The sequence below is a fragment of the Rhinolophus ferrumequinum genome, chromosome 4, assembly GCF_004115265.2.
Source record: "Rhinolophus ferrumequinum isolate MPI-CBG mRhiFer1 chromosome 4, mRhiFer1_v1.p, whole genome shotgun sequence".
Classification (NCBI taxonomy): Eukaryota; Metazoa; Chordata; class Mammalia; order Chiroptera; family Rhinolophidae; genus Rhinolophus; species Rhinolophus ferrumequinum.
Window position 1 is genome coordinate 43,770,372 of NC_046287.1, and position 72,089 is coordinate 43,842,460.

At 37.1% G+C, this 72,089-nt stretch overlaps 1 protein-coding gene across 1 annotated transcript; it reads left to right on the top strand.

Moving 5' to 3' along the window:
* Positions 1-4,060: 4,060 nt before the first annotated feature.
* On the top strand, positions 4,061-43,865 carry IPO5 (importin 5). Its single transcript, XM_033104429.1, has 26 exons — positions 4,061-4,239; positions 9,747-9,827; positions 11,969-12,161; positions 16,505-16,607; positions 17,686-17,782; positions 17,978-18,082; positions 19,618-19,740; positions 19,825-19,945; positions 21,868-21,955; positions 23,644-23,750; positions 27,063-27,187; positions 27,280-27,369; positions 27,461-27,634; positions 30,702-30,920; positions 31,997-32,080; positions 33,698-33,830; positions 33,914-34,035; positions 35,174-35,270; positions 36,392-36,564; positions 37,527-37,638; positions 37,728-37,783; positions 38,775-38,897; positions 39,818-40,037; positions 40,666-40,894; positions 42,277-42,418; positions 43,063-43,865. Exons 1-26 carry the CDS (start codon positions 4,150-4,152, stop codon positions 43,147-43,149), a joined length of 3,294 nt encoding a protein of 1,097 aa, XP_032960320.1. The 5' UTR covers positions 4,061-4,149; the 3' UTR covers positions 43,150-43,865.
* The last annotated feature ends 28,224 nt before the right edge of the window (positions 43,866-72,089 follow it).

A 72,089-nucleotide genomic window follows, 5' to 3' on the forward strand; every position in this document is an offset into this window, starting at 1 on the left:
TAGCATTTAAAGTTGAAAGTGGCCGTAAAATGCTCTATGAGATCACATCAAACTTAAAAAAAAAATTTTAACCACAACAATTATTATGCATTGCATATAACGACTACTTACATAATAGGATTCTAAAAAATCTCACAGGTAGATGTGCAATCGGAATTAAATTTTAAAATTTTGGAGGTTTCAATGTGTATTAGTAATGACAGCTAACATTCATTAAGCATTTACTCTGTACCAGGCACTATGCCAAGTATTTTAACACATGGTAAAAGATACGTCTGTTCTCTCCATTAAATAGAAGAGGAAACTGGGGCTCAAAAAGGTTAATTAACTTGGGCAAGATCACATAGCATGTGAGTTGTGAAATTATTTGAACTCTCATTCTGGCTGATTTCTGGAGTCTATGCTCCTAGCCTCCAAATTTGACTACTTCCCTAAAATGAATCCAACCACCTACAGACATTCATGAATTTCATATATAAAACTATGAGAGAGAAAGCAAAAAAAAAAAAAAAAAAAAAAAAAACTAATTGAGTCCACATTTTCCCTGACTGTGTTCAAGTCAGCATATTTGCTGAGGGCCTTTTGCATGCAATGCTCTTGGGGAATGTGGTTTCCCTTACCCCTGGCTGGGATGCTCTAACTATAACACACTGCTTCAGAGCAGGGGCTTGAAAGTTTTGATAAAAAAGCAGCTGAGGAAATGTGAATAGTTTGGCATTTTTATTTTCAGTAAACAACTTTTCAACAGTTCAATCTTTTTTGCTGCCTCTTATCTAGGCAACAAATAAAACCAATATTAGAAAGAGTTAAACATCTTATTTCCCAGCCAACTGTCTATTCACTATTCTTAATCCATTCCACATACTATTTTATTCTGCATAATTGGGAGACTAATGGAAAATATACAAATATATTTTACAGACACACAAATGTGACACACACATCTATACCATATGGAGCTTTAAGAGTAATTACTTGTTTAAGGTCTCTTTCTTATTTAACCCCCAAATCCATCTAACTAATAATAGCTGACAATTATTGAGTAACTAACTATGTAGACACCATGCTATGTGCATTTACAAATATTATCTTAACTTTTACAACACTCCTACGAAGAACTACTATTCCCATTTTACAGATGAGGAAATAATTTTTTTTTTCATTTGTATCATGTTAACCATTAATATAAATACCTCTAAATAATACCATCACCATACATCTGTGTACAGTTACAGATTATAATATTAATACTTGCATTTATATTACCTAAACTCACCCTCATAATAAGTTCTAATATAGAGAACACACAGGCTTACAACTATCAGGACAAGTAGTTGTAGTTCTTTTGGGGCAACTTAAAATAAATTACAGATTGTTCATTTGGGAGAATCTTATTTAAGTTCAGCACCTACTAAACCAGAAATGACAGAAAAGACTAAATTCTACCACAGCCGAGAGAAGTTTTCACAGAGGTTTTATAAGCCACCTCCCATTTCTAGAACACTCCCATCAACATGGAAACCCATAAAGCCAAGAACAGTAGCTGGAGAGAATTCTGATGCTCTCTTCTTAAGGAGTCTTGTCTCCCATAGTACTACAAGTAAATCATGATCAACCTGTGCAGTGACTTCTGGTAAACATCACAAATCCTAAATTACCTAGGTTTCATGACTCAGTTGAGAGAGACTTCCAATCTTCCATTTTCCCCAACCTCATCCTTTTTCACAAGGGGTTGTAAATCCTCTAATATTAATAGAGGTAGTGTCAGGTCTAATAAGCTGAAGGGAAAAGCATCAGGAGCTGGCCATTCAGTTAATGGACCCAAAACAATGGCAGCTAATCAGGAGTGTGCAAACTCAAAGTTTTATACCCCCACATTTCATTTCCAATTATAATTTAATGTTGGAACTTTTGTGATTAATGTACCTCAGTAGCCATTATTAGTCCATTTTATAGATGAGAGATTGAGGCTTAGAGACACTACATGCTCACTCAAGTTCATATAACTAGTAAGATACTAAAGACCCCAATCCACTCAATTCCAAGGTTCTTTACCTTCTATCATCTAATTTTGGGAAATAAACTCCCTATTTTGAAATCTGTAGGCTTATGTTGGAATTTCTATTATTTACTAATTATTAAACAAATATATGTAATCTATAGAGTCATTGCCAATAAAAACAAATACCATAGCAGGTATTAAAAAGTAACTAGAGATCAGGCCATTCTCTGAGCGAGTCTCTAGGCAATTTATCTTATTTCACTAGTTGTCTAGTCATTAAAAATGGTTGTCTTAGTTTGTAATTCCCAAAATCTAAATCTTTGTAATTCCCAAAATAAGGCGAGGAGAAAGCCTCCTCAGAATCCAGACATGCCCACTGCTGACAAAACCTACCCCAAATTAACGTACGGGGTAGACAAATTGTCACATCTAAGAAATATCATTTGTACAAAGATAGGTCTGCAGACCTTTTGTGGAGAACCCTATCACTGTCACAGCTAAAACTTTCTAAGGGAGTTTTCTCCACAAATCAATTAGAATACTTTGAAATATTTTGGCTGGCAATCACAATTGCATGGGGATCCCAGGGCCTCTGGGACACAGTGGCCCAAATTCTAATGTACAGCAAATGTTTTAAGTAGACTTCCAAAGAGCAGAACTTCAGCAGTCAAGTCAACAGGCTATTAAATTCCCTAAATTAAATACTATGGGCTACCACAAGTGTTGTACTCTCTATTTCACTCGTGTATTTAACTTTCTCACTAGGAATGTTGTGTCCTTTTGAGGCAAAAATGAATTGTTATTTTCTTCATTGTCACCCTTAGGCCAATGCAGTGGACACAGCAGGGGCTCAACAGAAGTGCCCTTTGATTTCAACACTGTTCTCTCAGTTTCTGGCAGCTCCAATAGTAAAGGAAGATTGGGTGTATTACCGTGTTTCCCTAAAAATAAGACCTAGCCAGACCATCAGCTTCAAGGCGTCTTTTGGAGCAAAAATTAATATAAGACCCAGTGTTATATTATATTATATCCAGTCTTATAGTCAAATAAGACCAGGTCTTATATTAATTTTTGCTCCAAAAGATGCATTAGAGTTGACGGTCTGGCTAGGTATCATTTTCCGGGAAACGCGGTATCTATGCATTAGTGTGAAACCAGGTCTCTGATCCCCCCTCCCGGTACCGGCAGGAATCAATAAACACTTACTGAGAGATCAGCCCTACAGTGTTGTTTTAGGGAGGAGGGCGTCTCTCTCAACTTCCCCCAACCGTTAAAAGAACGGTACCCAAAACTAAGGAATTCAAAGATCCTGGAGTGGGGAGGGGGTGGCGGCAAGTGTGATACGTGGACATCTCAGGACATCAGCAGGGGGAGCACAGGGCTGAGTAACCCCTCTTCTGGGCAAACCCAGGGTGTGAGTCACTGGTGAGTAGTGGGCGGGAGGAAGGGGCAGCCTGAGTCACAGCCCTGGGGGAGGTCAGGTCTGCCCGATGGAATTGGACGTGGAATTTAAACGGGACGTGAGTTTCAAAGGAGCTCACTCCCTGGGGGTGGGGATTTGGGGTCTTAGGGGCCGAGAAGGCTGGAGCTGGGGGCGCTCCTCGAGCGGCGGGGAGAGGCTGGCGGGGACCAGGTCGGCCAGCCGGCAGCGCCGAAATCTCCCGCGCTGAGCTAGCCCCTCCTCCCCGGCCAGGCCTCAAGCCCTCTCCCGGTTAGGCCCGCCAGCCAGCTCCTCCTGCCACCCCCGCGACGCAATCCTGGCCGCAGTTACGCTGCGAAGTCCCAGACCCACCAGGCCCACACCAAGCCCGGCGGCCCGCCGCGCGCCACCGGTGACGGCACTGCAGGGTGCGTGGCCAATCGTAGCGGCCCCAGAGGAGGCGGCCTCGGCCCCGCCCCGCGCACCCAGGGCCAATGAGGCGCTGACGCCGGCGGCCGCGGCGGGGTGAGGGGTCGTGAGGCCCCGCCCCGTCCTCCCCTTTCCCCTTTGCCCCGCCCTTTCCCGCCCGGCCCTCCCTGTCCCGCGCCGCTGCTGGTGCCGGTCCCCGCGCTGGGCCCGCCCCCGCCCCTCCTGCCGGCCCGCCAGCGCGCCTCACGGCTTGTGTCTTCCCTCCCTCCTTCTCGCTCTCTCTCTCACGCCTAGCGCAATGGCGGCGGCCGCGGCGGAGCAGCAACAGTTCTACCTGCTTCTGGGAAACCTCCTCAGCCCCGACAATGTGGTCCGGAAACAGGCAGAGGTAACCGAGTTCGTCGCCCGGACTCCGCGCCCCGGCCGGCGCGCCGATCCTTCCCTCGATACCGTCCCGCCGGGCCTCGGTTGCTCAGCCGCGGCGGCGCAGGCCGGGCCCGGAGGGCGGCGGCCGCGCAGCCCACGTGTGAGGCGGCCCTCAACTCCAGGCGGTGCCCTAGGGCCCTTCCGGCTCTTGCAGCCACGGCAACCGGCGCCAGTTACCTCCCCGCCGCGGTTCGCACACACGTGCGGCCGCTCCTGACCCGCTGCCCCCGCCCAGATGGGGAAACCGGGCGTGGGGGAGGGATGTGGGGTGCGGGGCGGGCCCTGGGTCTTTCCTCTCCCCTTTCCCGCTTTCTCCCAGGGGGACCCTCCCCTGCCCAACCTTCTTGGTCCCCCAAACTCGGGCTGCTACTTGACCCATCACCCCTACTTCTCTCTTTTCCCCTCTTCTCTACCATCTGTCCCTCCCTTCCCCATCCCCTCCTTTTAAAATGTCTTGCCCTGTGGCCTTCTTTCCACTTATTTCTGTTTAGTCGTCTTTCTCGTCTAGTTCCTAACATCAGAAGCTGGATTTCCCACCTCACCCACAGTCTTGTGAAGTTACCTGTAGGGTTTCTTTCTAAGCAGCTTCCACCTTAACTTTGCTCTTCAGACAGTCTTTTTGATCTCTAGAGATTTGCGGTCTCATAAATGGGATGTCCTGGGACTTTCGTGGTTTTAACTGGGCCAATGCTGTATGTTTAATTCTTCCATCTCATTAAATCTAACCTGAATCTCTTTTTTTTTAACCACCTCTGGCTCCTGGCTTCCAAAATGTGGAGCTCTGGATATAATTTCAAAAGACACTATTTCAAATGTACCTGCAAGTTCATTTACCATGTGGCAGTAAGACACTTGGTTCCGTAAAAAACTGAGGTTATACTGTCAAGTGTTGAGACCAGGATTTATGTGGGACACTTCAGGAGAAGGGCAGAAACTTTGTGGTGTCTTTTAAGTGCATTATCAGAATCTATCTTCGAACTTGATTATAATACATGGAGTTCTTTACCACCATGTGATTGAAGATTTTTATACGATTCAGTGAAAGATGTTCAGCCAGATCTTTTTACAGAGCAAACATTTATTTTACATATAGCTAATGAAATTGAGGGACAAGTCCTGCTCTGGACTCACAAGATTTATGGTTGTCATTAAAATCACAATGTTTATAGATTTTTAAATAGATTTAGGAATGCTGGTTACTGTGGTTATTTAGTGGCTTTATAATACTCAAAGTAAATACGCTGAAAGTTCAGTTCTGTATGAAAAAGCACTTTAAACAACTATTAACTTTATCCTAATGACTTCTGACTTATTTATTATACAGGTCATAAATGTTCAGAATAAAAATTCATGCAGTACAAATAGTTCTTTACCTCATTCCCCAAAAGTAACCACTTTTAAGTGTCTTGTGACTTTCCCTGAAAATATCTTTAAAAGCATGTATATACATATTCATTTTTACATGAATGTGTTCATAATACACATCCTACTGTGCAGCCTGGATTTTTACTCTATATTTTGCATTGTCTCATAAGAGATTTTGTTAAAGCAGCTATGTAGTGTTCCATAGTATGGATGTATTATTTATTCAACCAATCCTCTGCATGGACATTGAGATTTCCAGTGTCCTGCTCTTAAAAACAGTGCTATATATAGGAATACATGTATACCTATCTTTTCAGACTCTGCCAGATTTATTTGTAGAATACTTAAAAGCAGCATTTGTCCTTAGAAGTAATGTGCAATTGATCAGTTGATCAACTTGTACTATCAGTGGGGTGTGATGATGCCTGTGAAAACATTTTAATACTTTCTGCTAACTCTAGAGGTAATTTTTCACCAAAATTCTTAATTTCAACCCTTAATAGAAATTTCTGTGTGTTACAAAGCAGAATAGCATTGTAATTATTAGTAAACTAGTTTAATTCTGCCCCTTCCCTCCAGTTGCTTAAGTCTCTACTGTCAAGCCTAGTGGTGAATCTCTTTCTATTGTACTACATACCAGTGTCTGGTTCAGCTTGAATTCCAATTGGTGCCTGTTGTAAATCTTTTATCACTTCCATCACTTTGGGGATAGTTAGCAGCATTCAGCACATTTTCTTATAAAGAACAATTGAAAGTAAGTACTGTTATTCTTAGTCTCTTCTTAGTGAAAACATTCAGATGTTATATTTTTATTTTGTATATCTTTGAAATGTATTAATATGTAAAGTATTATAGAATTTTCTTAATTTGACATAAAAAAGGTAACTGTTAGAGGGGAAGCTACCTGGTACCATATAATAGAGCACTAAGCCGGGTGTGTAAAGGAAGCAAAATACTTGAAAAAAGAAATGGCTGCACATAATGATGCCTTAATATGCTTTTTTTACCATATGATATAAGCCTATCATAACTAATCAAACAACAAAATTATTACAGTCTGATATAGTAAATATAGAAAAAATATTTTGAACTAAAGACTTGGCAAGGGCTCAGTAAGTATCTTTGTAATTTACTGTCAAAATAAAAATACTTAGTTGACATACTAAATACTAAACTGTTGACTAAGGTAACTTGTTTTCAAATATGAAGTCAAATACAGTAAAAGATTTTTATTTATTGTAATGTATTGTTGAAATCATTGATGGGCTTCAAAACTTTAAAAAGTTTTAAAAGTTTTTACATTGTATAAACAGTTTGGTAGGGTTTATGTCTTATTTGTATTTTTTAAAATCTTTAAGGATTTTTCTAATTTTACAAAAAATGTTTCTGATATTTGAATAAATGATTTGAATGCCCTTGTCTCAAAATACAATAATTACAGGAATGAATCATTGACAGGTAATCCAAAGTTAAATGTCCGTGGCATTCATGACCTTTTTTTGTATAAAATAAGTATTTTATCAGTCATATGCATGGATTTTTATATTCTTATTAATTTTTTCCATTGACTTTGTTCCTCGTTGATTCTAATAGAGAACTTCATTAATGAGATTTGAATTGAAGGAGGCTAACATATTGAAAAATGTACCTGATTTTTGAGGAACCAGGGTTTATACTAGGTAAAAGTTTTTTTGTCTCTTTTACATTTCTGTATACAAGGTAGGCTCTCCATAAATACTGAAGGAATGAGTGAGATAAGTACATAATTAGTATTTCTCCTTTGGAAAGGGGGAGGCGAAATTTGCTTTACATTGTGTGACTTTATGGTAGAATCAAATGGAATTGAAATTTTATTTACCACGACACTGGTAACATTTATTGAACCTGCCTGGGCTAGTGCTAGGAATAGTCTTAGAAATATTCTTTATATTTGCTGTACTCTAATGTGCTAGGTACTGGGAATACAAAGAGGAAAAGTTGCCATACCTGTCTTTGTGGAAGTCAGTCTATCTAGGTTAAGAAAAAATTACGCTTTTGATTTTAAGGCTGTGTTCTTTTTGTCAAACTATTGTCCTTGACCCATGTTTTGGTATAGATGTAATACTATATCTACATTGCCACAGTGGAACATATCAAATGGGGAGAACCCTCTCTCAGGAGTCAGATGTCACTCATGCTAAACTCTCCCTCCATTGACTTCTAATTCATTATGGAATAGAGTTCAATATTTGACGGCTTGTTTATAAGTCTCTTAGAATTAGCATAACGATCACTATTAGTCCCAGCTAGGCCAAGGGTAGAGATCCTCAAAACTTATAACAGGTTTCCTGCGAGTGATAATCCTAGTAAGGAATTTTTTTTCCAAAACTTGATTTATCAACTGGAAATTTAAGTGTTAACATTTATAGCATCTACAGCGCATCAGAGGCTAAGCTAGGTACAAGAAATAAAAACACATTTTTATTGTAATGTGAGAGACTGTGTTTAAATGAAAAGCTATATTGGTTTTTGAGTTGCTTTGGTAAAGATTAAGTGAAAAACCTCAAGGTATGTACCCATTTTTGCAATCCTTTTGGGAATATCTTTACATAAATTATCTCATTTCTGGATAAATATATTCAAACCATCTTCTTTCCTCAGCTGTGAATACGTTTTGTCAGTTTTCAGCATTGTTATGTTCCTGTGTGCTTAGGTACTTGAGCGGAGCTTGAGGTTATCAGAAGATTTTAAATTCTCCTTTCCCCAAAATTTGTTATTCCCCAAATTGAGAAGTTTGAAAACTGGGTAGCACTGCATAAATAGAACTGGTTGTTTGGTAGAGTCCGTCCCTAGGGGCGAAACCCAGAGAGCGTTCAGTGCCAGGGAGATTTTGAGTACAGTTGGCCTCAGAAAACCAGAGTTCTGTCTGCTATTTATTGTCTGTGACCCTTGGCAAGTCGTTTAACTTCTGAGCCTTTATTTCCTTATCTGTCAATACTTCAAGGATGCCCTGGAGCAAGCACTCAATAAAAGGTGTAAGGTAGATGTGGATTCAGAGAAGCACTATTTTCCCTCTGTCCTTGTTACACCTCTTTCCGGAGAAACCAGGTAAATTATATGGGTAGCAGCTGTTAGCAGAGAAACTGAACTCAAGACTACTAAGAAATTAACATGTTATCTACATTATACCCCTTAAAGTGGATAGATGAGAGTGGACTATCTTTACTTATTTAATGTCAATTCTAGTCAATCAGTTTAAATAGGCTTCTTGGGGAAAATAGTTCCACGTGTACTTAAAATAATGGTTTCTTTTCCACAGTAAAAGACTGCTTCGGTTAGAATTTTTATACATGCACATGGATCTATACTTCAACTTAATTTCGTAGACATCATATACTTCGGTCTTGTCTTTTGATGTACTCTGACAATCTGTCTTTTCATTGGTGTCAATTTAGTTTTATTGTTAACCAGTTTGCTCTCATTTTATGTTATTAATGGAAAAGGAAAGAAGTATCTTAGGTCATAAAACCTAGATTTCTAAATCTATTAAAATTATATTAAAATCTGGTCAAATTTCTTCTGACTGTATTCATCTATTTGTGTATATAATATAGTTTTAGTATAATCCTTGCTTAAAAGAAAGGGTAGCATAAAGAATTTGAATACTTGCCCTTTCTCTGGCTGCACCTGAGGTATGTCTGTGGTGGTTGTAAGTAGTGCTAATCTGAAACAATTCTACAACATCTGGTCTAAAAAGTGTTGACAAGATAAGCAGTTTTCCATGATGTAAGTAGATACTGACTGAGCACTTTGCAGCATGGTAGCTCAAGTCACACTTAACACCCTCTTAGGCCTTGAGTTTTGTTAGTCAGGGGAGCAAAAGTTGGGGAAATGTGCACATACATCAAAAAAATCTATTTAAGAAATAAAGGTAGAAAGGAACTTGATAAGCAACTCCTTAGACATCCCCTCTTTCCTAACCTATCTGAAGTATATTTTATGTTACAGGAAAAAATTTTAACAGCAGACCTAGATTATACGACTTCTAATACAAAGTCCTCCCAGTCTTTGTACTCATGAAGTGTTCTAACATTATAATCTTTAAAGTTTTTCTTTTTCATGTAGGAAACCTATGAGAATATCCCAGGCCAGTCAAAGATCACATTCCTCTTACAAGCTATCAGAAATACAACAGCTGCTGAGGAGGTACTATTTTAATATTTGAGAATATATTCTTATAAATGAGTTGTGTATTAAATGGTGGTCAGAGTGGGTGGTGAGAACTGTTTACTGCATAGATGTTACCAGAACTTTGAACTTAATATTTGCCAAAAGCTGCTTTGGAGTTAGAATTTTTTTAAGGACTCTTATTAAGAATGAGAATTTCTTTTTTTACCCATGTAAGATGATGTGTCCAGGATTTTTAAAAGTTCATAGTTTTTAAATAATTATGATGTAAAAACTATTAAACTTAAGTGCTTTCTGTAGCTGCAAAAGTATTTCCTTGAAACAATTCATTCTAAAGGAGGAGATTTAATTCAGTGTTTTAATGTGTTGCCAAATGTTTCTGAAAAAATACTTTTTGTCTTCATAAGTTGTATGGTTATAGTCCTCTTGAAGTGGTGAAGAATATGTGCTATATGTTTAAGAATGAAGAGAGACTTTATAGAGTCCTTTAAAAATCATGGCTTTTAGCAAATTACCTAGTTACTCTACCATATTTGAATTAATAGTTTCTTACCTCTTCTGTGCATTTAGCGGCTATTTTTTCTTCACAGAAGTAATTATACATATTGAATGTTAATTGAATATCCTGTTTATTTTGGAAAAGGCATCAAAATACCTACGTCTGGAAAACATACCCCACCTATGAAACATTGCACTTAGAATTTATAAAGTGAGACTTCTTTGCTTACAGTCACACTATATGTAAAATGCTTATGTTAACACGATGGAAATGAAATCTCACTAAACTTCTGCATGGTAATATACCTGACTTTAAATTGGTGACTTAATGTTCTCTAACATTCAGAAAACAGTATAAACGTGTCCTGTTTTTTTTGAAAACATGACAAGATACTTCACCTTTGTAATGTATTTTTTCAATTCAAAATTAATGTCAAATATGAAGAACAAACATTCATACATAAGGAAACTTAAATCTCTACAAAGTTGGCTATTTTAATTCTTGAAGATTGATGCAAATTAGCTACAAAACAAATTTTAGAGCTGAGAATGTGAATATTATTGAATTTTATTTTTAAAGGCCTCTATTGAACTCTATTTAAATCTTGATTGATTTAGGAATTAGATGACTGATCTAGCCTCAGCATCTTGATTGTGGCGTCATAGTTTTCAGTGTAAGTGTGAGAAAAATTACACAAATTTGAATCACTTTTATGGGGATTTTTAACCACTTTGAATCCTTTCTAGAGCATAAATTTTTTAAGTTTGTTACCTGCCAAAAGTTCAGATAAAAAGATTTCTTAGTGAAAAGTAAAAGGAAAAAAAATGGCAAGTTTTATTTGTATAGCTTAATTCTTTTTTTTGTTGTTGGTCACCGTCTCTAGTTATAGTGATAATGAAGAGCTGCAGCCCAGAAAAGAAAACGAACATGAATAATTGAGTTTAATATTTTCAGTGGCTTATTGATTTAATATGATAAAATTTTAGAAAGACATTTGTTTTGATTTTTAATCTGAGGAATATTACACTGAACATGGCAAACTTAAATATATCCTGCGGGTTAGAAAATGGGATAAGAATATACACATTGAGATTGATTAGCACTTATTAGGTGTTTAGAACTTGTAATGTTTGTTTACATGAATGAAGCATAAAGATAAATGGATTTGATAACATTTTAGCTACAAGGTTGATGAAAAGACAGTAACAGCAAGATAGGCCGGGCTGGGAGCGTAAGATTAGTTCGGAAAGGCACTTCATATATTAGAATGAGAGCCAAATGGAGAAGCAGGAAAAGAGCATTTTAGGGTTTGCAGTTTATGTTAAGATTTGTTTTTCTCCAAAAACTATATTAAAAATAGGAAATGAAGACAAGTTTGTCATTGCTATGATACGTGTTCCTGTTTGAGATCTAATATGTTTAGGGCTTTTCCTCAGCTATAAACCAAAATAGCCTTTGGGTGGCATTTTCTATACAGTAGACTAATGTGGTTAGAAATAGTTTTATGTAGTTTACCAATTTTTTTACAAATCTAACAAAATGCTTTTGTAATGACTTGTGAAAATGAAACAGTGAAATATATCAATGACAGAGTGAATCTAGGTTGCTGAAAATTTTATTTCTAGTAAGACACCAAATTATTAACAATTATCAATTTTAGGCTAGACAAATGGCTGCCGTTCTGCTAAGACGTCTTTTGTCCTCTGCGTTTGATGAAGTCTACCCAACTCTTCCTTCTGATGTCCAGACTGCCATCAAGAGTGAACTACTAATGATTATTCAAATGGAAACACAGTCTAGTATGAGGAAAAAAATTTGTGATATTGCTGCAGAGCTGGCCAGGAATCTTATAGGTGTGTATACAAGTTATTATAGAAGAAAATGAATACAGCTGCCCCTTGAACAATACGGGTTTGAATTGTTCAGGTCCACTTATGCGGATTTTTTTCCATAAATGCCTGTACTTTTCGATCCAGGCTTGGGAGTCTGGATGAAAGAGTGTTAAGTGTATGTGTTGTTCTGTACCATTTCATATAGAGGACTTGAGCATCCATGGATTTTAGTATTCAAGAGGGACCCTAGACTCAATACCCACCATGGACAAATTAAGTATTTGGGGAGTCATAAGTTATATGCGGGTTTTCAATGGTGTTGGGGATAGGCACTCTTAACCCCCACGTTGTTCAAGGGTCAAATGTATGTCCCTTTTTTTTTTAAGTGGAATCTTTACAGGAAGATTCCCAAGTATCTGAGGACCATTTATTCTATTTGAAATGAGAATGATTATGGATTCTGCATTTAGAGTCAGAAGTTTTAGATATTTGTGAAACTTTTGACTCTAAATGCAGAATCATAATACTTCCATTGGTCTTTAAAACTTTTCATGTGGAGAATTAATTTTGTAGTTTGCATGAAATATTGTCAGTTTCATTTCCTCTTTAATCTGTGAAGCTTTTTTTTTTTTTTTTTTAAAGATTTTGTTGGGGAAAGGGAACAGGACTTTTTTGGGGAACAGTGTGTACTTCCAGGCCTTTTTTCCAAGTCAAGTTGTTGTCCTTTCAATCTTAGTTGTGGAGGGTGCCGTTCAGCTTCAAGTTGTCCTTTCAGTCTTAGCTGTGGAGGGCGCAGCCCACCATCCCTTGTGGGAGTCGAACCGGCAACCTTGTGGTTGAGAGGACTCGCTCCAACCAACTGATCCATCTGGGAGGCAGCTCAACTCAAGGTGCCGTGTTCAATCTTTAGTTACAGGGGGCGCTGCCCACCATCCCTTGTGGGACTCTAGGAATTGAACCGGCAACCTTGTGGTTGAGAGCCCACTGGCCCATGTGGGAATCAAACCGGCAGCCTTCGGAGTTAGGAGCATGGAGCTCTAACCGCCTGAGCCACCGGGCCGGCCCTAATCTGTGAAGTTTTGAAAGCACAGTCTAACTTACAATTTACTTGCCAATAGAAGTAGAAGTCAGTGGAATCCAGATACTTTTCCTATTATATTTGTATATTTATAAATTATGTCCATGTGCTGTTACACTGTTATGCTGTGTACACTATAAAATACCCAATATTTTTTTTTAATTTTTTTAGATAATTTTGTTTTTCAATTATAGTTGACATTCAATTTTATTTTACATTAGCTTCAGGTGTATAGCTTAGTTGTTAGACATTTACATAATTTACAAAGTGATTCCCCCCAATAAGTCCAATACCCACCTGGCACCACCATACATAGTTATGACAATTTTATTTACTATGCTGTACTTTACATCCCTATTTCTATTTTGTAACTACAAATTTGTAGTTTTTAATCCCCTCATCTTTTCACCCAGCCCCCCCCAACCCACCTCCCATCTGGCAACCATCAGTTTGTTCTCTGTATCTATGAGTCTATTTCTGTTTTGTTTGGTTATTTTGTTCTTTAAATTCCACATATAAGTGAAATCATGTGGTATTTGTCTTTCTCTGTCTGGCTTATTTCACTTAGCATAATATCCTCCAGGTCCATCCATGTTGTTGCAAATGTCAAGATTTCGTTCTTTTTTATGGCCAGGTAAATAGGCCATTGTACATATATGTAGCACATCTTTGTACATATATGTAGCACATCTTTATCCAGTCGTCTATAGATGGGTACTTAGGTTGCTTCCCTATCTTGGCTATTGTAAATAATGCTGCAACAAACATAGGGATGCATTTATCTTTTCAAATTAGTGTTTTTAGATTTCTTCAGATAAATACCCAGAAGTAGGATTACTGGATCATAAGGTAGTTCTATTTTTAATTTTTTGAGGAACCTTTTGTTTTCCATAGTGGCTGCACAAGTTACATTCCCACCAACAGTACAGGAGTTCCCTTTGCTCCACATCCTCACCAACACTTGTTGTTTGTTCATTTATCGATGATGGCCATTCTGATAGGTGTGAGGTGATATCTCATTGTGTTTTTAATTTGCATTTCTCTGATAATTAATGATGTTGAGCATCTTTTCATAGGTCTATTGGCCATCTGTATATCCTCTTTACAGATATGTTTACTGAGATCCTGTGCCCATATTTTAATCGGATTGTTTGGGTTTTTTTGGTGTTAAGTTATATGAGTTTCTATAGAGTTAATATTTTGGATATTAACTCTTTATTGGACGTATCATTGGCAAGTATCTTCAGTAGGTTGTTGTTTTTTGTTGATGGTTTCCTTTACTGTGCACAAACCTTTCAGTTTGATATAGTCCCATTTTTTTTTTTTTTTTTTGTTTCCCTTCCCCATGGAGATACATCAGAAAAAATACTACCAAGAAATGCCAAGGAGTTTACTGCCTGTGTTTTCTTCTAGGAATTTTATGGTTTCGTGTCTTACATTTAAGTCTTTAATCCATATTGAGTTCTTGTATATGGTGTAAGAAGGTGTTTCACTTTTTTGCATGTATCTGTCCAGTCTTCTCAGCACCATTATTGAAGAAACTGTCTTTACCCTATTGTATGTTCTTGCCTCCTTTGTCGTAGATTAATTGGCATGGATTTATTTCTGGGCTCTCTATACTGTTCCATTAATCTATGTGTCTTTTGATGCCAGTACCATGCTGTTTTGATTAATATAGCCTTGCAGTATAGTTTGATATCAAGTAGCGTGACGCCTGCAACTTGTTCTTTCTCAAGATTGCTATGGCTATTTGGAGTCTTCTGTGGTTCCATGTAAATTTTAGGATTATTTGTTCCAGTTCTGTGAAAAATGCCATTGGTATTTTGGTAGGGATTGCATTGAATCTATATATTGCTTTGGGTAGTATGAACATTTTAACAATGTTAATTCTTCCTATCCACAAGAACAGTGTCTTAATAATTTTCCCAGTACAGGTATTTACCTCTTTGGTTAAATTTACTCCTAGGTCTTTTGGTATTTTTTTTTCTTTTTGATGCTCAATTGTAAATGCGATTGTTTTCTTAATTTCTCTTTCTGGTAGTTCATTATTTATGTATAAAAATGCAACCGATTTCTAAATGTTAATTTTGTGTCTTGCTATTTTACTGAATTCATGTTTTAGTTCTAATAGTTTTTTGGTGGAATCTTTAGGGTTCTCTATATACAGTATCATGTCATCTGCAAATAATGACAGTTTTACTTTTTCCTTTCCAATTCGGATACCTTTTATTTCTTTATCTTACCTGGTTGCTGTGGCGAGGACTACCCCTCCAAAATACATTTAAAGGATGAGATAAAAGAAAAACATCTAAAGCATTTTATCAACAGTCAAAACTTTTTGGTCACACCAAAAATAATAATATAATTACATATGCTTCATTATTTTTTGACAGACTCGTAAGTGTGATTTTAAACTTAGTTCATTTAGGTGGCATTTTTAAAGGTTGAAAAGGATACTTCACTAAGATAAGGAAGGACTAAATGGGAGGTATTGTTGGTTGGTCTTATTAATAAATCATGACACTAATTCTTTAAGCTACCAGCAAAGTTCAAAACCCACTGAAACTCTTTAAGTTTTGTTTTAAATAGCTCAGAAAATTCTATTTTCAAAATTTTTAAGTGTACAAATAAGAATTTTTATATGTTCTATTTTAACTCAAAATCACTTAATAGAAACAGTAAGGTGTTCTGTCCATAGTTTTTTTTTTAAGCAGCTGTTTTCCCTCTCAAAGCATCATTTTTATGTTGAGGAGACAGATAAAGGGTATTTTTTTTTAATGTCAGAAAATTTAATTTAATTTCAGAAAATTTCAGGAAATATAGGGGAAATTTTCACTTAAAACTACAAAGCATGAGCACCACTCTGGGTTCTGAGTTTCCCACTCCCGCATCTTCTCCTGTTTGAAAGTAATAATTATTTTGGTTTCAAGACCTCATTAGCATGTATTAGCTTTGCCTACTTTTTAAACCCTTTAATAATAATAATAAATATAAAAGATTCCACCAAATATTCAAAATGCTGCCTTTTCTCCAAATCCCACTTCCAGAAATGACTGCTGCTCATGTTTGTGCTCATGTAACCCAACTGTACACAGTTTTTACAAGATTATAATGTCATTTTCATGGTTAAAGGACCTAATTGTATTGGAATTTTTTTAAAATATAGAACAAGTGACATTTTCCACTACTCCATACTCTGAATGAGGCTTATGCAATAAAAAGATTAACCGTTAATTTTTAAAAATTTTGACTTACACACTGTATGCCTGGATTTCTTTACTTTTAGATGAGGATGGCAACAACCAATGGCCTGAAGGTTTGAAGTTCCTTTTTGATTCAGTCAGCTCTCAAAATATGGGACTGCGGGAAGCTGCCCTTCACATTTTCTGGTATATACATTGATGTAATTTTTTTTAACAATTTAATGTTGAATGCTCAGAACACATTTTGATTTTTTAGTCTTAACTTTTTAGACTTAAAATAATGCCTTTAGATAAGCTTTGTATTGTGTTGGAAATAAAACTGAAAGAACAAAGCCTTTTATTTCATATTATGATTTTTTTTTGCATACAAGTGTTCTCTGGAACTTTATTTCTTAACCTTTTTTTATGATTTTGAAAATTTTTCTGGAACAGTTTCTTCTGCTTTATTTGGAGATTGACATGGTAGTAAATGTACCTTTTAGAAAGCCACTTTAATAATGGCATCTTGAAGAAGAGAAAGAATTCCCATTGTTTTCTGGCTTCTGTATAGCCAAGCTTCATAAAAATGTAATTTTTTAATAAACTCCTGTATATTTATAAGCAAATGGTTAAAGCTTACAGTTAAATCAATTTCTACATTAAGAAAATTTTTGCCCTACTGTGTTACACTGTTCTGCATTTAAAGTATAATTGGATTTATAATTTATTAAAATCATACATTAGTTTCAGTATAATATACCTCAAGCATCAGAAGAGGATAAGGGTTGATATTAACACCATTTTCTATTTTCGTTGTCAGATGTATCTTATTGATATCAATAATCCAGAGTAGAGAATTAAATAAAAGCATTCAGTTTGTTTACTGAATTTAGAGTATTGCAGAACTTAAACTACCTGGATCTGCAAGGCTAGGAGCAAATTGTCAGAAAACATGGTTACTTCAGTTACCATCTGACACCCCGTAGTTGCTCTAGTTCCACCCTGTACTTCCCATTGAGACGGCGCGATAAGGATACAGCATAGGGCTGGGATGGGTGGCTGAGTAATGTGTACTTGGGTCGGCTCTCCTCCCAGACTAACCCTCTGCACCATGTTTCCATTCACCCAACCCCAAAAGAGTTTGCTTGGAGGGTGGGTAGATGATGTTCAACCTTAAGGATTAATACATACTTTTGAGTCAGGCAGACATTTAATTAGATGTGCTAGCTGACACTTTACTAAGATATAATGTAATTTTTAAAAACTGCTTTGGATCATTTTTTAGGAACTTTCCTGGAATTTTTGGGAACCAGCAGCAGCACTATTTAGACGTCATCAAACGGATGTTAGTTCAGTGTATGCAAGATCAGGAACATCCATCGGTAAAGATTTCAATTCCATTAATATTAGCACCTAATATAACATTTAACTTGTAAACAAAAGTTATGTATTTGGAGGTTGTCTTTACTGTAATACTTTAAAATATAAACACTAATTTTACTGATAAAGAAAAATTTCATCTCAAATAAGAAAACTTGGACCTTCTCACGTGTGACATTTTATTCTCTTCATTTTAGATCAGAACATTATCTGCTAGAGCTACAGCTGCTTTTATACTTGCAAATGAACATAATGTTACTCTGTTCAAACATTTTGCAGACTTGTTACCTGGGTTCTTACAGGTAAGAAAACAGTTTAAAATAGGTGATTACATCCTTACTGGTTTTCTGTAGTCTAAATTCACATCAGTGTTCTCTAATGCATTCATTTATTCAAATATTCATTGTCTGCTGTGTGCTGGCACTAGGGTATGGGGTACGGCAGTAAACAAGACATGAAAATCTCATTGAACGTAATATCTATTACCTTTATAGATTCATAGTGTTAAAATTTTAGGTTAGTCTCAAATTTTTTCTGTAATGCAAATGACAAGCAATTGATGCTTATTGAATATATATGATCACATAGGTTATTTCCATTGAATTAACCAAATAACCTATGAAATATACTGCCCATTTTTACATAAAGAGAAACTAAGGAGGAAAGGATAGGAAACTTGCCCAGTGTCACAGTGTTGGTAAGTGGGGGAATCGTGCACAATTCAAACCCATACTTAACTGCAGTTCTTCATTTTAGCCACAGAGCTGATAACAGTTTGTATATTATAAAGTAAATAGTTTATGTTTAATTCACATCGTTGGATCTCAAGACTAAGTTAATATTTTAAGGACATCTTGAATCAATCAGAAGATAAAATAAGGTTGGGTAAATTAGAGCAGTTAGTCTCAATCTTACAAGACCTCAAACGCCTTTTTATAACAAATATTTGAGTTTTTTTAATTTTGTAAGTATCTTACATTTATGGTCATGTGAGATGCATGATAAGAAGGTCTTGTGAGTTCCTTGGAAGCATAGGTGTCACAGATGCAGGATATCTAGTACCCTAGCTTTGCTAATCTAAGAAAACACCTCCTAGGAGAAATAGCACCCCTGTTGAGAACACCACGGGTTAGGATTGAAATAATCTATCCTATGTGATTCAGTTATTAACAGGATTTATATCAAACTGAAAAGATAGTTTAAGTCAATAACAAAACGTTAACTTTTTCATCTATTGTTTTAGTAATTTATTACCTACAAATCTTAAGTTACTCACTAAGTCTAATCTCAGATTTTTCTTCCTCTGAATTTAGAGTAAATTAAAATGTTAGCCAAAACTTTTATCTAGGAGTTTTCACTCTGAAATACAGTGGTTGTTACAGAATGCACATTTAAATACCACAGTGACCAAACATGACATGAAAGAGAAATTAACTGGGTAATATTGGATATTTTAAATGTATCAAAAGATCTAGTATTTACTGTATGTATGAAAAAGACAAGGACATGGATGTAGGAAGGACAGAGGAAAGGGCTTCCTGGTGGTGAAAGAATTCCTTGACAGCTTCAGGTTCTGTGGTAGTGGTTATGACAGTTTCACTGATTTTCATTTTCACTTAGAATTAAATCCTTGTTTTGTATGTTTCTAGTTAACGATGGGAAGGAAGGTATACATGTGGCTGTAGGTAGAACATTTGCACAATATAGATTGCTAAATTATTATTTACAGAAAAATACTCATAATTGTCTGTTGTCTGCCTCTTAATGTTTTGGCTAATGAGGCATCATAAAGTGACTCTTGAGCACAGACTTTTTTTTTCTGTTTCATCTTTTCTAGTCTGTAAATGACTCGTGCTACCAGAATGATGATTCAGTTCTAAAATCCCTTGTTGAGATTGCAGATACTGTTCCAAAATATTTGCGTCCTCACTTGGAAGCTACTTTACAACTAAGTCTGAAGGTAAGTTAAATACTTCAGTCAATGTTCTGTTTTCATTTTCAGTGAATAAACTACTAAATATATGCAAATGTGTCTTCTTCGTAGTTGTGTGGAGACACTAGCCTCAATAATATGCAGCGCCAGCTTGCCCTCGAAGTAATTGTGACCCTCTCTGAGACTGCAGCTGCTATGTTAAGAAAACATACCAATATTGTTGCACAGACTAGTAAGTCAAAAGTCTTCAATGTGGAAAAGTTATTGGACAAATTTTGCCAAGAGTTGTACGAGTTCACAGATTTGTTGATAAAATGAATATCCTTTCAAAATCAGATGAATCTGGGAAAACACATCTCTGTACATACTTAGTTGCATGGACTAAAAGAATTAAACATATTGATTGAAAAAACTAAATATCAGTTTTCCTCAAATTAATCCATAAATTCAATATAATTTCAGTCAAAATTCCAATAGAGTTGGTCATAAGATTGTTTCTAAAATTCACGTCAAAGAACTTGAGGCCTGGAGTAGCCGAGAAAATTTTGACTAACAAAGTAGAGATCTTATCTTATCAGCTGTAAAGATGTAGAATTTGTTGATGGTCCAGATGTAGACAGATGGATTGGATGGAACAAAAGGGCCTGAGAGCAGATCCACTCACATGGAAACAAAGCTGACTTAAAAAGATAATTCATCAAAGGTCGTGGGTAGGGTTTCCAGGCGGGAATTCCCGCCCATTCTCAGGAAGGTTTTTCACTTTCCCATTCACGAATCCCGAGAACAGATGGTTGGGAAATTAGGAAAATCGGCTCCTTGAACCCAGGTGGTTGGTAGTATAGGCCATCACTTTGTTGAAATGATTTATCGTGGAGAACAGAAAACAGTTTATATCTCGGGATTCGGGAATGGGAAAGCGAAAAATGGGTGGAAATTACCACCTGGAAACCCTCGTCATAGGGGCAACTGGTTATGTCTGTGGGAAAAAATATCGCAACCTCAGATATTCTATAAGAAACCAATTTAGGGTCGATTAAAAACTAAACAGTACGGATACATTTTATAAGTAAAGCTTGATACTAGAAAATATTTTTTTAAAGACTGAAACACAAACCATAGGTGCAGACATTGCTAAGTTTGCAAATACTAAGACAATTTTTGTCCAAGCAAATACACCATAAGTGAAATTGAAAGATAAGCTGCAGACTGGAAGAAAATAGTTGCAGTGCACACAATCAGAGTTTTGGTATCTAGAAATTAGACAAAGGCTCAGAGGAAATTCACAAAAGAGGAATCTGAAATGGCTAACGAACTCTGCTCCTCAAAAAAACAAGTGTATTTGTGGGATACAAGTTATTAGAAACTTTGACAATATCCAGTGTTGATGAAGGATATGGATAGGAGAGGACTCTTGACAGCTCCAGGGCACTTCACACATTGTTGTGAAATAACTTCCCTGAGAAATGAAAGCTTATGCAACCACTGTGGATTGCAGTTTAGTGATTTTTAGTGCTACTGAAGATACTTGTAACAGTTTTATGCCCTGAGCTCGCTCTTATACATATCAAGGAGATATGTATAAGAATCTTATCAAGGTAAATTTTGCAATACGAAAAAAATTGGGAACAACTAAAATGTCCATTAACAGGATAGTGTTTATATAAAGGAATGCTATGAAGTAATTAAAATGAAATCCATGTATTTTAAGAAAAAATACCAAAGGATATGTATAGTATGATACCATTTATTACATAAAAAATAAAATCATGAAATAGTGCTCTTTTGTATATAGATTATAGAAATCTATACTTCCACATATAAAAACAGTTTGGGAATGGAAACATTGGTTTTATAATGCTGCTCAACTCTGGTGAGGGACAGAGACTACAATAGGATTTGGGAAGTTTGACTTTTATCCTTAATGTTACTTCTTAAAAAGAACAAGATCTAAAGCAAATGTGTGAAAAAGGTTAAAATTTAACAAATCAGATATTGGGGGCACAGGCATTATAAAAATATTTTTGTCTCACCCTCTTGGAGGCAAAGTAAATCCTTCGTTTTTTATTTTTATTTCTTAAAATTCTTGCTTGTAAAGGATGATGTTGAAAGTAAGAAAGCAGTGGTGTTGATGTATGAAACGATCCTTTCCATTAGTCCCTCAGATGTTGGCGATGATGGTTGACCTGGAAGAGGATGAGGATTGGGCCAATGCGGACGAGTTGGAAGACGATGATTTTGACAGGTAACTGTGTGCAGGCTCCCTGACGGCACAGAGCACTGGCAGCTGGCAGTGAGAGCTTTGGGGTTACAGGCCCATCTCTTTCCCACTGTATTGTGTAATCTGTACTTAAATTCTTGTTTGGCATATGGGACACTTTGGCTTTGAGTTTGAGTTATCTTATATGTATAGAGAAGCTTTATTGTGATAAATGCCTTTATATATGTAGACTTCACTTAGAATGGTTGTTGCACATAATTCCCTGTGAAACTTCGTAGTTTCCTAATACGATGCAATTTAACTTTATAGAGAGGAGACGGTGGTAGTGAGATTTGTACACTAGAAGACAGTAACACTGGAATTTTACTTGCGGTGACTTAGGAGGCCCCCATGAATATAGACTCCTTTGGAAAAGGCAACCAACCAAAATCTATATTCACTGTCCAGTAGTGATGATGGCCCCTTACGTGTATGTGAAACCCAGCACTTCAGAATTCTATTATTTTAATTGATTCTTTCAGTAGTCCTAAAGGTATAGTATCATATTATTGATGCAGAGTGGAGAGAGAAGGTTGGGTGGTTTGTCCAATTTATATAGCCAGTCGGTAGACTGGGGTTTAATACCATTTTTCTTACTCTTCCCAGAGCATTATATTCCCTCTCTTTCTTAAAAAGAACTGAAAATACTCCACTAAAAGACTGGTAGGCAGTATAAGCTACTATAACTACTGAAATGAAAGACATTTGACTTAATAAAATACATGGTGTGTTTTGAAGCTTAATCCCATTTTTAAAAATGACTGGCTTCTGGCCTTACTACTGCTTTGAAGTGTATGAAAGTAATCCTTCAATGGAAATTACTTAATAGGGCTGAAGAGAAGATGGGCTCAGATCTAGTTTCCTCTCCCTGGTTCAGTTACTGTAATGTGCTGCTACCTGGCCTGTAATTTGCCCTGTAAAAGACACTTAAATTTATGAAGCTATATTTTCTGGACTAGATGCATAAGATTTTATCTGAGTAAGTAAGCCATAAATATATTTTCAAAATCAGTTTAAGTCTGAGAACCTATTCCAAAGATCAATTATAGCTTTATATTTATATGTAGTCTTGTCTTCACAGAACAGTTAAAGATCATGTGTGTAATAAACTCACTACTAAACTTGGAGTTCTAAGACGGGGCAAAGGCAAAAATTTCTTCAGTTTTCAGTGAAAACACTAGAATTGATTTTCAGATATACATAAGTTTGAGCAATACAGTTTGCACCCTTTTAAGAGTAAAATAAGCTCACAGTGAGGAGTAAATCATATACAGTCTCAACACCTCTTTCAGTTTTCTGTGTTCTGTCCATCAATAAGTTTGAAGGATATGTGTCCAGGAAATGACAAGGCTCTCCTAAACACTCTGCTCACATTTCTGAGGCTTGAAAGTATCAGAACCTAAGTTTTAGCCAGTGATGGGTGTAGAGAGAGAAAAAGGGAAAAGCCCTGAAAAATAAGATTCAGACATAGAACTTTTTAAATTACAATAGAATTATAATTTTATTCCCTCCGCCCCTTTAACTCTAGGGTTTTTAACCCACAACTTAACTACATACAGTCAAAAGACTGAATTAATTCGTTCTCAGGCCTAGTTTAATAACATGTTTAGAAATACCTGTATAGTGCATTATTCTTGTGTATTTTGAATGTGTTAAATTTTGTTTGTGTATAGCAATGCAGTTGCTGGCGAGAGTGCTTTAGACCGAATGGCTTGTGGACTTGGTGGAAAGCTCGTTCTGCCAATGATCAAGGAACACATTATGCAAATGCTTCAAAATCGTAAGCTGTATTTCTTTCAAATGCTAGATAGAATAGTGGAATGTGACTTTCTAAACCTTAAACTCTAACAAATGCTTAGACTGTCTAAATATTAATCTTTGCTTTTTTATATTCTGTTTAACCTAAGTTTTTACATTATGCTGGTAAAGTTCTGGTCATCTTTGAAAACATTCAATTTTTTGTTGAAGAATATTTTTATTCACTACTGCCAGTATTTGATTCTTCCTAGAATTGGCCTTAGTGTATAAGAAAAATTATAAATTGTAAGGAAAATTTACAGATTTTCTCCCTAGCCAGAAATATCTAGATTTAAATTTAAATAAGCATTATTTGCATGTTTATGTTTATGAAACTTTAGCATATTTGATTTATGTAATCTTCATCTAGTATCTTTTATTTTTTTAAAAATTAGTTTATCCAGGAGTGAAGCCACTTTCATATTTCTTTTATTTTTCTAACAAATATTTGGTCATTTGTGAGCCTTTCATAATTTGTGTCAATACCAAAAATTGTGCACGTTTTTTGTCTTTTTAATTACAAAGTTAATATGCTTAATTTTTCTAAGAAAAATCAAATACAGAAATCTGTAAACTAAAAGTCCCTTACCTTAGTTTCAGATTTGGCCACTGTTAACAGTTCTCAGAGACTATTCTACATGCCTTGCCCCAACCCCCACAAGTCTTTTTCTCTGATTTTATTTATGCACATATGCAGGGGTCTCCCCAGAATGTGAATATACCGTACAGACACACCATACTTAAGCTTCTTCTCCACAATACATCATATCACCACATAATAGCCTCCCTCATTTAATAGCTCATAGCATTCCACACTTTACCCATTAAATGTTAATAGTTTTTGTTGATTACAAATAGAGATACTGCATACACTTAACAGATATGCTGCCTTGCTTGTATGAATGTTTATTTACAGAGTACATTACAAGAGATAGACTTGAGGGTCAAACCATCGATTTAGGATCTTAAAGGAGTGAAGCTGAGTAACAATACCAACTTGAAATGAAAGTGAATTATTAAGAACTCTATCCCTTACGCTGTTTATCTAGCTCCTTCTTATCCTATAAGATTATTATTTGTTCTGAAAAGTCATGGCCCAAAACCAAAATCACATTAATGATGTGATTTTACATCTGGGTCTTAAATAATAATTTTCCCCTTTTTTCGCCTCTAAATTTGTTTACGGTTTTTTTGTCTTGTCTTTTTACAAAGGGATAGGGACAGTTAGCATCACAGATTACTCAACCTATAACAGCTGCTAGGAAGAATCTGGTTTTTCCATTTTTAAGGTAAAAGTAAAGCCCAGAGATATTAAAAGATTGCACAAGGTCAGCCAGCTGTCAGTGTTTCTCCACTGATTCACACTACTCAAACAGATTTGTTGTGAATGTGATTTTGTGATCTTAGTGAAAAGAATTTGACTTTAAGTTCTTCGTACAACTTACTAGCTAGTGCAGAAAGCTTTACGTGTATGGCAATGAACCCTGAAAGATTTGTTACTGCTAAATGTATGACTTTGAGCAAGTCTTTTGAGTCTTTGTTTACTTGTTGTAAAATAAGAAAATGATGCTTGCCTTGCACCCAGGATTGGGATTAGGATTCAAAGATGTATTTAGTATATGTCAAAAGTACTTTAACAATTGTAAATGATAGATATTTCTTAGTAACATATGCGACACTTTCTTTTTTTTAATTTTATTGTTTTTGCTTTAAATAATAAATAGCAAATTTTTTTAAAGCTTAAAATTCAGAGAAGGAAAACCATTTCCAAATCTGCATATGATACCATCATTTTACTGAACATTCTTCCAGGAGCTCTGCACATTGAGAATATATGAGGCACATCTCTGAACCAAATATAGATATCCTTCAATAAGTATTTACTGTGTTTCTTCTTGAAATGAATAAATCCAGCATGCAGAGATTAGTATCAGATATTGATATATTGGTTTCCTAGGATTACTAATCCTCAGTTGAGAAATTTTGGCTTAGTATTGAGTAAACACATTTAAAACATACATAAAATAATGTTATTATAAGTGATAATATAGTTTTAATACTTCAACATTTACAAATTTTCAGAAACTTTTAATAGTTGAATTAATTACAACAGAGTTCATCTTTACATGGGTTTCAAGCTCTCCAAAATGAAAATTTAAATATATAATTCAGGATTTTTCTACAATTTGCATAATCCTTATACCAGCAATTCTCAAACTTTCCATTCTCGGGACCCTTTTATACTCTTAAAAATTATTGAGGATTCCAGAGTGCTTTTGTTTATGTGGGCAATACCAGTGTTTATTAGAAATTAAAACATATTTAAAAATAAGAAACCCAGTATACCTTAACAGAAATAACATTTTTTTGTGAAGAATGACTTTTACAAAACAAAAAAGTTATTAGAAGAATGCCCTTTTTTGCAATTTTGTAAATATCTTAGATAGCTGAATTCTTTTATCTGCTTCTATATACAGTCTCTTGGGATTTCACCCATGTTGTAATCCTGGACTATTTCACTATACTCTCAAAATGAAAGTAAAGAATAATATTATTAGGAGAATAATTTTGACCTTGTGGATTCCCTGACAGAATCTCAGAATCCGAGAGTTCTTGGGCCCCACTTTGAGACCTATAACTATACACAGAGCCTAGCTTTATATATTTATGTATATCTTGCTTTGTTCCACACAGAATTTGAAGCACCCTAAAGGGAACAACAACATAGTAAATATAAATATTTAGAAATCAGAGTCAGGGAAATTATATATTAGAATAGGATATTGAAGTCAAGTAAAATAAACATTGTTTAGTTAATATTTTGTTAACCAAATATTAGAATACAAATAAGGTTCATCCATATTCACTTAATGTATTATTATATAAAGAAAAAAGCAGCATCTTTCTTCGGCCTTTTTTCTTTTTAAAGAAATGTGACAATGGAAATCAATAAATTTATATTCAATAAACAGCAGTGTGTGACACAGAAAATCCAGATATTTATTGCTTTTAGTAAAATATTAAAGGGAAAGTCTCTTATTTTAAGTAGTTGATTTAAATACTGAGAAGCTCTTTGCTTCCATATTGCCTTTTAACTTTAGAAATGCTTGTGTGACACAACCACTATTACAGTGAAATAATCCAGTCAGGTATTTTTCTGTTCACTTTCTTAATTAATAAATAAAAATACTTTGTGTTATTCTTTTCGAGATAAAGAGAATTTTTATACATCCACTAGAATGACATGTTTATAGTGTCTCATTGCAGTTCTTTCATTTGTCATTCTTTTCCCTAGCTGACTGGAAATACCGGCATGCAGGGTTAATGGCCTTATCTGCCATTGGCGAAGGATGCCACCAGCAAATGGAAGGAATTCTAAATGAGATAGTAAATTTTGTTTTGCTTTTTCTTCAGGATCCTGTAAGTACCAATAAATGCTTGATTCATAATTATTACCATAGTTTCACATGGGAAATAGAAAGCCTTTACTAATACAAAGGAACATATTCCAGCATCCAAGAGTAAGGTATGCGGCCTGTAATGCCGTGGGACAGATGGCCACAGATTTTGCACCTGGTTTCCAAAAGAAATTCCATGAGAAGGTAAGTATGAAGTCCTCAAACATTTGAATCAAACTTGAAGAAGAAGGATGGCATTTCGGAATGTATGCTTCTGTATGATTTTGTTTCACAGGTGATTGCTGCTCTGCTGCAGACCATGGAAGACCAGGGCAACCAACGCGTGCAGGCCCACGCCGCTGCCGCCCTCATTAACTTTACTGAAGACTGTCCCAAGTCCCTGCTTATTCCATATTTAGATAATCTGGTGAAACATCTGCATTCCATCATGGTACTTAAACTCCAAGAGGTAAATTTTAAGATCTTCCAGCCTCCTATTTGAGATTAATTTAGGTTAATTTTATGGTTAAGACCCTTGGAGAAAGCGACTTTTCTGCGTGGCTATAAAGAATGGACAGTTAGGACATTCTAGGCTTGACCATAGAAGGAACCATATGGCTTTTATAGGTTAGGTAAGATCAGTATATGAATTACCTTGAAAACAAGGCAGTTATTTTTGAACTCTGATTTATGTAAATTGGGAAGAACCATTTTATGTTCTTAACTGCTGCAGGAAATCATGTTAATGTGATTATAGGGAACTAGCATGGTAGCATTGTGAGACATAAACAGAAAAGGGAGATTTAAGGCAAGACTGTCATACAATCATCGTTCAGGGAGTGTGGATGGTAATAGTGGAAGTAGGGGGGAAAGGAGATTCAAAAGCCATTTCTCAAGAAGCATTAGCATTTTCTTTCTGCCAGTTTGAATTTTTTTGTGGGGGGTTAGGGGACAGGACTATTGGGGAACAGTGTGTACTTCCAGGACTTTTTTCCAAGTCAAGTTGTTGTCCTTTCAATCTTAGTTGTGGAGGGTGCTGTTCAGCTTCAAGTTGTTTGTCCTTTCAGTCTTAGCTGTGGAGGGCGCAGCCCACCATCCCTTTGTGGGAGTCGAACCCGCAACCTTGTGGTTGAGAGGACTCGCTCCAACCAACTGATCCATCTGGGAGGCGGCTCAGCTCAAGGTGCTGTGTTCAATCTTTAGTTACAGGGGGCGCTGCCCACCATCCCTTGTGGGACTCTAGGAATCGAACCGGCAACCTTGTGGTTGAGAGCTCACTGGCCCATGTGGGCTGGCAACCTTGTGGTTGAGAGCCCACTGGCCCATCTGGGAATCGAACCGCAGCCTTCGAAGTTAGGAGCATGGAGCTCCAACTACCTGAGCCACCAGGCCGGCCCCCAGTTTGAATTTTAAAAGATGAAAGAGAAGGAAGTAAAAATATTGACCATTCTTCTAACCTGGGTGACAAATAGAAGATGTGAAAAAGGGTATTCTTTTTGCTTTAAATATGTTGAGTTTTTTAAATAAGACCTGGCCATCGAAATAGAAGATGGTTTATAGTTGTAGCTTAAGTAAGAGACAACCTAAAAACAATTGAATAGTAGTACAGCAGTATATGAGAGAAAGATGGAGGTAAGAAAGGCAAAGATTGAGGCCCAGTTGTCAAATACAATAAAAATAAATACAATAAAAATAAATCACTATTGTGAAATGAAATGAAATGAATAAAAAACGACATACAAAATTAAAGCATTTTTACTATTGTAGTCAACAGATATAAAGGCACTGTCAAATTGCTGTAAAAGTTTCTGTCATTCAATTCCTGTAGTAGTTCATAAACCACACTTTGCATCTGACTGATTTAAAGAAGAACAAGGAAGAAAATGAGGTACAGTATCTCAGAAGGCAAAGAAAGGGATTTGAGACAAAAGGATGGTGTTAAGTGTCAGATAACAGCAGAATAGGAGTATGATTAAAGGGACACGAGTGTATCTGAAGACAGGAAGAAGATGTAGACCCAAGTTGAAGGCAGGTTGGTTGGTTGGTTGGTTAGTTAAATCAGGAATAGATGGATGAAACATGATTTTACAAGTAGATTTGAGTAGAGGGCTGAAGTGCAAAGAGTCTGTATCCTACCCTTCCCCCAGAGGGACAATGTGTGAGATACTTAAAGACTGAAGGACGGAGTTGCTGAGATGGGATGGGAGGAGGGTGAAGTATGTGAGCAAGAGTTGTGTGAAGAGAGGGTAGCCGAAGAAGGACATTCCTTTGAGATCAGAGACAGGTCAAGATATTAAATACAAAGCACATGCCGAGATGCAAAGGAGGGGGATAACAACGTCTTAAAGGTGTGAACTCATAGCACAAGGTGAGGAGCTCTGCTGAGAGTGTGGTTGTAGATGATGAGAATGAAAAAAATCAGGAGTAGTTACTAGGTTAAGTATTCATGTGAATCCACAAGGAATTATAAAATAATATTGCCAGGTGATAGCATGAGCCCAGCTACAAATACCCAGTTAGTATTTGTCACTAGCCAAGTCAGAGAATACTGTAGGTCTTTGGTTGCAGGAGAAAGGGTGGCTCATCTGTTTTACCAAGACAGAAATGGGAGAAAGGCCACCTGTGTATCATTAGTTACAGCTTCTGGGGAGAGTCAGATTAGAAGATAAAGGAATGGATCCAAGAGGGAATTTTCTCCATAACATAGTAGGACAGCATAAAATATATAGTAAATAGTGGGAATAAATGAGGAAAATGAGTAAGGGTATGCATTAAGCTTGATGGATACAAATTCAATTTTTTTTTTTTTTTTAAGATTTTATTGGGGAAGGGGAACAGAACTTTATTGGGGAACAGTGTGTACTTCCAGGACTTATTTTTCCAACTCAAGTTGTTGTCCTTTCAGTCTTAGTTGTGGAGGGCGCAGCTCGGTCCAGGTCCAGTTGCCGTTGCTAGTTGCAGGGGGCACAGCCCACCATCCCTTACAGGAGACGAACAGGCAACCTTGTGGTTGAGAGGATGCGCTCCAACCAACTGAGCCATCCGGGAGCTCAGTGGCAGCTCAGCTCAAGGTGCCATGTTCAATCTTAGTTGCAGGGGGCGCTGCCCACCATCCCTTGTGGGACTCGAGGAGTTGAACCAGCACCCTTGTGGTTGAGAGCCCACTGGCCCACGTGGGAATTGAACCGTCAGCCTTCGGAGTTAGGAGCATGGAGCTCTAACCGCCTGAGCCACCGGGCCGGCCCCAAAAATTTTTAAAGGAGTCAAATTTGTGCTGAAGGACTAGCTGTGCTTTGAGATAAAGCAAAAGTAAGGCATGTTAACTAGGTTAACAGAAGAGAAAGACGATCCCACATAAATAGTTCAATAGATTCTTAAATTTGCTCCAAAACCTAGTCTCCATTCTGGCTGCTGGAGAGTGGTCTCAGCTTGCTGTTTCAAAATAGTGTTTGGGAAAAGCCTTCAGGAACATGAAGGGAGTGTTTCTTCTCGTTTCTCATTTACATAATTTATTTTGTGTGTCTTCCTTCTCCTAGTTGATTCAAAAAGGTACCAAGTTAGTTTTGGAACAAGTTGTGACATCTATCGCATCAGTTGCAGATACTGCAGAGGAAAAATTTGTCCCCTACTATGACTTATTTATGCCATCACTAAAGCACATTGTTGAGAATGCAGTTCAAAAAGAACTGAGACTTCTCAGAGGAAAAACTATTGAATGCATCAGTCTCATTGGTCTGGCTGTTGGGAAGGAAAAAGTAAGTGATTTGTAGTATGTTGGACTTAACTATGTAATTTGGCTATGGAGGCATTGAGGCTACAAGAGAGTTTTTTCATTCTGGTAAATGGTTTTCTGGAGGCTTATTTTTTTCCATCATCTTACTGTCACATTACTCATATTTCATATGTAAATAAGTTTTTGTCTTCATTTTTTCATTGTTAATATTAAGGTTTTTTCTTAACTCAGTTATGCTCTTGAAACCTCCCCCTTTCCCTACCACATGTACAGTCTATCTCTTGGGAGGCATGTGAAGTTCAAGATCCATATGTTTAGTTTCACCCATTTAAACATGCTTGGAAACATTCCAGTTACTTTCCTGTTAATTTAAAAAGCATTAAGTATCCTAAGAGAGATCTGTATACATATAGCTTTTCAGAAAATAATTAGCAAGGACCATTGGACATTGTTTTTCTTCCCAGCCAATATCTCAGCATTGTTAAAGCTAATCCAAAAGGAGTTCCTCTGTCATCAACCCCTAATGTTCTGATTCTCAGAACTAACATCATAGAACCTCTCAGTCTGGTCTCCAAAACCAGCATCGCTATTAACTTATGAATTGTTTTCTGTGGGACACTGAGAACCTACCCAGTAAAACATTTTTATGTTCCATACTCTCTATGTGGCGGTCAAACTATTTTTGAAACACTGCCTGCTTATCCGATGGAGATTGCCAGAACCACACAGAATTAAATGAAGATCATGTAGTTGTATGGAGCAGTCCAAAGTTTTCTTTCTGGATTTTGATTGTCTTTTTACTGCTAGAAATACATAAATCATAGACCAGAACTTGATGTCATTAGAAATATCCTTATACTGCAGTTAACTTTGACCTTCACTGGGAAGTATGTTTTTCTAGATAGAGCCCTAAGTCTATTGTAATATAGATGAAAAATTTTCAATATAATACTTTCATCTGAGGGGTTATGATCCATGTAGGAAATGTAATAGATCCTTTGGGGAAGTTTTGTTATTACATGAGAAACAATAAGTACCTCTCTGATCTGATGTACACGAGAAATGTTGGTGTTGATTTTGCCAAATATTTTCTTCAAGTTCATGCAAGATGCATCAGATGTGATGCAACTGTTGTTGAAGACCCAGACAGACTTCAGTGATATGGAAGATGATGACCCTCAGGTAAAGCAGCCATCACACATTCGCATTGACCCGTTTGGGAGTTGTGGATAGTGCAAGGCTAAATGTACTAAAAAAAGGAAATTAAGTAATAGGCTTTTGGAGATACTAACTCGTGGTTTTAGAGACATTCTTCACTGGTTTGACTATTTCTCATGACATTTTTCCTCATTTTGTTGTAGTTGCTCCTTCTCTTCCAACTCTCAAGGTTTTGCCACTCTTCAGGGTTCTCTCCTAGGCCCTCATCTCCTCACTCCCCTTGAGCAATGAGTGTCATTTACACACAATCATGGCTTCGGTTTTCTCTATATGCTTGTGACTTCCAGATCTTTCTTTGAATTCAATGTTCATTTATTCATTTACTCTAGACATCTACATTTGGATGTCTCTTGGTCCTTTGAATGCTACATGATTTCCCTCTCGTCAAAAGAAATAAATACAGAAACCTAACAATTTTAGAACATGCCATGCTCTCCTCTCTATGAATAAACAAACATTTCTTTAACTTAGAAAGAACCCTCCCCCATTCAACCTGGCTAACTCCTGCTCATATTTCACGTCCTGTTCAAGTTTCAATGGTGGGTATTTATGACATTGTTGTAATAATTGTAATAATCATCAATGTCCTACTCTTAATAGTATTCACAATGCCTAACATAAAACAGGCACTCAAATAATTGTTTAATTAAATTTTGACTTTATACAGCCACACTAAATTGTTTCCCATGCACTTAAAATTGTGAGGGTTTTTGTTTTTTAATTAGGAGGGGGGAATGTGTGCATGTAAGATACCCTGTTTCCCTGAAAATAAGACCTAGCCGGACAGTCAGCTCTAATGCGTCTTTTGGAGCAAAAATTAATACAAGACCCGGTATTATATTATGTTATATTATATTAATGTTATTATATTACATTATACCAGTCTTACAGTAAAATAAAGACTGGGTCTTGTATTAATTTTTGCTCCAAAAGAAACATTAGAGCTGATTGTCTGGAGAAACACAGTATATAGAAAGATATCTGGGAATAAAAATCACTTTCTGAGTTACAGAGATGATGAATTAGAACCAGATTCTCTGTAGGTAGTTTGCAGATAATTAAATATATATAAACACAGTAGGAGAAGAGGTGTCTTAAATGACCCAGCCATTTACACAGAAAATTACTATAGCCAGGAGAAAGGGATGTTTTGTTTCTTGGGTATTAATAAATGTTTAATGAATGGAATACTAGGCAGTGGGGATACAAAGTCAAATAAAATATTTCTGCCTTCAAGAAAATTAGTGCCTAGGAGTTGATATGTTTAAGTGGGTTTTATTTATGTGATTCAGATGATAATAGATTACTTCTTGAAAGCAAAAAAAATAGATACAGTCCCGGTCTTTGTCTTTTGCCTCACCTGCTATCTGTATTTCAGTGTAGAAGTTCACAGTGATTTTGTTACTGTTTCTGAACATTTTAAGTGTATGACCTGAGAAAATGTACTTATTAAAGTACCATGAATGTAAACTGAACAGTTTCTGTGAAATAGGGAAATGGCTTTCTTTATCATGTGTTATTTACCTATTGCTTACCTATTGCTTTAAAATTAGTTTTAATTTAATTTTAATTTTTCCGCAGATATCTTACATGATCTCAGCATGGGCCAGAATGTGCAAAATCCTTGGAAAAGAATTTCAGCAGTACCTTCCAGTGGTTATGGGCCCTTTGATGAAGACAGCTTCGATTAAGCCTGAAGTAGCCCTTTTAGATAGTAGGTGTCTTCATGAAGACAGCGGTTATAAAATTTCACTGTTATTAATTTTAACATGAATTTGTTTTTTTCCCTGTTAAAAGCCCAAGACATGGAGAATATGAGTGATGATGATGGTTGGGAATTTGTGAACCTTGGCGACCAGCAAAGTTTTGGTATTAAAACTGCAGGATTGGAAGAAAAGTCAACTGCTTGTCAGATGCTGGTAAGTGATAATAACGTTTAAACTTTGTTTTACAACTTCTTATAATAAATTTATATACATTTGATAGGAGTGCTTTTCATAGATGCTGAAGAAATTATTTTGAAGAGCAGGAATATGTTCTTCAAAAAAATGTAGAAACCTTTTCACCCAATGTTTCTATTTCTGGATTTCCATCCTAGAGAAACTATGTGGATAAAGCCTTTTATTATCAGTGCTGTTTCTAATAACAACAACAAAATAATGGCCTGAATGCCTGTTATTAGGAAGGTGATCAGTAATTACAGTCCCTTGGAGTATGACACAGCTATTATAAATTCACACAGGGCAAGGATTTTGTGTTTTGTGCTTAGTGTATATAGTAAATGGCCGAGGAATAGTTTTTGAATGAATAAACAGAAATGTACTCATGATATTAAAAATAAAACCAGGATGATTTCAGTTGTGTAAATAAACGTGGTAATATGATGATCTCTTATGGTGTTATGGGGGGGGTGTGTGTTTAAGTTCTCTTAGTTTTTCGTTGTTTTTCTTTATGAGCATGTTATAGACAGTGAGGGATATTTTTTTTAAATATTTACTGCTTATAGTTTGTAAACATTTGGATTAAAGTGTCTTTCAACTGGAGAGCAAATATAAATGTAACATCTTTAAACAAATCTTAATATAGTGGGAGAGAATAAAGAAACTATTTTTAAAACATTTTTTTCTCTCACTATTTAAATAGTGATTTTTTAAAATTACAGAATAACATAAGCCCGTTGGCTGTAGATTTACAAAGTGATATGCTACAATTAAGTTTTCAGGTTTTTTATATCTTTTTAGTTGTGATATATTTTGTTTGAGATATTTTCAGGGTGTTAAAACTTGTGCTGAATTCTCCCACACACAGGACATAAAAAATACGTAGAATTCCAGATTTTGAATGACAATATATACTATAGTCATTTAATGGGTCTTTCCCATTTCACTTTTTTTTTTCAGTAGTTAAAAGACTAATTTGACAGTCCTACATGCAACTTTAAATGTAATTCTAATCAGGATACAACATTCTGTGGTTCTTATGATTTTGCTTTTTTTTAATAAAAATACCTGTAAGCTAACATGGATATTGAGTTCTTTTTCAATACTTTGGTTTCAGGTTTGCTATGCTAAGGAGTTAAAGGAAGGCTTTGTGGAATACACCGAACAGGTTGTCAAACTGATGGTCCCTTTACTGAAATTTTATTTCCACGATGATATCCTATACGTTTTGAATGCAAAACGTGTCTAGTTTTAGTTAATTGTAGCTTGTTCAAGTATTATTAGACTTTGTGTTAACTGAAGGTTACCATCACCATTATTGTTTGTGTTTACACTATAGTTTCAGGTTACAAACTTGGTTGTTTGCATTTGCCTTTGTTTCCTTTGTGCCCAAAACATGAAAAAGAAAGTTATTGTCCAGTTTACCATTTTCTGTGGACCACTGAAGGATTTTAAGGATTGGTATTTTATTGGCAAATATGTACAATTGTATATAATTGTTTTCCCAAATATTTTTTGACAATGTTAAGAAAGTAAGATCTTTTTAAGAGATTAGAAATTCACTGATACTTAAGTTTCTGTAGTACGGAATCCTACATTTCAAATGTGGATAGCACCTTTGCGGAGAAACATCTCGGTAAATCTGCATATTGAATATCTTCCTCCACAACATAGTAGTAGTAGTAATTAATACTGTAGATACATGTTTGCCTTTACACACACACACACACACACACACACACACACAATTTTATAGATGGGTTAAAAAAGGACAGTTCCACAGAGTGGTAGAGCGTAAACCCAAACCCAGATGTACCTGCCCTCCAGATCCCCTTGTTGTGGTTTCTCATGCCGTATCCAGCAGTGGCGTCCGTTACAAAAGACAGCTTTTGCCCAGAGACACTTCCCATGATGCAAGAGGACAAAGCAGAATCGTTTTTAAGAGGAAGTCTCCAGACATTATTTTACAAATGGTATTAGATAGGGAGAAGCAACTTAATGTTTATTGAAAATGAAAAAGGCTAGTACGGGAAGAGATCCAAGGGTCCCAGGTCTTTTAACAGTGATTTTTATGTTTTTGGGTTACATTTAGAGACTCATGTTGTAGGTGACAGAAAATACAAGAGGTATATCTTATGAGCAGGGAGACTTCTATTTTTATACACACGTTATATTTAACACAAGTTCTTGAATAGCAGTCTTAGATAAACAGAATTTGGATAAACAAACGTTGCCTAGCACTCCTGTTAACTCTGTGAGCACTTTAACATTTAAGTAAACAAAATGATAGGACAGTCTTTTGAGGATAGTGATTACAGTTCCTTAACAATAAAACGTGTTCGAGTGGCAGCAGCAGAATCCATGCCTCTTCTTTTGGAATGTGCAAGAGTTCGTGGTCCTGAATATCTCACACAGATGTGGCATTTTATGTGTGATGCTCTAATCAAGGCCATTGGCACAGAACCAGATTCAGATGTCCTCTCAGAAATAATGCATTCTTTTGCAAAGGTAAATATTTTTCTCTTAAAGATATGTATAAAAGTGTGTGTTCATTTATTAGTTTTGCTAAATATGTTGGGGAATTTTTGCTATAACAAACTTTTTTAAATAAAAACGTTCAGTTTTTAATTTAATATTTTGTTGTCATATTTTTGTGTTTTAAGAGTAGTTTGTATTCCAGTCTTGATTAGTTTCTACAATCGTTTACCTATAATCCAACTTCAGAAGCTTGGGTATCATCTCCAACTCTTGTCTAGTTTTCTGTTCTAGTCTCTCCTAAATTCCTCTGTGTTTTTGTTCCCATTGCCTTACCTCTGTGCTGGTGAAATAGCCTGACTTGGTCTATTCCAGAAGTCGCTCTTTTCTTTTCCTCCCAGTTCATTCTCCTTTTCTCAAGCATTAACTTGCTCTTTATTTGAGTCCCTCACCTTCACATATTCTTGGTCACCCCCCGATTGCTCACAGGTTACCCTGCAATTTGGTTTAAAAGTTCTTCAGCATCTTTATTTGTCCCCATTTATACTCCTGCAGTTCAAAATTTCTTCTGTTTATCCAAAGAATGCATGCTTCCATACTTCTGCCCATGTCATCCCCTCTGCCTATGATGCCGTACCAGGGCAGACTTACCCTTTCTCCAGTGCTATCTATATAGAGAGTATGTATGTAGTAATTGAGCTCATTAGAAGCTGCTTAGTCTGGTCCATCTTTGAATCCTCAGCACCTAGCATAATGCATGGAACTTAAAATATGCCTAGGACAACTTTAAAAGAAAAATGTTTTTTAAATTCTTCTCTTTAAAATACTGGCATGGTAACAAATACAAACCAAGGGTATCTACTCATTTAATCATTACTCTTCCAGGGTACTGAGTTGTGTTAATTTTTCTCATGTGATTCTTAATGAAGTTTTTCTTTCGACTCTTCAAAACCTATAAATCTTAGGGTTGCTTTCTTTCTTCAACTTCATTTTAGTGCGTTGAAGTAATGGGAGATGGATGCCTTAATAATGAACACTTTGAAGAATTGGGAGGTATACTGAAAGCTAAACTCGAAGAACATTTTAAAAATCAAGAATTGCGGCAAGGTAAGTTGTGTTTATGCTTTTATTTCTGAATGTAATCCTAGACCATTTTGGCAGCCATTTAAAAGGACATTTATTTGGGTGTGTTTTAGTTAAAAGACAAGATGAAGACTATGATGAACAGGTGGAAGAGTCACTACAAGATGAGGTAAATTTCCCTTCAGAACTTAATTTACATGACTCTGCGTCTGGGAGATTTTTAAATGCCTAAGTTTCCAATTCATCTAGCATGTCATTTTGATGTGATTATTAGTAATTTTTAGCAGAAGATTTGGACATGTATTTGTCCTTCAGTTAGAGAGTAAGTAATTTGAAATTAGTGTTCATTTTGTTGCAAATACCTCACACATAAAAGTACTTTGGAGTTCACCTAGTATTTTTTTTACACACTCCTCACAGCTGTTTGTATATAGTGGTGCTTTCAGTCTTTTAAAGATTCTTGGACTCAAATTCAGATAGATGTTAAGGGACTGCATAAAGCCACACACAGTTGAGGACCTAGGACTTTCTGTAGGTCTGCCAGACCTTTCTGTAACAGCTATCTTTCTACTGGGCAACAGAATAATGCAGATTTCCTTCTAGTAAATAGTATACAGGCAGTGGTTAGTAGAATAATTCTTCACCTTGTTACTCTCCTCCTCAAACCACTTGACGCCATCAAACATATTTCAATTGTATATTGGGGCTCCAGAATATGTGGCATGTGGCCACCCTGGAACCACTGCTGACTTGTGCAGGCCATCCCAGTTGTCTGCAGGTACTCGCACTGCCACCAAAGTTGTTCACAGGGATAAGGGGGAAGTAACTGACACTGCATCTCCCCATGGTCCCGCTCTAAAATTAGAACACTTTGTTTCAGAACTTTGAAATTTGGCATAATTTTTCAGTCATACATTTTTTTAATTATATACCAAGAAAAATCTGCAGTAAGTGCAGTACTTGGCACAGACCTTGTCTTTCCATAGGTAGGTGAGAGACATGACACCCAATCATTGAGTCTTTGGATTATTGCTATGACCTTAAGAAAGTGATGAGAAATTTAATTTTCCACATTTCTTAGATTTTTAAAAAATAAATATTACTGTTAATAATAGTGGAGATACTTTTTATTACGTATGGGTGTGTTTGTTTTGTTCTAGGATGATAATGATATTTATATTCTGACCAAAGTGTCAGACATTTTACACTCAATATTCAGTAGCTACAAAGAAAAGGTGTTACCATGGTTTGAACAACTGCTTCCGTTAATTGTCAACTTAATTGTAAGTATTGTCTCTCTTTGACAGTTATTTTAGATAATTGACGTAATTCTTTCATTGCAGCATTTGAAAATGGACACTTTCAAGTTAAAATGGATCTTAGAAATCAGTTTTTTACTGTGCATCTTTAATTTGATCAAGTTTATTGCCGTGGATATTTTCTCACTTGATAATATGCTTAAAGTTTGCTAATTGGGTTTTCAATAGTTCGGTTAAATCATAATATGTTCTAAAGACATACAAGTGATTTTTCATTATTTTAGATTATGTTTGCCCTGCTAAATTAATAAATGAAAACAGTGATTATATTTTTTTGCAATGGATCCTATAGAATTTAGTTACAATTCTTGTTGTGTACAACCAGTAATTATTGTTGTGTACAACCAGTAATTATAGATTCTGGATGGTGACCTTATGTGTTGTTTTTTAAATATATTCTAAATTAAAAGCAGTTGTCAGATGTTTGTCTTTTTTTTTTGGCTTTCTATTTTGTATTTTATTGTATTTAGTAGTGTAGGCCATTTTTAAAAGATTTAGGCACATAGGACATAGCCTCTTGAATCAATAATATAAAAGAAGATCTTCACAGCTTTTATTATTTTTGGTGTTTTTTAAATACAGCATTACCATTATCTTTTTTATAAAGTAAGTGTTTGTACACTGCTACTATTGTCAGTTCTTCCTGGTACGTGTTAATGGCAGTTTGTGGAATTCTGTTAACAGTTCACACGAGTCTCAAACCTATACTTATTTAAATCTATGAAGTACTTTGAGGATTGTTACTCACAAGAAGTGATTGTTACTAGTTGTTTTTCCTGTGTCTGTCAGGAATATCTATGTAAGCAGTCTGTAGTGAATATTTATTTCTTTACATTCTTTATGTACTCTAGTATTCAAATCTTAAAAGAGCATCTCTTTTGTAGTGTCCGCATAGACCATGGCCAGACAGACAGTGGGGATTGTGCATCTTTGATGATGTTATAGAACACTGTAGTCCAGCCTCATTTAAATATGCAGAATATTTCTTAAGGCCAATGCTCCAATATGTATGTGACAACAGCCCAGAAGTCAGGCAAGCAGCTGCATATGGCCTGGGAGTCATGGCACAGTATGGTGGAGATAACTATCGTCCTTTCTGTACAGGTACTGATGTTTATTTGGTTACATACATTTCCTTCCAGGCATCCCTTTTGTCCCTATCGCATTCTCTCTTCCACACACCAAACATCTACCTATTTCTGCTTTATTCTCTTTTCCTTTTTCAAACACTCCATCTGTGGCACATAGGAATTTATCATCTTTATTTTCATAGAAATGGAAATGAAATCTGAGTGGAATCAGAACCGAATCAGAGCCTCCCTACCCCAGTCTTCCAGGGTGCAGTTCATTTTCGGTTGGGGGAGGTATATTACAGCCCTAACATAGGACTTTTAAAACACACCAGGGTTCCTGTAAGTTAAGCACAGGAATATTAGGTAACTAGGTGGCTTTTAAAGCTTAAGTACCCTGAGGTGATCAGGAGGGTAAATCTGGAGGCTACTAATTTCTTGGGGTCTCTAAGTCAGTACCTGGCTAGTGTTCGTAACTCTGCTGGGACAGTCTCCCTTTCATTACTGGTCTGTGATTCTGTAGCCAAGAAGACAAAACAGTCTTTACACTTTAACATTTCTTCACCAGAACCCATAATTGAACCAAAGGTAAAAGAAATATTTATGTTTACTTGCATGAAAATGTGAGCTTTAACTGGCCTTTTCCCAAATGCTTATTTTAGAAGCACTGCCCCTGCTGGTAAGAGTTATTCAGTCTGCCGATTCTAAGACCAAAGAAAATGTCAATGCTACCGAGAACTGCATCTCAGCAGTAGGGAAAATTATGAAGTTCAAGCCCGACTGTGTGAATGTGGAAGAAGTCCTACCGCACTGGTTGTCTTGGCTTCCACTACATGAAGATAAAGAAGAAGCTGTTCAGACTTTCAGTTATCTGTGTGACCTGATTGAAAGGTAAGAACAAGGTTCTCCCTTTCCTTCCCTTCACAGGAAACCGTGCTTCCTGTGCCCCGCCCTCAGGTGCACAGCTTTGCAACAGTGCTCTCGCCATCACTCATGTTGAGAAACCACACCACGGTTAAGATTGCTTCATAATCTGGTTTGCGTTGTTCCTTATGGAATTAACTTCAATGGGTAAGGCATTCCAGAACAATGTTTTAAGAAGCTTTCCTTTTAATGTTTTGTCTCCCACCCTATTTATTTTATTTATTTAGCTTTAGGTTTTTTGTTTTTTTATTTCAGTTTTACTGAGATGTAATTGCCATTATCATTTATTAGAATGAGGTTGAAGTACATTGTTAATACCATTATTTTGCCCTCTGAAATCCTGGCTTTTTTTTTGGATTCGGGAACCAGTGGTACTGGGAAGTATAGCAGACAGGCGATCAAGTTCTGGCGCTGGGCCCTGCATCATTATTGTTTTGTGCCCAGGAGGAAATCTAAGAATCGCAACAACCTGGAGGCTGTAGAAGCTATCAGAACAAAGATGTGTTGTTTGGTGGTCTGTTTTTCTAAGTCCAAGTTCCTCTTAGTATTAGTCAGATCCAGGCCCTGTCACTATTAATTACTTGCTTTTAGTTCATGAATTAATCGAAGGGCTATAACCATTCTTGTCCTGGAGTTTGTAGACATGGACCAGTGGGCATATTCCTTCATGCCTGTAAGTTCACATTCACACAAATACTGTGTTTGAGTCTTCCCACTGAGCACATCATTCAGGAATATAACAGCCATCCTGGAGACTACACGCTCCTTGCCTGCTTCTGTCTCTGAAGGGACCAGTTCTCCATCGTGCTGTTTGATAATCACCCTCAGAAATGACTACTCTAGAATTCTGCTTAAATTCACTCTTACATTTCTTTTCATTAAACTTGCCTAGAGGTTGTTTACTGGCTTATTCTTGAAATGCCCAAATATCATTTTGAACTTCATATTTATTGTAGGAACCATTTTGCAGTATCTAAATGAAACTTGTGTTAGGCTGTTATTCTTGTTAATATCTTGTTTGTTTGTTTTTTTAATAAGTTACATTATTTTTAAAGCACTTAGGGCATTCTATTGTTTGGCTCTTAAAACAGCTTTGAGAGTGAGCCAAGTGGTTTTTCTAATTTACATGGGAAGAAACTGAAGAGCTAATAAGTAAAATTAACTGGTTTTCCTCCTGAATTTTTAAAAGGCAGTTGATTTTAGTGAATGCATAATCACTTTATAAAAATCGTATGACAAAATTAAATGTTGGAGGGAGAGTGTAGGAAACTGAGTGCTTGAGTGATTCTCCTTATAATTTTCATTTATAATAGTTTTCTTCTCTTTTTTCCTTCTCTTTCTTTTGTCAGTAATCACCCAATTGTTCTTGGCCCAAACAATACCAATCTGCCCAAAATATTTAGTATAATTGCAGAAGGAGAAATGCATGAGGCAATTAAACATGAAGATCCTTGTGCCAAACGTCTGGCTAATGTAGTTCGCCAAGTACAGGTAAGCTGATTTATTTAAATTAGGGAAAGGGAAATAAAACTGTTGTTTGTTTTTTGTGCCTTTTTTCCCCCCATATTCTTTATTAGAAGGGAATAGAAATCTAATGTGCTAAGGAAATTTTATTTTTATATTCTCTTGTCTCCAAGCCTCAACATGACTATACTTAATATAATATATATATGTTCTCATTATTTATTAGAACTAAACCTTTGTCTTAAATTTGAGACATTTTGAATCTTCTGATTGGTGCTTAGCACAACTCATTGTGTATAAATTTGCATATCTGAAGAAAATAGATGCACCTGGTCTCAATAAATAAGAAGTGGGTTGCATATTTTTAGTGCTATAAACATTATATTTTAAATGGTTTTTACTCCCTAAGTTCATGTGTTGATTACTTGAATGTGTCAGCTATCTCGTATAGCTTTATCAGTGCAAAAATGAAGAAAACTTACTGTAAATGCAATAAACTTTAAAGAAATAAACAGATTTGCATTTACAGTGATCCTCATCAAACTAATCTACTTCGAAAGAAAGTATTTTGGCTTTATTACCATCTACCTAACAATAATTATTAAAATACTTCCAAATGACCATTTCACTGAATCTAAATCTGTGAAAATGTTTTTTCTGTTTTTCCCTAGACTTCTGGAGGATTGTGGACTGAATGCATAGCACAGCTCAGTCCTGAGCAGCAGGCGGCCATCCAGGAGCTCCTGAACTCTGCTTGAAGGGCCTTACTACCATCATCAGAAAACTAACTACAAATAAACGTTTACCCTTTCGTTTAGGTTTCGTTGTTTGTTTTTGAGCAAAAGAGAACGGTAGAGTTGTGTGTAGGCCATTCTTCTCCAAAGCCACAACAGCAGGAAGACAAGCACTGGGTTTCAGAATGGTGTTTCAATGGATTTTATCAGACCACTGAAGAAGTTCCCTACAGTAGCACTGAAGAGTATTTTTCTATTGGTATAACCCACCATGTGAAGGTGAAAGGGAAATGAAATTAATTTTTCTCATCAGACATAAGGAAATTTAAGACAAAACAGCTTTAAGATTTGTTACTCAAAATAGATGTGTGTTAAAACAAATTGCTGTACACCTAGTGTTAATTCTATTGGAGTGTGAGTTTTTTTGTAGGGTAGAAGGAAGCCTACCCAGCAAACTAGTAGATCCAAAAATTGAAAAAAAGCTGAAGACAAAAATACAAGCATGATGTCATATTTGATGTCACTTTCGGTTCTTTTACCCAGAAGGCTTATGTGGTGACTTAGTTTGGAAAGCTTTTCAGCTTCCAGCCCTTGAATGTGAAGTGTCGTTGGCATGTCTGGCAGTAGTCTCATTCACTCCTCAATAAACAACATTGAAATACAAAAAAAGTTGGTGTAAAAATTCCGTACTGTCTGGCTTGGATTCATTTAATGTTTTTAATATAAGAATAATTAATATTTTTTTAAAGTAATAACTATGGCTCTGAATGTGTTCTTCCCCAAATATTTTCCTTGTGCAATTCAAATTTGAAAGCATCTAGTTTTTACCATATTTCACTTTAATTTAAGCTAAGTTATGATACACCTACTTCGTTCACCGTTGGTGTCCTTTTAAAACTAGGATTGTTCTGGTTAAATAAAGATTTGGCTTAGTATTTTCATTGCAAATTGTAATTGCTATACAGTCACACGCAACTTTTAATTTTATGAGAAGTATTATGGCTAAAATTATTTTCTGGTAAATTCAGTACAATGTGTGAATGTTTTGTTTTTTTTTAATGTATTAACCTCATAGCAGTAAATGACTTGCTGTTGTTTCTTTAAGTAATTTTTCTAAGGGAACTTAATAGATTTCTGTTGAAACGTCAGTGTTAACATTTTTATAGTTTGTACTAAATTTAACCGTGATATAAAAAATGAATTTTATGCCTAGATCAGAATTTAAAATTAAAGGTTTTTTTTCTTTAAATGATTTGCATTACTTTATTAAAACTAAATCTAAAATGGAATAGAAAGTAGAGTGCATTATATTAAGATGGTTCACTTGGTAGCAAATACCCTTCAAATATATTTTCAGTTTTCAGCACACCATTAGCCCAGAAGTTTCAGTGTGTGGCAGAACAACAGGCTGAATGACTTCAGTATCTCAGTTGTTGCTTTCAGTAATCTTTGACTCTTGTAATGTGTGGGGGGTAATACTTGGAGCTCCTTTACACCCTGTAGTCTTGTTGGTATAAAAATGTGTCAGGACAACCCCTTGCTGCTTTCTTACATAGAATAGAGTTTGAAAAGCCAGTCATGTACTGATGCCAATCAACTGGAGCAATTTAGTTTTTGTTTTTAATTTAATTTATTACAGCACTTAAACAAAACATGTTAAAATGTTTTAACACCTGCCCAAGTTCACGTGAAAGTGTGGTTTGAAGATGGCTATGTGTTTTGGAGAATCTAGTGTTTGCAAAACACTATATATACTAAGCACTTACGAGTAACAACCTCCTGGCTTCCAGTTTAAGCATTAATGGGAAAGTCAGAAGATGTACCAGTAATAAAAAGGGTCTAACGTCCCTGAAAGAAGTAAATGGACGAAAACATCAACCACAGTCTTACTACACCCTTGATAGAAGTAGAAAAACAAGTAATTGGAGTTGAATCGAGTTAATCAGGGGAGGTTCGTATTAAAGGCTGTTAATGATCTGATGTCCAGGGCTCATAACATTGTATGTTATTCCATGAACTAACAATTTTTAAAAATTATTTGGGGAAACATTTTTTAATACTTCATTTTGTCTACACAAGACGAAAATTTATGATTTTTTCCTTTTGTACCAAATTTAGTGGCCTGATGGCCTTGTGTGTCAGCCAGTAATGATATATTTATGAATCCAAGTTATTTCTGGAGAGGAAAGATGTATGTGGCTCTTACATTTTCTGAGTGTTCTGTAACAAAGGATTAAGTCACACGCGGAAGTGTTAGAAATTTTTAGCATAACTCATTTGGAATATTTTTTAATGCTGTAAATTTAAAGAAAAGTAAAATTGTCTTAAAGCTAATTTGACACTTCTGTAATGGGCAGCAACTATGAATTCTGGAAACAACCATCAGTAAATACGTAAGGAAATAAACATTCTTGATGCACCTGATCTTATAATGGTGATGCATACTTACAGTACTTTAAACATTACGTTTTTGTGCTTGAACGATTGCCTATTCACAGATAAAGCGATTTGAAATGCTAAGGAGCTAGCTGTAAGTTTTACTTAAATTAGTACTACTTCATTCTCCCTACAAGTTTTTGCATCAGTTCTGGTTCTTGTCATGTTCTGTAGAAATCACTTTGCTCCTCTGCCTCAAAGGAGTAATAGCCAAAAATTCGCCACCTCTCATTTTCAGTCCTAAAAGTATGAATACAACTGTTTAGAAGATAGTGAATTATCTGTAAGGAGTAGGCTTTTGGATTTTTATTTCCAACATTTGAGCTTCTGAATGGATGGGAAGGGGGATGGTTAAAACTCTTGGACTGCCTTACCCTTTATTTCACACAGCTATAATCCTGACAGTCATTCTCCAGACAATATTTGGGCTTATTATTTCTACATAGTATTTGTATACTTGAATGAATGAATACCAATACTTTGAAGATAAATTATAGCTCAATTATTTCTAAAAAGGCCAAAGTAGTGCAATACGGTTTTTACGTAAAGCACCACAAAATTTGTTTTTAAAATTCTAGTTAAGGCAGCAGAGCACAAATCTGAAATACGTTCTTTAATAATTCTGGGTCTTTCAATGTATGTTTCTTTTGAGCAATTAAATTTTTGTCCTCTTGACTAACATTCAGATTGTAATGGGAATCGAGACTAGTACCATTTACTATGTGTTAGAAATTAGTTCCCCTCCTTCCTAGAAGTTTCATGGCAGGTGGGTAAAAAATGTAAAAGTTTTGGATTGCAGCCTGACAACATCCTGTGGCATTAAGATACACCTTGAAAGATGGCGTTGACTAGTTAAGACCAGAGGTCAGCAAACTTTATCTAAGGGACTATATAGTAAATATTTTTACTTCTATAGGGCTTCGCGGGCCTTCGGGCCTGTCACTACTTGGCTGCCATTCTAAGCACAAAAACAGCTGAGGACAATGCTACACAAATGGATGTGGCTGGGTCCCCTTAAATTCCAAAAACAAGCTGGCTATAGTTTGCTGATTCCTGGTTAAAACTGTTGACTGCTTAGGTTCAAAATTCTCACTACATTTATTGACACTTGACAAATTCACCTCTGCCTTAGTTGCCTTCTCTGTAAAATGGGAATAATAGTACACACATAGCCCCGAGTGCTGATTAGTCTGGGCCCTTGGTGAGCTCCTTAACCTCTGCCTCTACTCATAAAACTGTGTTCAACAGTATCTGCTGCACAGATGGGTTGTGAGGGTTGAGGTGTAGTATGTGTATTTAATGTACAGAAACAACCTACGACTGCCTGACCACGCAGATTTGCTACTATGAGTGTAGGTGTTTGAAGATAGAATTGAATTTGGATACTGTTCATACTAGTTAGCGGTCATAGATTCCATGGAAAATGGAAGCAGACGAACCAAGAAGAATCCAATCAAGAGTTTATTAAGCTTTGTAACCAGAACTACGAGGGCTTACGTGTAAGTGCTGAGCAAAACACATGGTGTGCTTTCAGGTAGGGGACACGTAATATTACATACCAAGGAAAAGTAGAGGGTGCAGAGTGTATAACTGAAAGAAATCGCGGAGATAACATTAAATAATGTGAATAGGATGTGTACTCGGGCCTCCATGTAGGCATTCTAGCAAGCTGCACGGAGACTAAAACTAGGCCCAGTCTCAGTCATTGAAAAACCCTCCCCGAGGTGATGCTTCTATCCAGCCTTTCCACCATAGTTGGGATTGCCCTGGAGCTGTGTCACAGAGTGGGGCGCCTGGGACCCCACGGTGTGGGGAGGGTATTGCTATTAAGTCGTGGTTAGGTTGACAGTGAAGAAAGAATGCACCAAGTTATGTGTAGCCCATTTAGAAACTTGGCCCTAATGCCCAAATGCAGTTACCCTCATGTTTCACCATTTCTAGAAACCTAGTAGGGTAGGTGGTCTTATTTTTATGTTTCTGTTTGTCCCTGCTGTATGTGGCTGCCACTTAGCACTTAATTTCATATTCCTGGATTTTCACAACCCCTGTCCTCTTGGCTTCCGCTGACACATTTTATGTAGTTTTAAACATTTAGCCTTTAAAATAAAAGCCCCCTTTGATTAGGAAATAGTGAAAGAGTACTTACAGGGTTATGACCCTGTTGCATTTTCTGATTAAAAAATAATATTTAAAGTTTATTATTAAAGAGAAAAGATAGTTTGGCCCATCACTTTTAGTGTTCATGAATTGGGTCTCACGGAAAAGGTTACTACTGTAATTGATCAATAAGCCTTAAGAAATTCAAATGGATTGAAATAACTAATCGTTTCTTTAAAGAGCAATGCCTGACTTGAATAACAATAGTTATTATGAGGAGGAAAAAGGTTGCATTTGAGAACGCTAACATGCCTTTCTGATTTGCAGTAAGGATCACCTCTTTCTCCCCTCCTGAGATAGAAACCTCTAGGTCTCTGTCACCAGCGGCAATGAGTCAGGAGCTCCATGCTGGCCTTCACCATGAAGTGACGGTGCTTCCCCAGCCTGCCCAACTCTAAGAAGCCATCTGAAGGGCAACAAAGCTGAAGAGACTGGCAGCGGGGCCTGATTCCATCCTGGCATTCAACTCATCACCACCTCTTACAACCCCAAATCCCTTCCCACCTGATAAGGTAGCCACAGTCCCACAGGCTTCCTGCTGTTTTGAAAATAGTTTCTTGACCTGCAGGTAAGGAACTGTTTCCTTTGTCCTCATATCTGCTTTAGTGTATGTACCAGGAGAGCATTTGCTTCTTGCCTGGACCTGTTTTCATTGCAAATGCCTCATCTTGGCCTTTATTTGAGCTATCTAGAATAGATTATATTATTTCTACATAGTTTCTTTTGGCTGCTCCAACGGCTTCCTCTGATTTGTATGTGGAAGAGAGTTCTGGTGACAATTCAATGGAATAATGTAAGCAAAGTGTCCAGGAGAACATGGATAGTGGCTGTTACTGTGACAGCTATCTCCGGGCCTTGAGGACAGGCCCCAATCGTTCAAACATTCCATGAACCAACCCAGATTGAAAACCTATTCATAATCTGAGCTTTCTTCCTCTGAACTCATATGAACATTTAGCTTGAAATATTTTAACGGGCCTTGAGGACAGGCCCCAATCGTTCAAACATTCCATGAACCAACCCAGATTGAAAACCTATTCATAATCTGAGCTTTCTTCCTCTGAACTCATATGAACATTTAGCTTGAAATATTTTAATTATTTATGCGAAGACCCTTGACATATTCTCTTAAACATCTCTCAGATGTCAGGGGTAAGTGGATTTGAGGCCCAAATTCTAGAGAGTCTTAATTTTTAATTATTTAATTTACTCTTTATACAAAGGGTCACTTGCACCTGGTTCAAAATTCAAAATTTATCAAACTCAGTGAAAAGTCTCTTCCCACACTTGGCCCTCAGACACACCCATCCAGTTCCCCTTGTGAAAGAAGAATTCACAGACTTGGTCTCAACAAAACCTTTTTGCCTGATGTAATTCAAATTGTCCTTCTGGAAGGAAATTAGCACTCCCAATGAAATGTGTGCATGTCTTTCTGGTGGATATGAGTCAGGTTAAAAACTATGCTGAGAAACTATTCATGTACGTAGTAACCCAGCCCAAATTCTTTAACCAGACATTTGAGTTTTTTTTTTTAATAACAGTGATTATTCTAATTTTTTTTGCCTCTGCTACCATGTTTCCCCGAAAATAAGACCTAGCTGGACCATTAGCTCTAAGGCGTCTTTTGGAGCAAAAATTAATATAAGTAAAATAAGACCGGGTCTTATATTAATTTTTGCTCCAAAAGACTCAGAGCTGATGGGGGAAACGGCATGAATGAAACCTTTGAAATTGGCCCATGTCCCTGCAGTAAATTTATAACAGCATTCCAAGCTAACAAAATTGTCTAAAAAGGATTTTTTTAAACATCCTCCCCAGAAGGATAGATTATCTATTCTTAGGCATCCTTCCAGGGTTATAAATATTCAAATGGCTTTTAGAAATAAAACTTACATCATTTTGGCTAGGAATTAATTCTCATTATTCAACTGTGTCAAAGATGGAGGGTAAAGATCTTTTGCCCTTTAAATGACAATATATAAATTGATCTGATTAATACTGGTTATCAAAATGTTAAAACTAGGTCATTATATTGATTTAGAACCTCATTTCATCCTTAAGTGGCATCAAGCTAAATATCCTTTTATTACTAAATTAGCATGAAAAGTTCCACTCTCATTTGGGAGTATATTTTCAAGTATGTGTTTTCATAAAACAATTATATTTACTAGCGAGTATTTTAATTACTTTTACAAATGTAATAACATTGTTCTGGTTTTAGTATATTTATTTTTGTGGTTGCCTGCTATTTATAGCAAATGATACTGGTGTTTCATTTGTGGTAATGATTTAAAAATTATTTTGAAGCACTTTAAAAAAAAGTCAGTGATTGATTTTTAAAAAAATATAATGTAAACAAAGACAGTTGTTTTGGGGGTGTGACAAAATCATTTAGATGGTACTCATGATTGAAGTCTAGGAAATAGTTTTTCATGGCTGAAGTTTGCAAAGCAATCATATAGGTTCAAGAGGTTTTGTTTTACCTAGTTACAAGAAATACAATGTAATGTTTATTCTGTCAGTTTAGATGCACAAAACTCAGCAAGACTGTGGCTCAGCCCACAAGGCACTTGTAAGCATAAACCAGACAAAGACAACAACTGTAGAGGTTTGTGGTTTTTTTAAAACTTTTTATTTTAAAATAATTTCCAATTTACAAGCAAATATAAAAATAGTTTAAAAAACTCCCATATATCTTTTATCCAGGTTCATTACCTTTAATATATTGTGATATTTATCTTCTAAATCACTTGAGAGCGACAAAGATTCTCTCCTTGACCAAGCTCTCATGAGGATCCCTGAGCTTTTCTTCATCTCAACTTTCAGAATTCCATGCTCGTCTCTGCATTTCCAATTTTAGCAAGAATCCTGCCGAGTCAGTTTAGCCACTCAATATCTGGTCAGTTTCCTCATCATTCACCGTCTCCCAAGTGATGCCTGATCACCTTGGCCTGCCTTCGGCAAGAATCCAGTTAGGTTGGCACAGCCAGAATCCCCCCTCAGCCCTGATGTTTCCTTCAGTAATTTCCCATCCAGATCCTCACCCTGCTCTTTGGGTATAAACTCCCACTTGACCTTCTTGTACTTAAAGTTGAGCCAACCTTACTCACTATAAAGCCCTGTTGCAGTGTTTCCTATACCTATTGCAACAGTGTCTGCCCTGCCTGCAAGTGTCATGAATAATTTTTTCCACAACAAGTTGCAGAATCACAACTCTTCATTCCTTAATAATTCATCCTATAGCTAGCTCCTAAGACATTTCCTGATATATCCACAGTATAATCACGATCAGGAAATTTAACATTACTACACTACACTATAATGTCCATATTGAAACTTCACTATGTTTCAGCGGTGCTGATTATTTACTTACTGTCTCAGCTCCAAGCTTCCCTGTCTCTGCTCTGTGACAGTGGGGTTAGGACTTCGCTAAGTGCATTTACTGGATTCCCCTGTCGGCTGGCTTGTTTGAATCCTACAAATCGTAGGCCATGTTGGGAGATGTGAAAAGGAGAAAAGGGACATCATTTTGTTTCCAGCTTCTGGTGGCACACCTCAAGTAGCCGAAGAAAGTTACAACTTCAGACAGCTTCTTTAGGTCTTCTCAGCATTAGCCACACCGTGAGCTGCCACTCTCACCCCAAAAGTCTAGCACCAGGCCTATGGGGACCCTCTGCTGAGCTCTGGTCCTGGCAAACCCAGCTTTCCCTTTTGTTCCTCTAGCCCTAGGGTGGTGGCTTCTTCCTAGAGTATTATCTCCGTTATTTCAGCTCTAGGCATGATAGCTCTTCGTGAATTTACCAATATTTAAGTATCTCTCTTTACTCTTTCAGCCTTCCAACATCTATATAACCAATTTTTGTTGTTGTTGTTGTTTTGGGTTCTCTGTCCTATTTTTTTAAATTGTAAAATACACATAACATAAAAGTGAGCATCTTAACCATTTTTAAGGGCACAGTTCAGTAGTTTTAAGTGTATTTATATTGTTGTGCAACAACGTCTAAGCCTGGGGATACTTGGGTTAGGTCTGCCTTCCACACTAGAAGGTTTTTAAATATCTTCAGGGCCCACATAGAGCAGGTGCTCAATGAACTGGTTAAATGGCAGGATGGATGGGAAATAGAAGAGTAAATGAAAGAACGAATGAATGCATGTTTTTTCGCATGGAAATTAGCATGCGGTATTGGAAAAAGCACGGATGTTGAAGTCAGATCCACCTGGATTTCATTTGCACATACATGCTTTTTATTGAGGGTGTGAACTTGGAAAATGTACTGGGCATTGCGATCTTTCTACCTCAGTTTGCTCTTTGGGAAATGGGGAAGTACCTACTTGGCAGGTTTGCTCTAAGAATTAAGTGAGGTCAGGAATGTGGAAGGCCTAGAAAACCATGGGAACACAAATCTGGCTCCACCACACACACCTTATGCAGCACAGTATAGTAGGCCTGTTTACAATACTGTCTCAAATAGTGACAGTACCCGGAAGTGGGCAGTTTATAATGTCTAATAAATTCTTTTATCTCAGAACAAAAATTTAGTTGAGAGCTTACTGGTAGAGTAAAATAATAATCAAGATGGAACGTATTGTAACTAATTACTGGAAAATAGCTGGAAAAAGGTTTTGCTCTTTTACCTTAAAATGTATACAAAATATATTTGTTAATTACATGTTTTAAACATTCATACCCCTGAATTATGCTAAAAGGAGTAAATAGCCACCCCCAGAAAACATGTGGAAGATAATACTACCATTTTGAATCATTGAGACTACCAGTAGTTTGCATTATGAGCAGCTTATATATGGTTTTTTATATTCTATTTTAGGTGGTATAGTTGGTTATTTAAATTTTTGTCTCTCTGTAGAAAAATGTGAGAACTTGAAGAGGCAGTAGAGAAGAATCATGGCTTTAAAAGTTAAAGGACAATGACTTTTTGAGCTTCATCATTTGAGGAGAAAAATACTAACCTATACTGAAGCTCTTTCTAAAGGACATACCAACCATGTTAGAAATACCTCAACAGTGAGGGCTTATCTCCAGTCATCAGGTGTGTGACATGGCTGCCATTTCCTGTTGCTGGTCAAGATACTTTCATCCTTCCATGGCCAACTTTCAGAGCCTAAATAGGCAAGAAACGCAGGTTACTGTGAATAATTAGAGCCATCTAATTAGGGAATAATTAGGGCAAAAAAAGACAGCATGGTTCCCAAGTGGAATGATTCTCTCCTGTGTTAATTATTAGTGTGTTTGTATTACCTTTTCTGATCCTCCTCCATTGTTGGTACAAATAATCTAATTAACAGCATAAACTTGGTAAGTAAGGTTTGAGGCCTGGGCCATTTATGTAAAATAATTTTGAAACTTTTCCATATCGGAGGATTTTTAAAAAACCCTTTCTATACATTCATGCCTGATAATTATTTGGTCTTTAATAAATATGTGGCAAAGAACTCATCGTTATTTGATATCTAGTGTTATTTCTTAAAGCAACATTCAGATCCCAGGTTCTATGTGTTCCCATTAGAATTACAGCCTGGTATGCTATAGTTCAGCAAATGAGTAAGAAGAATTTGGAGAAACCATGAGAGTTTTATGATCAAAATAATAACATAGTAAGATTAAGGGAATTGGTGAGGATAAATATTAGAAAATATGAAAAATAACATCTCTTGCCCTAAAATAGAGGTTACGCTGAAAAGAAATGTGTGTACCATATGTAGAATACTTTTTACATTTTTATAAATTTGGCATATGCCTGTAGAGAAAATGATAGCCTTTATATATAATAAAAATGAGTGATTTTGACTTAACACTGGATTAGTTAAATTATGTCTTAATTCTCCCACACTAAGCAATCAACATAAACACTCAATTTATTAATTGGTATGGCTAATGTAGAACATTTTCACGTGCTATGCCATGCATACCTCCAGCTTAGTGAAATATCTGTTTATATCTTTTGCCTATTTTACAACTGGATTGCTAATCAGATTGCTAATTTTTTCGCTGTCACATTTTGAAAGTTCTTTGTATGTTATAGATATACAATATTTGTCAGATATGTGATTCGCTAACATTTTTTTCCCAGTCGGCAGCTTATCTCCTCATCCTGTTAACAGGGTCTTTTGCAGCACAAAACAGGACAGGACCTGTACGCACATGCTGGAAATCATAGCATGTTGATAAAATAAATCAAATAAGACCTTAATAAATGGAGAGATATACTGTCCTCATGGATTGAAAGGCTCAATATAGTAAAATGTCAATTTTCCTGATATGTAGATTAAACAACAGTTCCAATCAAAACCTTAGCAAGTTTTTTTTTTTTTGTAGATATAGACAATCTGATTCTAAAAGATATATAGAATGGCAAATTAGAATAGCCAAAACAATTTTGAAAAAGAAGAATTAAGTGGAACAAAATACTCTACCTGATATTAAGACTTATTATATAGTTATAGTAACCAAGACAGCATGGTACTGGAAGAGGAATAGACATATATAGATCAATGGAAAAGAAAAGAGAACTCAGAAATGGATCGATGCAATATGTCCAGTTAATGTTGGGGAAAGATGCAAATCAATTCAATGTACAAGGAATAGTCTTTTCAACAAATGATGCTGGAAAATTGGACATCCACAGATAAAAAGTGAAGTTCGACCTAAACTTCATACTGGATACAAAAATTAATTCAGAAATGGATCATGAATTTGAATGCAAAAAGTAAAACTATAACACTTTTAGAAGAAAACATGGGGAAAAGTCTTTAGGACCTAAGGCTAGGCAAATAGTTCTTAGACATGACACCAAAACAACAAACCATAGAAGAAAAATTTGATACATTTGATCTTATCAAAATTTTTGTGTCCATCTCCTTCTGAGGAACCACCCAGTCTAGATATGGGAGTTGCCATTTTCTTAAATGACCCCATCTTTGTGGCTACAAGGGATGGTTTATCTGACCCAAACCAGGCCACTGAACTGCCTAGTCTTCTGGTCATGGGAATTGGTGGGAGTACGAACACATGATGCAAACCAGGCCAATCAGAATACCCTTGGGATTTTTCTACCTGTGGCCTGGGAAAGTGAGCCCCCTTTTTTCTCTAACCGTGGGATGTAAGGGTAGGAGCCCAAGAGGGGTCAATGGCCACCTGAGAGAGCAGATGTACAATGGAAAAGCATGCCAAGGAAACCATGCCAAGGAAAGCAGAGTGGACTAACATGTTCTTAAGGTGCCAGCCCTGGCCGACCCCACCCCTTCCCTAGAGCTTTAGGGAGGATATCCCAGCACATCTATAACCCATGCACAGTACACTTTATGAAGCTCTGCCATAGCCAGCAAGTCCCCCTTTTTTGGTGTGTGCTATTTGGGTTGGGTTGCTGTCACTTGTGATGGAAGGAATTCTGACTACTTCAAGGCAAAGCTGGTTTGTGGACCCAGAACTATCTGATTTTGAAAGGCTGTGTTTTTCATCACCGTGACATATTGTCTCCAGCACAGATGCTCTCATCTTGTTGCAATTACGCTTCCTAGAGATACTTTTCCTTATCTTGGAAACTCTCCCTTTGGAGTAAATCGTTATCTGTACGTCTATCATGGCTTCCACTACTTTTTCACCTACAGTGAATTTTCCTGTTAGTAAAGAACATTGAGATTCAGCTAACGATTGTTGATGCCAGCGAGTATGATTTCTCATGTATTTTTTTCATATCATACTCAACTATTCTGTCATAGTTTCTGTGTTTCACCAATGAAGAAACTGAGGCTCCATGAGAGTAAGGAATTCGCCCAAGGCCCAAGGTGAGTTTCATCCCAGCAATACTCCTGTGTTCCCTGTGACCACTGCCCTAAAGAGCTCCAGGAATTTATGGCCTCGCTAGTGCTTTTCCTTTCTGTAATTAAAAACATCCAATTGGAATTCTCATATTATTGGTGGGAACGCAAAATGGTTCAATCACTGTGGAAAACAGTTTGCTAGTTGCTCAAGAAATTGAACATAGATTTACCATATGATCCAGAAGTTCTACTTCTGGGTATGTACCCAAAAGAATTAAAAGCAGGAATTCAAATAAATACAAGTACATGCAGATTCATAGCAGCATTATTCACAGCCAAAAGGTGGAAACATCCCAAATGTCCATTAGTGGACGAATGGATAAACCAATGTGGTCTATCCATACAATGGAATATTATTCAGCCACGAAAAGGAATGAAGTACTGATACATGCTGCAACATGGATGAACCTCCAGAACATTCTGCTAAGTGAAAGAATTCAGACACAAAAATTCACATATAACTTCATTTACATGAACTATCCAGAATAGGTTAATCCATAGAGACAGAAAGCAGATTGGGAGCTGCCAGGGGCTGGAGGGAGACGGGGAATAGGGAGAAAGTGCTTAATGGATAGTTTCATTTTGGAGTGATGGAAATATTTGGGAACTAGATAGAGGTGTGGCTGCACAACATTGTGAATGTACTAAATACCACCAAATTTTTCACTTTAAACTCTCTAATTTGGGGCCAGCCCAGTAGCTCAGATGGTTGGATCGCAGTGCTCCACCAAGGTCACGGGTTCGATTCCCACATGGGCCAGTGAGCTGCGCCCTCTACAGCTAAGATTGTGAACAACGGCTCTCCCTGGAGCTGGGCTAACATGAGCAGCTGGAGGCCAGCATGGGCTGCTGTGTGCTGCCGCGGGCTGCCATGTGCTACCGTGTGCTGCCATGAGCGGCCAGTGGCCAGCATGAGCAGCTGGCAGCCGGTGAGAGCTGCCATGAGCTGCTGTGAGCGGCTGACCGATGACTGGCAACCAACTGCCTCAGCCGGGGGAGCGCAAGGCTCATAATACCAGCATGGGCCAGGGAGCTGTGTCCTATACAACTAGACTGAGAAACATAGCTTGACCCAGAGTGTGTGTGTGATGGTGGGGGTGGGGGGTGGGCAGAAGGCAGAAGAAGAGAAAAAAAAATCTTTAATTTTAAATTCTCATACATACATATCATTGCATTGACATGCATAATCATTGTCTACTGTGATGGTTAATTTTCTGTCTCAACTTCACTGGGCTGAGGGATGCCCAGACAACTGTATAATATATATATATTCTGTTTTTCTAGAGGACCCAGACTAATACATATCCTTTTTTTTTCTTTTTTCTTCTTTTGTTTTTTGTGCAGTCTTTCTTTTTGTTTTAGCTTGGCTTCTCTCCTTCCCCCCCCCCGTCCCTGTATCTTCGTATCAGTGTCCTCTCCAGAGAAACTCATGTTAACACTGTGTTTTCCTACAGCTGTATAAGACATTTATACATATATATATAGAGAGAGACATACAAGGATTTTCAGTTATCTTATAAATTAAGATACTATACATGCCTTCTACTTCTTGCTTTTTTTTCCACCAGAAATTCCAACTGAGATAGATCCAAGTACTGGTATAACTCTAATTTATTTATTTTTAGTGTCTGTATATTGCCCTTTTAGCAAAAACAGAAAGATCCCCGTTCAATTTACAATATTTGCTGTATGTTCTTATTTTATTCTTCCCTCTCGGTTTCTTAAAAGTCCTCTAATTCTGTGCTTCATCTACAAAGAAGGCACTGAAAACCCAAGATCAATGAGTCATGTATTTTTAAATTGTTTTTCCAATTGTGCTGATGGACATAACCATACTATCCTGCCCAGGCCCCCCGGGGACCAGTAACATGCGTTTTTAAGAGGGCCAAAGCCACAGTGTAGTGTTCGGAGCAAAGTTAACTTACCCACATGGGGACCGATTGCAAGGCCGATGTCTCATTACTGCCATGCATGAGCCATGGAGACAGCCAGTGGCTGCAGATAATTAGCAGGCAGGCGTTCTTCCCATGGGTCCTTAATGACCAGAACAACCTTTTGAAGCAAATACAACAAATTCAGATTGTTTTTCTGCATTGAAATGGAATGGTTTTTCTCAGCTTCCTCTAAAATAAGATTTAATAATAACAGTAGTTGGTTTCAGAGGTTAGTCACGCAGGTGGTGATATAAAGAAGGAAATAATCCCTTATTTTGTTCACTCCACTTGGCGACAGCTGAAGCTGTTTGCAATTGTGTTTTGCAGGCAACGGAAAAGGCAGAGAACACTTTTCTTCTTAAATTTATGGAACATGTCCAGCATAGGTTGCCAGCGCAATGTTCTTCAATCCCAGGAAGGTGCCGGGCATTGTTATTACTGCACAGAATGAATGAGTGGTCTTCACTAATGAAGATTGAGCTTTGCGCTGGATAAGGTTGTAATCCTTGAGGGTAAGATAAAAATGAGATATGGCTCTCGGGCCAAGCCTTGCAAAGTCACAGTGGCTTCAGACGTTTCCACACGTTTCTCGTAGTAACAGAAAACATGGTCCTACTGTTAATCAAAGGAAGGAAAGCAACAGTTTTTTACCAGGGGAAGTTCCAGACTTTGTGGCACTTGGAAGTTATACCATTCAACGGGGACTTTTTAAAAAAGAAAACAATACAAAAATATATTACCTTTGCAAATTTTACCAAAATTGATGTCCAAGGAAACATCACTAGGGGCTTCAAGGAGTTTATGCTAATGAGGAAATCTGAAGCTTAAGCTCCATTTGCTTTAATAAGTCCATCCCTGCTTTTGAGGACCTACTATGTGCTAGAAATTTTCACAGGTGGTTCTCTCATTTAATCCAATAATTTCATGAGGTTGATGTTCTTACCTCAGTGTTTTCAGGATGCTAAGAAAAGTAACCACTTTGTTTTCTTCTTTCTATCTTTTTGTATTGAGTTTTCTGTATAATATGTATTTTCTTTATTATAAACAACAGTGAAGTCATTTTCATTTTGGAAATATATGAGAAAGAAAGAAATGTGTCCACAGCCTTTGTGTATAGGATTTAATGCCGTTTTACCAGCATGTGGCAGAAAGCCTAGCCCTCAGTAATATTTGACATCTATTCAGACAGATCTATTCTGCTTGGAAGGCTGCATTCTTTACGTACCTAAGTTGTCTCTAAGGGACTCAATGCCAGGCTAGGGGAAAGAAAGACCACCCCATGGAGAACAGGTCTGTATCCAACAAAGACCATGATTCCAGAAAAATCAGGAAGGCTCTTTGCTCCCAAATTTTCAACCTCTTCTCCTTCACTGTTATCATCCCTGCAAAAATAACCTTTGTTCTCGTGTCTGTTGAGGGTTATATGTCTTTAACGGTAGGTAACATTATTTTATCGCAAAATTGGAATTAAGGCTTTATCATTCCTCTGGGAATTTTGATATGAATCCCCCCTCTTACTGCATTTGATTCTTAAGAACAGTTTTTTTGGGAGAAGGTGGTGTTCTGAGGGTGCAGTAGGCTCTCAAAGAACTGACCTCTAGGGGAAAGAGGGCACCACCTCCACCAGAATTGATCAAATCTGATGGTGCTATGCAGAGGAAAGATGTAATAAGTTCTCAAGATACTGAGAGGAGTATCTGTGCTGTCTACAACAGGGGCTGGCCTTGCTCTGCCTGGTTCTTGATGGCAGGGCTCTGAGCAATGGACAAAAGTGTCTGTAGAAGGAAAAAGCTCCCAGTAGGTAGAATGGGTCCACAGAGGATTGGGTGCTTTGTGGAGAACTGAGTTTTTGATCACTATTTATGTTTAGACTAAGGCTGTCAAAAATGATATTATAGAAAGGATTTCTCATTTTTTAGGGGATTTAACAGGGCATTCATATTTTAAAGGTTTCAATGTTTTTTAAGCTTTCAGTTCTTAAGAATTAATTCTTAATTCTGTGGAGCTGAGAATTTTGAGGAGATGAAAATTTAGGGAAACTACGAGAGTACTGTACACACTACATTATTCACTCCACAAAATATTTTAGTTATCCTGCTTAGTTAGCTTATCCTGTCACATAATCCACATGTTCTTCCCAATACAAAGATCAGCATTTTCCTCTTAGAAAATTTTACTTGAGTCATTGGGCGGGGCTCTATTTAGTGTAGCCTAGAAAATAATAGACTTCATTTTAAATTTGTGAATATAGAAGGAAGTTGAGCGAAACTGTCTGCTTGAATGTGTTTTATTTGTATAGTCTTACTCCTACACAGAAGACTATGGTATCAAACATGAATTAGAAAATCTAGACAGGAAAGTCAGCTGATCCTGATATTTTTAAAAGCTGGGTTTTTTGTCTGATCTTCTCTATCATTATAAGACTTGGAGCTTCTGTAAACATGGCAGGTGATTCTCTTTCATTTTTTTATTTAATGACATTTTAATTTTTAGTATAGAAAATTTCAGTGATTCCCAAAAATAGAGATGAACCTAATGAACCCCCAGGTAACTACCGCTCAGATTTAATAATTATCAACATTCTGTCATCTTGTTTTATCCCTCCACCCTACTTTTTTTCCCCTTAAGTTTCAAAATCAAATCCCCGACATTAAATATCTCACTTGTAATACTTCAGTACATCACAGCATTGAAGAATGGTTCTTAAGCCTTGGGGTTTTTTTTAAAGAATAAATATTTACCAGTAAGTTGCAAAAAGTTGGTCACGAAAAAAAAAAGAAAAGATGTCGATTGAAGCCTTGCCATACACATGGATCAAATTTATGTTGGACTATAACTCTGCTGGGAGAGTATTTACTTATTTAATGAATAAATAATTTTTTAAGGGAATACTATATGCCAGGCACTGTGTCGGGTCCTGGGAGATAGAACACGGGCAAGTCTTTGCCCTTTAGCCTCAACAGTGTAAAGGACTTGTGTAGATATGGTCGACTGGAGACCTGAGCCTCTCCAGTATGGAAAATAAAGATACATACCACAGACAGGAAAATACTGTGAGGTCACACAGGCAGCAGCAGATTTGTGGGGCACAGTGGGGAAACACCATCCAAGACCCCGCCACCAATCCTGTGCGTCACAATCAGAGAGGGGATGGCACCTTGAGGGCAAAGGAAACACCGTCTGTGCATGACCCAAAATGATGTAATCCAAGAGGGAACCCAAGGTCCAAAGGGGAGCTATGACAACAATGAGGCTCGAGGGGATTGCTAATGTCGATTTCTGTTTTTATATATACCTATCAATGCAACACACTACACGCGTGCAAACATATACTATATTATCCATGCCATAGGATCCTTGGTAATATGGTATATTTGAAGGGCTAAACATATTGATTTATATTATTTACTTGTGTTTATCTTTATTAATAGCTTTCTGTGTTGCTAGAACCAATTCTCCCCTTGTCATATCTAGCTCCTCCCATCAAGAGATGTGTCCTTTGAATCTGGGCTGGCCTTAGTGACTTGCTTGACATTTAAGTTCATGATCTGTTTTAAGTTCTTTTTTACATAAGGTATGAGGTTTAGGTTGAGGTTCATTTTCTATCACTATGTTTCATAGCAAAAAATTGGAAACCCAAATGTTTAGAGAAGATTGTGTTCCACTATGAAAAACTATCCAAGATATACTGCTAAGCAAAATTTTTAAGTGAAAGACAGTGCAAAACTACTGGATCTAGTGTGCTATCATTGTGTTAAAAAAAAAAGAAAATATATACACAAATATCTGAATATCTTACATGGCATAAAATACCTCTAGAAAAAACAAAAGAAACTGATTACATTGTTTACCTCTGAGAAGCAGAACTACTAACAAAGGTGAAAGGGAGACCTATTGTGTTAACTTTAAAGTATCTTTCACAGAACAATGCACAAAACATAGATGGGTACAGCTCAATATGTTGTCCAAAAGTGAGCACTCATAAAACCTTACCTTCCTGCTCACCGAAGAACACTTGCCAACACCCCAAAAGTCCCTTTATGGAGACCCTATCATTCCCTGCTCCCTCTTCCACAAAGGTACTAACTATCTTGACTTCTCATGCTACCATTTTGTTTTGTCTTTATATAAATGGAATCATAACGTGGATTCTTTGTGTCTGGCTTCCCTTCCTTCACATCATTTTATGTTTATGAAATCCATCTGTGTTGTTGCATGTGACAGTAATTCTTTTTTTTATTGTCATATAGTTAGTTGTCTATTGAATAAATGTACCAAAATTTGTTTATCTCTTTCAACTATTAGTGAACATTTAGGCTCTTTCCAGAGGGCTATTAAGAACAATGCAGAATTATTTACAGTAGCCAAAAGGTGGAAATAACCCAAGTGTTCATCAGTGGATGAATGGATAAACAAAATATAGTATATACATACAATAGAATATTATTCAATTTTAACTAAGAAGGAAATTGTGACATATGCTACTACAGCATGGGTGAATCTTAAGGACATTATGCTGAGTGAAATAAGCCAGACATAAAAAGATAAATACGGTATGAATCTACTTATATGAGATGCCAAAGTAGTCAAATTCATAGAGGTAGAAAGTAAAATGATGGTTGCCAGGGGTTGGGGATAGGAAGGAATGGAGAGTTATTGTTTAATGGGTACACGGTTTTAGTTTAGGAAGAAAAAAGCAATTCTGGAGACAGATGGCATGATGGTGGCACACAATATGAATGTACTAAATACCACTGAACTGTACATTTAAAAAAGGCCAAAATGGTAGAGTTTATGTTATGTATATTTTGCCACAATAAAAAAGGAGAAAAAAGAACAATGCTACATTACACTTTTTTTTTTTAGCTTTATTCCCTGCTTCTCCCAGCTTTATTCACATATAATTGATATATAACACGGTGTACAATGTGATTTGATATACCGTGTTTCCCTGAAACCTAGCAGGACAATCAGCTCTAATGCGTCTTTTGGAGAAAAATTAATATAAGACCCAGTATTATATTAATAATTATATTATATTAATTATATTATATTATATATTAAGACCCGGTCTTATAGTAAAATAAGACCGGGTCTTTTTGCTCCAAAACACACATTCGAGCTGATTGTCCAGCTAGGTCTTATTTTCAGGGAAATATGGCATGTATATATTGCAAATTGATTACCACAGTAAGGTTAGTTACTCCACATCCTACATCTCATATAATTACACTGTGTGTGTGTGTGTGTGTGTGTGTGTGTGTGTGGTGAGGACATTTAAGATCTACTTTCTTAGCAGCTTTCAAGTACCTAATACAGTGTTGTTAACTGTAGTCACCATGCTGTACATTACATCCCCCACATTATTTATTTTATAACTGGAAGTTTGTATTCTTTGACCAACATTACCCCATTGCCACTCCCCTTCCCAGCTCCAGCAGCCACCATTGTACTCTCTGTTTCTATAAGTTTTTCTTAAGATTCTACATGTAAGTATGATCATACAGTATTTGTCTTTCTCTGTCTGACTTATTTTACATAGTGTAATGCTCTCAAGGTCTATCCATGTTGTCACAAATGGCAGGATTTCTTTCTTTTTTATGGCTAATATTCTGGGGGGTGTGTGTGTGTGTGTGTACACTTTTCTTTCCATTTATCTGTTGATGGATGCTTAAGTTGTTTCCATGTCTTAGCTATTGTGAATAATGCTGCAATGAACAGAGGAGTACAGATATATCTTTAAGACAGTGATTTCATTTCCTTTGGATATACACCCAGAGGTGGGATTGCTGAATCATAAGGTAGTTCTATTTTTAATCTTTTGAGGAACCTCCACAGTTTTCCTTAGTGGCTACACTAACTGACATTCCCACTAACAGGGCACAGGGGTTTCCTTTTCTCCATTTCTTCGCCAAAGCTTGTTATCGCTTTTCTTTTTGATAATAGCTATTCCAACAGGTGTGGTGCATTGGACATTCTTGTACATGGTTTTTGGTGGACATACTCATTTTCCTTGGAATAACTGAGTCATTGGGTAGGTATCTGTTTACCTTTGGTAGCTACTTAGAATGGTTTTTAAGCTTTGAAGGACCAGTCACATTCCTATTAGGTGGCTGTCTTCATTTCTATTGCCGTATAACAAATTACCACAAACTTAGAGACTTAAAAATAACACCCATTTGTTATCTCACAGTTTCTTTGGGTCAGGAATCTGGGCACAGCTTAGCCGAGTCCTTTGCTGAGGTGTTGGGGAAATTTCCCAAGGTGTACTGGAACCAACCTCCAAAGGAGGACGGGGCTTAGAGAGCAAAGAAAGAGGGTGACGACTCCAGAATTAAAGAGTTTATTAAGGTTACTTCCGGACAGATGCAGAGTCTTAGGTGGCAGCAAGATGGTGGATCTCCCTTCCGAAAGGGGGTGGGGGTTCTCATATACTCGGGCTTCAGGAGCACTGGTGGCTTGCAGCCAAGTGGCAAGTACTCCTTAAGAGCTGTATATTCCAAAGCAGTAAACAACTTATTGGGCCTACTTATCTATGTAAGGACATTCCTTTCAGGTGATACAGGCCCACCCCTCCCTGGGGTGAACTGGTGGTCACTGAAAACAACTTGCTTCTTGAGGTAGTGTCAGTCCCTTAAAGCACCAGGAACCGGTTTACCTACCATCCGGGTCTCAGGAGGCTGTGGTGAAGGCGTCGGAGGGGCCGCGGTCAGTTCTGAGGCTCAGGGTCCTCTTCTGAACTCTGGGGGTTGCTGGCAGAGTTCAGTTCGTTGCAGGGTGGGTCATGTCCGCCTCCCCAGTGGCTCTGCAAGCCGATTTCAGTCTCTTGCCAGCGATGCCTGAGGTTGCTGGCATCACAGCCCTCAGCACTGATTTCCAGAAGCATGTGGGTCTATTCCTCTCAAGTAAGAATCATTTTGTGTCTCCAAGGTCCTACCTCCAGCTCTGTCCACGTTCTGCCCTGGGGTCTTTTTCAAAGCTGGGGAGGCACAGGGTGGAGAATAACCTTGGCTGAAGCACAGGACAGCCTAGAACTTAGGAAAGTATGAGTTTTCCTCCGTCCCAGTCAGCAGAGGACAAGAGCCAGTAGCTAAATACTCCTGTCACTCAGGTGGACACATCTGAAAGATATTCATACCCTTCTCAAGAGGGCCCCACAGAGCTGAGCCTTTGATATTTCCCCATTGCTGCTTTTTAAAACCCCAACTGGTTCATTTTTTTTTAAGTTATTTTCTATTTTCTTTTCTGTTTCAACATCAGGATCTAGAGAATACAAGATATACTTACCGTGTTTCCCCGAAAATAAGACCTAGCTGGACAATCAGCTCTAATGCATCTTTTTGGAGCAAAAATTAGTATAAGACTCGGTCTTATTTTACTATAAGACCGGCTATAATATAATATAATATAATATAATATAATATAATATAATATAATATAACGTAATATAATAATGGGTCTTATATTAATTTTTGCTCCAAAAGATGCATTAGAGCTGATTGTCCAGCTAGGTCTTATTTTAGGGGAAACAAGATAGTAGTGACAACCCTTAAGTAAAGATGAAAGTTGTGTGTCTATCTATCTACATATCTATCTATCTATCTATCTATCTATCTATCTATTTCGTAAAATGTCTAGTTCCTAAACATTTTTAAGCATTTAATTTTGAACTAATTGTAGACTTACAGAAAACTTGGAAAAATCATTCATAGTTCCTGTATATTGTTCACCCAAATTCCCCTAATATTAACATTGTACATAACTATGGTACAAAGATCAAAACCAGACAATTTACATTACAACAATACTATTAAATAAACCATGGACCTCATTCAAATGTCATCAGTTTTTCCACCAATGCCCTTTTTCTGTCCCAGCATCCTATCCAGGATTACACATTGCACTTAGTTGTTGAATGTCTCCTTAGTCTCCTTTGGTCTGTGTCAGTCCCTCAGTCTCTCTGTGTCTTTCACGACATTGACACATTTGAGAGTACCTGCCAATTATTTTGAATATCCCTCAGTTTGGGTTTGACTGATGTTTTCTCATGAGTACAATGATGTTATTATTTTTGGCAATAACACCACCAAAAATCTATTATGTCCTTTTCCGTACAGTAGATGCAAAAGTGCATGATGTCAAAATACCCTATTATTGGTGATGTTAATTAACTTTGATTAGTTGGGTCTAGTGGTGTCTGTTGGCTTTCTCTACTGTAAAGTTACTATCTTTCTCCCAGGAAGATACTCTCCGACGATACCAATGTCCTGTTAGCTCTCAAAATTTCACCCACTAATTTTAGCATCCATTAGTCAGTGGATCTTGTCTGTAAAAATCATGCGTTAGCCTAGTGATGATTTTCTGTTTCTCTTTTCTTCTACCTTTATTAACTGGAATTCTTCTGTAAGGAAGAGCTGTGCCTTCTCCTCATGTATTTGTTTCATTCTTTCTTCAGTATGGAGTGATGGATATCATTTTGTTTTATGGGCTAAAATCCAATACTGTCATTATTTATTTATTCATTTTGCTTACTTAGATTGTTCCAGCTTGATCACGAGGAGCCCCTGCATACTGAATCCTGTGTTCTTTCAACAAGCCCCTATTTATTTTATTTATTAACTAATTTATTTTTTTGAGCACTTCCTTACTTCTGGCACCATAAGATGTTCCAAGATTATCTTGTGTTTTCCCTACCCAGCCCTGGAACTAACCATGTCTCCAAGGAGCCCTGGTTCCTTTTATTGGAGAATGCTATTTAGAAACCAAGACTGGGGTGCTAGATGTGTTCTCATTATTACGGAGTGTCATTTCTTCTAGGCCTTCTCACTAGATGGAGCTAGGAAACAGATGTATGTATATATTAGTACATAGTCACATTCACACACACACCTGCACGTATATTTCTATATCTGTCTGTGTATATATCTAAAACCTCGAATTTATACTAGTATTCTGGTTCTAATCCAATACCACAGAGTTCATTCTCACCTTTCCTTATTTGGAACTTCTTTCTCTGATGATGAGAAACCTAGCTTTCATTACCTACAGCAGTATACTTACATATTTGCTCAATTCTAGTACATCCGTCATCATTTTGGAATCACTAATCCATACCCCTGTGATAAACACATTTACTAACAGATTCTAGCATTTTGGTGCTGTTCCATTGGTATCCAGTAAAAATATTGTTTACCAAAGCTACCTAGGTTAGTTCTTTTCTCGCCCACCCCCTTCAGTACTGTTAGTGATTCATTTGTGATTCAGTTAAGGTTGATTTGATGGTGTTTACATTTCATTTTGGTTACTTGAAGGGTGTATGAAACATTAGTTCTAAGAGTCAGAGCTAAAATATACTCAGAGAAATGTCACTCCCTCCATATCCCTAGTACCTTGATCTCATTCACCCCGTTTTCTTACTCCTGTTCCACCCTTCTCTCCCCCGTAGGTAATTGGTGTCTTTAGTTCCTGATTGATCCCTCCTCTATTTCTTTTGGGCAAATAAACAGATACATTTCCTGATAATCCCTACTTTCTTACATGAAGTTTAGCATACTACTGATAAGCTCCTGCTCTTTGCTTTTGTTACTTCACAATATGTCCTGGAAGTCACTCCTCTATATCCCTTCCTAGAGAGTGTTCTCATCTTTTTTTGTTTGTTTGTTTTTACAGCTGGATAGTACTCTATTACATGGATTACCATAGTTTATTCAGCCCTCTCCTACATATGGCACTGAGGTTACTTCTGATGTTTCACAATCACAAACAATGCTGCCATGAATAATATTATACATGCATATTTTCATATTGTTGGAGGTGTATCTATGGTGTGGTTTCCTAGAAGCCAAATTGCTGGACTGCTGGGTCAAAAAGTGAAAGTTTTGTTAAATACTACCAACTTTCTCCCTAGAAGGATTATGTCAGTATGCATGTCCACCAGTAACAGATAAGAGTTTCTGTTCCCTACAACTCTGACAACAGAATATGTTGTGATATTTAAAAATGTTTGCCACTCCCATAGGTGAGAAATGCTATCTTAGTGTTATTTATTTTGAGTGAGCTTGGACATTATATCATATGTTTGAGAGCAATTTTTATATCTTTTTTTGTGACATACACATATCCTTTGCCCATTTTCTATTGTATTTTTAGTCCTTTCTCAATTTTTGAGAAATTTTTAACACATTAGAGATATTAATAAACTTTTGCTCAATAACATTTTGCAAACATTCGTCATATAGTCCTTGCATATACGTATCTAGTCTAATCATCTCCTATTGCCCCAATTTGAGGGATTCTCCCACCCTACAAAGTGTGTGATAGGTGAACACACACCACCACTGGACAAATGAGATGGACAACAGTTTATTAGTCACATATGCACACAGCCCAGAGGAAGAGGACACCACATGTTATGCAGGGCCACATGAGGGTTGCCCTCAGAAACAGAGTGAACCAGCAGGAGCTGTGGGAGGCAGACTTTGTAGAACAAGAGGGGGAGGTGCCCCCAGTTCCCACAGGAGGTTGTCATTGGCTTGGATGAATAAACATGGGGAGCCTTTCCCATGGGGTGGTTGGCATATTTGGCAAGAGCAGAACTATGGCTAAGGTTTTGGGGCCCAGTAGACTCCAAGATACGAAGGCAGCATATGAAATATCAGGCCTTCCATTGTAGTATTTTTTTAAATTTATTCCTGAGTAGGTCCTCTTACTTGCTACTATTACAAATAGGGTTTGCTGTACCATTATGTTCCGTAACTAAACAATATTTTTAAAAAGTTAATGAAGGCAGCGGGGTGAGGCATCTGCCATTTGGAACGTGAAGACAAGAAAGCCTCAATTTTACAACTGAAAAACCAGGGAAGACATTTAAGAGCAATTTAGGACCATGCATTACCATCCCAGGTCAGTTACCGCTGTCAAGCAGTTCTGCTTTGAGAATAGAAGAGCAAGAACAGAAAGGGCTACTGTTAAAAAAAATCACTCATTTCAAGGAGCATAAAAATGGACAACTTAATTTGCATTTCGAAGGTAGACTCAGAAAAAAGAAATTTGTCAGTATGACTAATGAGGAAAGTTTAATGGTGCAAATTATCATCTTTTGTCTTAATGGGAAATACAATATATAACAACAAGGTATTTAAAAAAAGAACTAAAAATGATTGAAAAGCAATAATATCAATGAGTTAAAAAAAGGAGAAGACAATGAAACCAACTGTCCCTTAAAAGAAACTTCAAACCATTTTTTAAAAATCCATAAATAGAAAGATTAATGTCTCATTCATTTATTCAACAACCATTTACTGACTGCCTACTATGAACCAAGATCCATTCTACCGTGTTTCCCTGAAAATAAGACCTCGCCAGGCCATCAGCTCTAATTTGTCTTTTGGAGCAAAAATTAATATAATTTTTATTTTATTTTAATATTAGACTGGGTCTAATATAATATAAGACCGGGTCTGATATAATATAATAAATATGGTATAATGTAACATAATATAATTATACTATAGTACTGGGTATAATATAATATAATATAATACCGGGTCTTATATTAATTTTTGCTCCAAAAGACACATTAGAGCTGATGGTCCAACTTGGTCTTTTTTTCAGGAAAACACGGTAGGAGCTGGCATTCAGAGGTCAAGTTTACAATCCTGGCCCTCAAGTTTTTCACAGGCTTACTGGGAAAATGAACAAACAGCATGGTGCATGCCGGGTGCCCCGGGGCTCTACTCAATTGGTATGAGGAGGCAAAGAAGGGGCACCTATCCCAGACTAAGAAAGAGAAGGCTTCTCAGGGGATGGGACACCTAACCCTAAATTTCAAAAGTAGAGAGGAGTTAATTCACGCAAATAAAGAGGGGAAATGAATTCTAGGCAGAGGGAAGACAATCCATGTTCAGGAACATGGAAAGCCAGGCAGGTGGAGCTGGAGCTTAGGACAGAGGACAGATAGGTGGGGTTTGGATAAGACGGCTGTATTCCTTGTGAAGAGTTTGGAGGCAATGGGAGTTCGAAGGATTTTAAGCAGGGGAGCGATTGGATCAGCTCTGCAGTTTTAAGAAACTATTCTGGCTTCATTGAGAGGGACAGATTGTAGGCTGTGAGGACAAGTAGGAAAATGATGTAGTAATACAGAAAGGAAAAACGAGGGCCTGGAGGCAGTAAGTGGGGGAAGAGAAAATGGGACAGATTGAGTTATATTAAGGAAAGAGAATAACGGGCATAGCTGTTGACTCGACTTGAAAGGTGTAGCGGGGGTGGACGCACGGCTTTTGACTTGTACGACTGGGGTTTTAAGAAGCAAAAAAGATGGTAAGTCCAATTTGCCACGTGCTGAATTTATTAAAACCAGAAGTGCTAAAAAGTTTATTAGACCAGTGGTTCTCAAACTTTTAACTGCATGAGAATCACCAGGCGATCTTGTTCGAATGCAGCTTCTGTTTCTGTAAGTCTGGGATGGGGCGTGAGAATCGGACAGCCTCCCAGGTGATGCCAACACTTTGAGGAGCAAGGCTATGCACTAGGAGGGCAATTAAATGATTACTTCTTCATCTCATACGGAAGAAATAAGGAAATACCTGTGTTATGATACCTGAAATTTAATAACACAAATATAATGAGATTAAGAAGAATAAACTTGAAGAAGAATTACGTTGGGAGAAATGCTTTAAGTGCTTGGGGTGGGAGGTGAGACCAGAAGTACCCAGGTGAGGGACAGCTGGACACAGGCTGCAGAGAGGGTGTAACTGCCCTGCTTGGGAGAAGGGAGCAAGATGGCAGCGTGCAGGGGGAAGGGCCACGTGGTGCGTCCTCATGCTCTCCCCAATCCGGACAATGCATGTGGATCCCTGGTGGTCTTGTTGGGTGGTGGGGGGATGTAGCGCCCCCACCACCAAGTGCAGAACCAGCAACGAGAGCAAAGTGGACAAAGGGCCAGCTGGCATCCAGGTTACATAAGGACTATCTCAACAAATAAAACACACAGGATGATGAAATACAGTGCCACATGACAGTGACAACATGGACCAAATCCTTGGAAAAGGAAGAGTCGCCCAGTGAATTTAAAAACCAAGGACTTGATGGATTTTGGATTATGTCCAAAGATATATTTAAAGAAACGAGGAAAGACGAGCTAAAATTAATGCCTGTGCAAATGTAAGAAAGGTAGGAGTTTTAATCATGATCTCTGACAAAACAGACATTAAACAAAAGCTGGAGGAAATAGCAATGTGGATACATTAGGATGAGAAAAGGAACAGTAAAAATGAAAACACAGCAATATTCATTACAAGTACCTGGCTTCCAAATATGACAGATCAAATAAAAAGATGATTAAAAAAAAATCAGTGATCTGAACTGCACCACTAGTAAGGTAGAATTAACAAAGAGTTTCTGGAAATTAGATGAAAAACTAGAGAATCTACCTTTTAAAAATGCATATGGGTCTCTCTCACACACCAAACAATCGTATATTAGGTTAGGAATTTCAAGTAAATAAGAATATACAGACAGACCGTATGTTGATAAAATTAGAAATATAACAGCAAACTCTTAGATCGTGTTTATTATGGGACAGGCACTGTTGCATGTGTGTGTGTGTGTGTGTGTGTGTTTACAAATATTTGACCATTTAATTTTCACCATAACCTTATGAAGTAGATATCATTATTATCCTCATTTTACAGATGAGAAAAGTCACTGGCCAAAGGCTATGTCTGTGCTATATCTTCCCACTGGACCCCAAGTGAACACCTGACCCAAGCTGGGCCAATCAGATTTTCTCTCCCAGGAACTTAAACCTGACACACAGAGATGGGAATGCCTGACTTGATTTCCCAGCTAAGCCCATTCAAGCAAGAGGGCCCTAGAGAATGTAGCCCTCGGCTGGGCTGCCAGGCACCTGCATCCAACAGCTGGCTGTTCAGCTCTTCCTTTATTAGAAAGAGCTGACCCAGGACACTTTTTTTTTTTTTTTTCAAATAATTTTTTTTTTATTATTTAGTTTTTAATTTATTGGGGTGACAATTGTCAGCAGAATTACATAGATTTCAGTTGCGCAATTCTGTATCACATCATCCATAAATCACACTGTGTGTTCACCACCCAGAGCCAGCTCCCCCTCCATCACCGTACATTTGATCCCCCTCACCCTCATCCCCCACCCCCCAACCCCCTTACGCTCTGGTAACCACCAAATTACGTTCCCCAGATTAATTTTCAAACCCCGTGGCCATCCTGTGGTCACCGACTGCCCTCCAATCCCCTCACCCTCCCCCCCACCCCCCACTCCCCCCGCCCATCTAGCAACCCTCAGTTTTTCCTCATTGTCTCCCAAACAGTTTCTGATTAGTTCATTCACTTATTCTTTTCTTTAGAATCCGCAAATAAGTGAGATCATATGGAACTTATCTTTCTCTGTCTGACTTATTTCACTTAACATAATGTTCTCTAGATCCATCCATGTTGTTGCAAATGGTAGGATTTCTTTCTTCCTTATGGCTGCATAATACTCCATTGTATAAATGTACCACAGTTTCTTAATCCAGTCATCTACCGATGGGCATTTTGGTTGTTTCCATGTCTTAGCTATTG

Coding starts and splice junctions, on each gene's coding strand:
- IPO5 (XM_033104429.1), top strand. CDS start 4,150: ATGGCGGCGGCCGCGGCGGAGCAGCAACAGTTCTACCTGCTTCTGGGA. Junction 27,635..30,701: donor TGGTACTTAAACTCCAAGAG/GTAAATTTTAAG, acceptor TCCTTCTCCTAG/TTGATTCAAAAAGGTACCAA. Junction 37,639..37,727: donor AAATCAAGAATTGCGGCAAG/GTAAGTTGTGTT, acceptor GGTGTGTTTTAG/TTAAAAGACAAGATGAAGAC.